General features: G+C 40.4%; 3 protein-coding genes and 1 pseudogene across 3 annotated transcripts; all 4 read left to right on the plus strand.

Moving 5' to 3' along the window:
- Positions 1-513, plus strand: part of LOC143889199 (uncharacterized) — a 3,645-nt pseudogene extending 3,132 nt beyond the window's left edge.
- A 2,353-nt stretch (positions 514-2,866) lies between these two features.
- Positions 2,867-3,923, plus strand: LOC143891284 (MDIS1-interacting receptor like kinase 2-like). Its single transcript, XM_077395898.1, has 2 exons — positions 2,867-3,462; positions 3,575-3,923. The coding sequence occupies exons 1-2, from the start codon at positions 2,867-2,869 to the stop codon at positions 3,921-3,923; spliced, it is 945 nt and encodes a 314-aa protein (XP_077252013.1).
- Positions 3,924-14,490: 10,567 nt separating this feature from the next.
- LOC143890164 (uncharacterized) lies at positions 14,491-18,962 on the plus strand. Its single transcript, XM_077394742.1, has 2 exons — positions 14,491-17,473; positions 18,423-18,962. Exons 1-2 carry the CDS (start codon positions 14,491-14,493, stop codon positions 18,776-18,778), a joined length of 3,339 nt encoding a protein of 1,112 aa, XP_077250857.1. The 3' UTR covers positions 18,779-18,962.
- Positions 18,963-43,540: 24,578 nt separating this feature from the next.
- LOC143890165 (uncharacterized) lies at positions 43,541-46,852 on the plus strand. Its single transcript, XM_077394743.1, has 2 exons — positions 43,541-45,566; positions 46,587-46,852. The coding sequence occupies exon 1, from the start codon at positions 43,543-43,545 to the stop codon at positions 45,286-45,288; it is 1,746 nt and encodes a 581-aa protein (XP_077250858.1). The 5' UTR covers positions 43,541-43,542; the 3' UTR covers positions 45,289-45,566; positions 46,587-46,852.
- Positions 46,853-72,089: the final 25,237 nt, after the last annotated feature.

A 72,089-nucleotide genomic window follows, 5' to 3' on the forward strand; every position in this document is an offset into this window, starting at 1 on the left:
GTGCCTACTTTATTGTTGCGGTATAATTGTTTAGAAAATTGTCTTATTTATTGTTATGTCATTTGGCTCACCTACGGAAGGACAAAATGTTTGCCAAGAAATTTTATGTCATTTGACTTCTTTTTCCTTTTTTTTTTTTTTTTGGCAGAGCTTGCTTACACAATGAGAGTGACGGAGAAATGCGATGTATATAGCTTTGGGGTTTTAGCACTTGAATTGATAATGGGAAGGCACCCTGGAGATATCATCTCTTCCTTGTTAACTTCATCATCTGAAGTTGGCCAAAATCTACGGGTAAAGGATGTGTTAGACCCACGGCTCCCAAATCCCGAAGACCAAGTTGGAAATGAAGTTTTTCTGGCAGTGTCAATGGCACTCGCGTGCCCAAATGCAAATCCACAAACTCGGCCACCCATGCAACACATCTCTGGAAAGTTCTCTGCTCGAACTCCATCTTTTCCAAAGCCATTCCACACAATCGAAATGTCTCAACTGATGGAATTTCAAGTGTAAATGGGTTGGGTCTCTTCACCTACTCAGTTATATTGTATAGGTCAGTATTTCATATAGTTGATCAAAATAAGGGACGGACTAGGCTGATTGTCACCGTGGAGATCAAGTCTTGGGTCCCACTTGGAGACATGTATGTTTCATTTAGACATTTGATCTTTGTAGACCATCATGAGGCAACCCACATGGTTTTGCACCTTCTGGCCCTATTGCTCATTTGAAAGATGTGTAAAATAACATGCTAGATAGGATGATTCTAAAATAAAAACCTCTACAGATCGGAGGGTTAAGTTCATTTTATAGAATTGATTTTTTGAGGTAGAACCTATATATGTGAAAGCCCAACAAATGAACGGCTTGGATCATCAAACCATACGAGCTCCGATGTATTTTTTATATTTTTTTAAATTACACTTACATTCGATCACATATAAAATCTATACAATCTAGAGAAATTTATATTTATGGTATATTTGAAATTTACATTTATAGGATATTTAATTAAAGAATTTACATTTATAAGGTTTTATATGTGCCCTCGTGTAGGTGGAAATATATGTGCCCGCATATAAAATATTTCCGCATACATGCGGAGACATGTTCTTCTCCCTATAAAATATTTCCTCCTACTTGGGACAGCCAACTCCAGTTGGAGAGGGGCTGATGTAGTTCACGTTGGAAGGATTCAACGGGCTTGATTGCAACGTACACTGGAGCTGGCTCTCCCATGTAAAGAAAAGGCTTCAATTTATTGTGGCACTTATCACACACAAAAAGCAAAAATTTTATCAAAATCCCCAAAAATTGTTTCTAACCACTCCGAATTTCTTTCTAGATTTTTCGGAATGCTTTTTGAATTTCTTAAGATTTATTGGAATTTTCTAGATTTTCAGATTATAATTGAAAAACTGAAATTTTTATATTTACATCCTTTCAAAAATTCCATCGAATTCCCCAATAAGCTTTTAACCACTTGGAATTTCTTTCTAGAATTTACATATTTATATATAAGGTATTCAATAACTAAATGTGGCAGTTCGCTCCTGAAAGGAATGTGCCGCGAAATGGTTTTTTGTGAAATTGGCTAATAAACCTCCAGAGCCATTTTAATAACAACACTCCTTACAAGTTTTCTAAACAAAATCCAAAATCAGTTTTGATAATGGCTCCCCAACAAGTTCAGATTAAATACTTCGTTTCATTTTGATAAAGGCACCCCTCTTTTACAAATTCCCATGGCAGGCCGGGTATTACATCCCCTCTTAAAAGAATTTCGTCCTCGAAATTAACATAATAAATTGACTTTTCTCTTGTGGCTTAGTTTTTCATTTGTGTGATTATTTTATTTTATAATCAATCTATAAAAAGAGCAAAATTTGTAAAATCCAATTCACCCCCGCCCCTCTCGAGTTGCCCCCCATACTTGGGATTTCACATATACCCTTGATCTTGATGGAAACAATGCAGGCATTGGGAAGAAAAAATAAATCAACATATAAAAAAGGGTTTTGCCACTCGTCAAAGAGCATTGGAAACATGAATTTACACATGGTTTGAGACTTTTTACACACGTTTGTAAATTTATGTAAATTCATGGTTCCAATGCTCCTTAAGGAGTCTAGTACCCCTGGCACTCGTTAGCAAAACTAATACAAAAATGAGGAGACACACCACAGCTTAATATAGAGGACTCACTCCCCAATTAGGGAAATGATAAATGCGCCCATTTTCATCACATGGGACACCCAACTGCAGTTCGCATGGCAATCAAATCCGTTGAGTCCTTCTCAAGTGAAGTACACCAGCCCCTCTACGGTCATTGATCGAGACACTTCTGCTGGGTGTCCCAAGTGATGAAAACGGGTGCATTTATCATTTCCCCCAATTAGCCATCTCTCCTTATCTACTGACACCGCACTCATTTTCAGTCCCATCCGATGAATGCTAGTGAGTGCGCCAATGAAAGTCATCGCACTAAGTTCTTTCAAATCTCACTCTTTTATGCGTTGAAAATAATACTTTGCAAGTAGCTAGTTTTTGTCCTAAATCATCACACTACTTCGTTCTTTCAAATCTCACTTTTATGCGTTGATTGCAAGTAGCTAGTGTTTTGCCGTAATCCCAACAAATAGCCTTTTCCCACATTAGCATTCTTTTCGGGAAATGATATTTACGCCCCTTTTATTCCCAGGGACACTCATTTGCTAGTGTACTTTGCAATCAAAGCCATTAGATTTTTCTGACATAAAGTAGATTTGCCCCGATATACTGAAGCTGGGTGTCCCTGGTAATAAAAAAGGGCGTAAATATCACTTCCCTTATTTTCCAGTTTTTTTTGGCCTTTTATTTTCTTTAAATGGCAAAACTACCCCTCCCCATAAGCCATGTGGCGTGGAGGGATATGTTGGGTTCCACTCTTGGTTCTTTGAAATTAAGCAGAAATCATTTGAATGGAAGCATTGCATTTCAAATTGGCAATCTAGCTGAGCTACAAAATATTTTAGATCTTAGCTGTAACTTGCTTACAGGAGAAATATCGCCCCAAATAGGAAAATTACACATGTTGGAAACCTTAAATATTTCCTACGATAAGCTTACCGGTTCAATTCCATCTTCTTTGGAAGATATGCTCAGCTTGACATTGATGGATTTATCATACAATAATTTGGTGCGTAATCTTCCTAACAGCAAAGCCTTCCAACAAGGGACATTTGTTGGCAACGAAGGACTATGTGGCAAAGCGCAAGGTTTGCAATCGTACAATTCCTCACCGATAAAGAGAAATGCAAAGGGACAGAGAAACGAAATGAATAAAGATCTATTTTCGATATGGAATTGGGATGGGTGTATTTCTTATAAAGATATCATCAATACGATGGAGGACTTTGATGACAAATACTGCATTCGGGAGGGTGGATATGGGAGAGTTTACAAAGCATCTTTGCCAACAGGGCAAGTAGTAGCTGTAAAAAAGCTTCACAAATTAATTGGAAGATGGCGAGCAAATTGATCAAAGAAGTTTCATAAATGAGGCATGAGCATTAACAGAAATTCGTCACCACAGCATTGTGAAGCTTTACGGGTTTTGTAGCCATCGTCGATGTATGTTTCTGGTTTATGAGTATATGGAAAGTGGAATTTTGGCTAATATCCTAAACAGTGAAGAAGGGGCAATGGAGTTGGATTGGGTGACGAGGGTGAATATTATTAAAGCTGTGGCACATTCTTCATCATACATGCAGCATGACTGCGACCCGCCAATAGTTCATCGAGATATCTCTAGCAAAAATGTTTTATTGGATTCAGAATTTGAGGCTAATGTCTCTGATTTTGGTACTGCTAGACTTCTAATGCCTGATTCATCAAATTGGACAGAACTTGCAGGCACTTACGGATATGTTGCTCCAGGTTAGTTCCTCACATATTGTGCCTAATTTATTGTCTTAATATAATTGTTTAGAAAATTACATCTTATTTGGTTTTTATGTTATTGGCTCACACCCACCTAAGGTCAAAATATTTTTGAGACCGTTGATGTGATTGGCCCCACCTAAGAGATGCAATATCCTAAGGCCCTGTTTGTCTTGGATTTTGAAAACCAATTGTGAATCCAAAACCAATTATTGGACTCACAATTAAACGTATATTTGAGTTCAATTGCAGTTTTGGGCTCACAATCGGTTCTCAAAATCCATGACAAACAGGGCCTAATTCTTCCACAACCAAAACAAAAAACCACCTTAAAATTGGTGGAAAATTTACTTGACTAGTAAGTATCTAAAATTTTGAGTATTCTTACTAAGATTTTAGTCAAGGGGATTTTTGTAAATTTTCCACTTTAAAATGTTTGATTAGGAAATGGATTTGCTTAATTTCTATTGTTTCGATGTGGAATTTTTCGAGAAAATATTAGCCTATTTCTTTTTAATTTTTACGGAATGATGAGTTGCCATCCAGCACTGACCTGATCCAACGGTCACACGAGCACCGAAGTAAAACCCACATCCAAACCTCTCTTGTCATGGTCTGCTCATGTCACATACTAGTTTCATTGCACCTTAAGCAAAAGGTTAAAGGCATGTATTTGTAATGTGCAAAAGGTTAAAGGGATGTTCGGATCCTGGAGATATCATTTTAAACGAATTGAATGATAGATCAAGGTCAATACAGTGTGAAGAGACAAGGGCAGGTAGGGGCCTTTGGATAGTGTAGGAGAAGCTTCTTAATGGGGGCTCACACGTATGCTACCAAGAGTGTGAGACACGCGAATAACTCCGAAATATGTTACATGCTCCCTGTAGACATCTATAAATAGGCGAATCTTCAATGGGTTTGGGGCCCTTTGAAATGTGTTACAAGGTCCTCGTCTATACATTTAGGGAAATGATTTCACCACAAACATTTTTGATACAAGACGCTCATGTTTCTTGTCTTTAAGTATTTAAAGAGCACTTGGATGGCAATTATATACTAAAAGACAAGAAACATGAGCGTCTTGTATCAAAACATGGTTGTACTGAAATCCCTCTGAAATGTGTTACATGGTCCTCGTCTTTATATTTGTTGTCGCATTCATCACAGAAATCAGAAAGCAGAAAGCAGAAAGCAGAAAGCAGATCTTTTATATGTCACATGCAATCTACAATTATTGAAGGGAAATGATTTCAACACTGCAAAGTTGCACGAAAGCATCTTGTTGCGTGAAATGTGTTACATGCTTGTTGAAATCATCTCCGGGGAAATACATCTACAAATCATTTCCGGGAAAACGCTTGCTATGATGATCATGTAATAAAAGATAATGGATATAGGTTTTGAGTTGGATTTTACTGACATTTCTAAGATCTCTATACATAGGAATACAGGGTGCTTAAAAGTTAAAATAATAGGTACATCATAGGTTGTGAAAGCAATATTTTATGACAGCACAGGTTGTGACAGAACAAAGTCTCAGATCATGTTTCCTCCAAGCACGAGGGTTTGTTGCGGGAGAATCATCATCCACGTGCAATATTAAAAAAAAAAACAAAGAAAGTGTGCTTATAATTTGACGAAGTATCTCAACTTTTAGGTAGGAGATTTTATAAATAGTTTTAAGCAGGTGTAATTTGGCTTTGTATTAAACTTCTCTTAAGTGAACAAAAGTGGGGGTCTATCGCTTTAGTTTTGTGAAGGGTTAAAAACTTAAAATAACTGAAAAACGGCAAGGCCTCTTTATTGATAACTGGTACAATATGAGTTAGTGAGTTGGGAGTAATTTATTCATTTTTCTAAGGAAATTTGGTCAAACAGTACCTTAAAATATCTGAAATAGTGAGATGGACCCCTTGAATTTCAAACTTGTCAAAGGGTTCCAATTTGCTTTTCCTGACAAGGTTTTTGACCAAAATACCCTTTCACCCTCAAAATACACGTTAAGCCATAAAAAAGGGATAAAAAAGTTATCCCTTCTTTTTCTACCAACCTTTTACCTTCCCCAATCTCCATTAACGTCTGGAACAAAAAAAAAAGGAGAAAAATGTGAGTTTTATTTTTATCCGCTTAGGGTTTGTGCACTTAACCCCTAATATCTCATTTAATATGTTTGATAACTCTGTCTTTTTATGATGGTGTATTAAGGGTTTATAAGGGTTCATAAGTGTTATTAATAGGGGTGCAACTCGGGTAGGGTTGGGTCGGGTTGAGGCCAAACCGACCCAACCCGAGGAACCCATTTTCCAACCCAACCCGATTTCCGTGCTTCCTAATTAGTCTTTGTCTTCTCAGCTTTATGCCTTGTCCCCTCTTTTCTGAGCGATATCTTCCATATCCATCGTTGGTCGGCTCTCTTATAGGCGACGATCTTTTCCTGCTGACCTCTTTTTCAGGGCGATGGTTTCCCCATCGTTGGTCGGCTCTTTTCAGGCGACGATATTGATACCGTCGACCAAGTCTACAGATGATGGTGTCCTCATCGTTGTTTGATTTATCTTCTCCCTCATTCTCTCCTTGTCTTCAGGCAACGATGATCATGCCGTCAACCTAGTTTGGCAGAAAAAATTGAAGAACACAAACAATTAAAAAAAATGTGGGTAGGAGATGGAAGAACTCTCCTTGTTTGGCAGAAACAAAAAAGGAAAACGAATTGAATTGATAGGTCAAAGTCAATAATACAGTGTGAAGAGACGAGGGGAGGTAGTGTTAGTGTTATTAGGGTTTAAGCCAGGATGCTTAAAGCATTACACCCAAGGTATCTAATTTGGAATACTAAGTTTGTTGCCTCCAGCCCCTATATATAGAGATACACTACACCTGGTCCATTACCCATTGGGCTTATATTAGAACATACATGGGTTATATTATATATACCCAACAATCTCCTCCTATGTTCTACATATAGCACAATCCAATAGATAGATAATGTGATGTCCAAACAAAATTATTGAATCATCCATATCACCATATCAATAAAGATTTGTAATCCAACTGAAAACAAAATACTTTAAAGAATAACCAAAAGTTGTAGAAATAATCTAAACTCAAACATAAGCAGTTTCATATGTAGGTGAATTATTTAATCAACGGAAAAGAAAATAATAGTTCCCACTGCGCTATAAGGATTCACTCATCAAGTAAGTCATCCTCATCAAGATCCAAATTGAGGCAATCTCCTCCATTTTCGCCAATTCCTATAAATTATCAAATATGAATTTCATTAAAAAATGAATCCAATCATTTGTGTATTTTACTAAAAGTATCTAGTTCTACCAGAAGAACTTAGTACAATTTCACAATGGCTGAAAAGACAAATATTAATATCAATAAGCATCAATGTCAAGTTTCTATCAAGAACAAGACCTAAATAGTTTCTTTTACAAAGAACCATTCCATGTTTCCATTTGGAATGTTAGAGGCATGATATCCAAATTGAGTTAAGCTGTAACATCAAGTTTGGAATGAAACAACCTTTCCCAAGAAGGACATGTCATCAAATGTGTAATGACATAAAGATAACTGTAAACATCATTGAAACATATCAAGTGCTTATCTTGGCCAAGATAGGGAGATTCGAAAAATTCAAAATAATATGAATGTAGGTTAAGACACGTCTACACAGTCTTTAACCCCATCTCCCCCACAGTTTTGAATATTCGATCTTTGTTCAGTCCCTTCGTAAGAGCATCGGCCATATTATCCTTCGATCTCACATCAACCAAAGTGATAATACCTTGTTCTAGAAGATAATTCAGCGTGGCATGTTTCAGCCTGACATGTCTCCTCTTACCATTAAAGAGTGAGTTTTTCACAATCGTAATTGTAGCTTGATTATCACAGAACAAACTTAAAGAGTTAATCTTTAAATGGGTCAATGGAATGTCCATGATCAGATCTCTTATCCAGTCTGCTTCATCTCCTGTAGAAGCTAAAGCATAAAATTCCGATTCCATAGATGACAGAGCAATACAAGTCTGTCTCTTTGACTTCCATGCAACAACGGCTCCACCCAGTGTAAAAACATAACCACTGGTAGATTTACTGTCTCCTAATTCTGAGCCCCATGATGCATCAGAATACCCTTCCAGGATAGGAGGATGGCCAGTATAACATAGTGCATATCCTTGAGTACCCTTAAGGTACCTCATCAGCCTCATAAGGGCATCCCAGTGCTCATGGCCAGGATTACTAGTGAAACGACTCAGCATGCCAACTGTAAAGGCTATGTCTGGCCTAGTGCAACTCATAGCATACATGAGACTACCAATCAGTTTAGAATAATCTAACTGATTCATACTGTCTCCTGCATTAGAGATCAGCTTCTTAGTATAATCAAATGGTGTCTCAATCGGTTTACACTCACTGTATCCCCATGTAGAAAGTAGTTTTTCAATATAATGGGCTTGGTTAAGAGTAATCTCTTGCCTTTCAAAACTTACTTTCATACCAAGAATGGTGTCAACTACACCAAGATCTTTCATGTTGAATTCTTGAGCCAAAGTGGTTTTCACGTCACTCACTACAGAGAGATCGGAACCAAGAATCAACATATCGTCTACATACAAACAAATAATCGCAACCATATTCGACACAGAACGATAGTAAAGGCATTTATCTGAGTAACTGGTCTGAAAACCAAAGCTCTTTACTACCTTGTCAAATTTTTGATGCCACAATTTAGGTGCTTGTTTAAGACCATACAAAGATTTGTGTAACTTACAAACTCTGTTCTCGAAACCCTCCATGACAAACCCTTCAGGTTGGTTTATGTAGATTTCCTCTGTGAGGTCTCCATTAAAGAAAGCCGTTTTGACATCCATTTGATGCACAACATACTTCTCAATAGAAGTCAAAGCAAGAATAATTCTTATCGTTGCCAAATGACAGACCGGTGAGTAAACATCAAAGTAGTCTATCCCACTGACTTGAGTATAGCCCTTAGCTACTAAACGTGCTTTATACCGAGCTATGGATCCGTCAGGATTAAGTTTCTTCTTCAAAATCCACTTACAGCCCACAGTCTTAGCCCCATTTGGCAAATCGACTAGCTGCCAAGTTTGATTTTGTAACAGAGAGCTCATTTCATCATCAATGGCTTTTGCCCACAACAAAGAGTCCCTAGATCTCATCGCTTCCTTATAGGTTGATGGATCATTCTCTACATGGTAGGTCACAAAGTCCTTACCAAAGTTCTTGGGTACTCTATCTCTTGTAGAAACTCTTAAAGGTTCTGATGTAGAAATCAGTGTAGGACAGGTGTCAAAAGTATTCTGTTCAAACTCTACATGCGATTCTGTAACCATCTCAGTATCACCAGGTAGGTTCAAACCATGATCTCTGAGAAATTTATTCTCAAAGAATACTGCATCTCTAGATTCTATAACCAAATTGGTAGATAGATCAAAAAACCGATCAGCAGCACTATCTTCCGCACCACCTAGATAAACACAAGTGTTGGTTCTAGGTCCCACCTTAGGTCTCCTAGGGTCTTGTATCCTCACATAAGCAATACAACCCCAAGTCTTAAGAGTGTCATATCTACAAGGATGTTTATGCCATAACTCATAAGGAGTAGAGGGAAACTTAGAGTGTGGTACTCTATTCAGGATGTGATTTGCAGTTAAAGCTGCTTCTCCCCAATAGCTAGTAGGCATGCCAGCTGTCAATAACATATAGTTTAACATTTCAGTTAACGTCTGGTTCTTACGTTCAGCTATGCCATTAGATTGAGGTGAGTAAGGAGCAGTAGTTTCAAGTATTATGCCCTGAGAGGCACAGAATTCCTTGAACTCTGTCAAAGTGTATTCTCCTCCTCTATCACTCCTAAATCGCTTAATTTTCAAGTTCAATTGATTTTCAACACGATTCTTGAAAATTTTAAATTTATCAAAAGCTTCATCTTTCGATTTTATGAGATAAATATGACAATATCTAGAAAAATCGTCTATAAATGTGATTAAATACTTCCGACCACCTCGAGTAGTGAAACTTTTAAAGTCACATAGGTCAGAATGTATTAACTCAAGAAGTTGTGTGCTCCTAGAAACCGAACGAAAAGGTTTTCTAGTGATCTTGGTTTGAGCACACACTTCACACCTGTCAAATCTAATCGATGTATCTAAAGGTATATTATAAGTTTTAGCAAGTTTGACCATTTTTCTATAGTTCACATGTCCCAATCTAGTGTGTAACAACTTAGGATCAATCAAAGTGGAGTTAACCTGACTAACGGTTTCATTTGCTAAACTCAGTCTATACATACCATCGATTAAGAAAGCACAGCCAAAATAATATGAGTTAACAGTTAAAGTTATTCTACCACCCAAAAAAGATGAACACATGCCAGCATTGTCTAAAAGACTAATAGAAATTAAATTCTTTTGAATAGTAGGAACTACTTTAACATTTTTTAAAGTTAGTATTTTACCTGAAGAAAGAACCAGGTTCGCAGTTCCAGTGTGAGTCACCTCTGCCTCAGCTCCACTAGCCACTGTAACGGTCTCTTTCACGCCAACAGCATCCGTAAGTAGTTTCTTCGAGTTGCAAACATGGCAGGTGGCTTCTGTATCTAACCACCAGTCTGAAGAAGTACTGGCCTTACCATTGCCTAACATGGCAATAAAACTCTTAGGCGCCGCACTGCCCACCATCATATGAGCTTCCTTTTGTGGTGTGTCAAATTTAGCCTTCTTAGGTTGTTTACACTCTGCAGCAAAGTGACCCCATTTCCCACAGTTGTGGCACTTGCCCTTCTTTTTCTGAAAGATAGTCTTTTTGGCCTCCAACTTGGGATGGTCACTTTTAGGTGACTTGGATTTCCGAGAAAATTTCTTGGGATATGTTACCGCGTTAGCAGCAGACTGTTGCTGTCTAACCATCTCCAAGTTATTCCTAGCTCGATTCTCATCTTCGATTCAAATGAATCGTTTGAGATCATCCAGTCCCACTTGCACCTTTTTCCGATACATCTCGGTTTTGAAATAATACCATGCAGATGGTAATTTATATATAATTGCACCCACAAGAAACAAGTCACAGACAGCTATTTTTTCATTATTCAACTTAGATCTCAAATTCTCTAGATCAGTAACTTGAGGAGTGATTTCCTTGTCTTCTTGAAACTTGAAATCCATGAATTTGCCCACAAGATGGGTCTTGGACAATTCCTCCTCCTTCTTGAATTGAGCATCTAAGTTGTCCCATATTGCTTTAGCAGTGTTAAATTTACTATAGGTTTCTGCAAGACGATCTGAAAGACAATTCAACAAGTAGTCTTTGCAGAAATCCTCATCTCTAAGCCATTGAGATTCATCAACGTTTTCATCCGTCTCAGCAAAGGTACTCAAAACAGTGTAAAAACAGTTCATGTATTTTAGACTGAATTGAGTCTTTCGCTTCCATGAGGTAAACTCAGATCCACCAAAGGAGTGAAGTTTGACCATCTCAAAAGGCATAGAGCTCTTTTCCATTTGATATTATTTATATGAAATAAAAAGTGAAAAGATTGCACCTGATTGGCAAATTCCGAGAACCCAATCCAAGAACGACGGCAAGAACCGAACTGTGTGAACCGTTTGCAAGAACCGAATCCAAGAGACTCCAAGATCCGAATCCAAAAAACGAAGTCCAATAACCGAATGGAAAGTTGTCCTCCAAGAGAGTTACAACTCCGGGATTTCTACAAACAGAACTTGCATATGGGTTTTCTACCCAAACAAATTGAATTTGGCAATGGGTTTCGTCCACCAAGAGAGATGAAACCCAAACCCAAACGAAGTTACTGGTGTGATAACCCACGACCAAAAATCACCAAAAAACAAGATTCAAAGAGAGGTCTACAAGAATCCGAAGCCAAGAAACGATTTTCCCGCAAAAGAACGGCAAGGTTTCGGCCTCCACCAACTAGGTTGTGGAAATTGCAGACATCCAAAACCAAAACAGATTTATTCTGATGCGAGTTTTACCGCTCCGGCAATTTCGGTTTTAGGCGACAATTACAGAGTGAAACCCACTTCAATCGATCCAGTAAATTTCGGCCAAAAAAGGAGTTGTTGAAAACTCGGTTTTGCAGGTGCGGGTCGCTCAAAACCCTTTCAGATCGTCTTTTTGATGCAGCCACTCAAGAACGTTTCCACCTCAGATTGAAGGACCATGGGTTTAGAAACAGAGGATCGCCTTGTCTTTCACCCAAACGATTTCTGTGCTGGATGAAAATCGATCCCAAAAAAAATAAAATAACAATAAGCCAAAGAGAGATCGAGGAGACGTCCTCTTATTTTGACTTATTCCAACGAGTGGAGAGATGATGAATCGGTCCTTTTTTTCTCTGGTTGATTCCAAACGGAATAGAGAGGGATGATCCAAATCCACGCCCAAATTAACGCAATGGAGAAGAATCCCACGCCCAAAAAACGTATTCTGTTGAGGATAACAGAGGGACGAAAGAGAGGGTTCCTCGATGTATCCAACACGAGCAGAGAGGAACAAACTCTGTGAGAGACGTATCTGTTGTGTATACATGTTTGGGAATACGAGAGAGAAAGAGTCAATCGACCTCTTCTTTGTCTGGAATGATGGGTAATCGAAGTCAATTAGGGTTTTTTAATGCTTTAAGATTGCTAGGGTTATTAGGGTTTAAGCCAGGATGCTTAAAGCATTACACCCAAGGTATCTAATTTGGAATACCAAGTTTGTTGCCTCCAGCCCCTATATATAGAGATACACTAGGGTTATAAGAGGTTAATGGGCTTCAGCCCAAATGGGCCCACTACACCTGGTCCATTACCCATTGGGCTTATATTAGAACATACATGGGTTATATTATGTATACCCAACAGGTAGGCCATAAGGATAACGTAGGAGAAGCTTCTGAATGTGGCTCACACGTAGACCACCAAGAGTGTGAGGCACGCTAATAACTCTGAAATATGTTACACGCTCCCCGTAGGCATCTATAAATAGGCGAATCTTCAATGGGTTTGAGGCCCTCTGAAATGTGTTACATGCTTCTCGTCTTAACATTTATTGGCCCTCTGAAAGGTGTTACACGGTCCTTGTGGGTTTACATTTATCGTGGCACTTATCACATGCAAAAAGCAAAAGGTGTTACACGGGTCTTGTGGGTTTAACATTAACATGTGTATAACATACACTTTAATCTCATTCCAGGAAAAAAAAAGAAAAAGAGATTACATGATGTCCAATGACCCTCAGGAAAGAGTTTGGGGGAAAAATATAATTACATAAAACCCATGAGAAATTTAAAATTTTACATTTACATCCCTTCAAAAATTCTATCAAAATCCCCAAAAATTGTTTCTAACCACTCCGAATTTCTTTCTAGATTTTTCAGAATGCTTTTTGAATTTCCTAAGATTTATTGAAATTTTCTAGATTTTCAGATTATAATTGAAAAACTGAAAATTTTTATATTTACATCCTTTCAAAAATTCCATCGAATTCCCCCAATAAGCTTTTGTACACATGATTGGATTCTTACATTTGGAAATCCAATTAGCAAGTTTAGCAGCTTGTGACTGATGAGGAATTATCAGAATTATCAAGTAAGTAGGTCCCACCGACAGAGCTCACGTCATTCTCTTCATTGTTACATTACATTATAGAAATCTACAGATCGAGACATAGCCTAGGCCAAAAAATTAAACGGCTAGGATCATACAACAGGGCTTGTGCCTGAAAAATCATTTACATAGGTTGATCCTAACCCTCTCATCTATAGAGGGATTGATCGGATGGTTAGAATCATCCTATAGAGACGATCTATGGGATATAGCCTATTTACATTGTGGCCCAACAAATGAATGGTTTGGATTAGTCCTATGAAGTGGGTTTCACTGTACTTTTTGACAAATATGGGACGTTGAGGGGCACTCTGAGTATAAATAATAGAAAATTTCTATTATTTGTCATCACAAAATAATAGAAAGGGATTTGCTAGGGTCCATTGCATGAAGGCATTTTGTGGCTGGTTGTTGCATCTGAGAGCAGCCACGTAGGCTCACTGGCTCACTTTTCACTAGATTTTGTCTTATTAAATTCATATGAGGTGGAAAATTTTCTATTATAACTAGTCTTTTTAGCATTTGTCTTCATTAAAAAAAAGGAGAAATAGAAAATTGCTATAGTTGGCTATTTTGGTCATTTAAATTATTTTTCACATGGGAAAAATTATAGAAAAGAGGAGAAAAAGATTGAAAGGAGAGCCAAAAAAAAAAGGAGGTTAGTAATAAAACTCCACCTCGTTGGTCATTTAAATTATTTTCCAAAGTTTATGTGGTGAATGATCAAGAAGAAGAAAAGATGTGATAAGAATAGATGTGATACACGATTAGAAAAATACGAGTGGGGCCACATTAATTGTCTGCTACAAGAATAGATGTGATACACAATTATTCCCCTCAACGCACCGCATAGAAGGACACACGACTTTTTCACTATAAATCTACATCCAACATTAGCCAAAAAACTCAAACACCACCAACAACCATGGCCTTGAAGAAATCTCTCTCCCTCTTCTCTTTACTTTTCTGCTTTCTGATGCTTTCTTGCCGTTCAACAACGGCAAATTCAGTAGAAGCAGAGGCTCTCCTCGGCTGGAAAGCTAGCCTCCTTAACCAAGCTCCTCTCAATTCATGGTCGCTTCACAATGCCACCAATAAAAGCCCATGCAATTGGAGGGGAATAGCATGTAACCACGAAGGAAGTGTCACTCAAATAAACCTAACAAGTGTAGGTTTGCAAGGTAAGCTCTATAACTTCAAATTCTCTTCCTTTCCAAAACTCGCCAATCTTGATCTTAGCAACAACGCACTCTTTGGAACAATTCCTTCCGCAATAGGAAACTTGACCTACCTTGTCACGTTGTACCTCCACCGTAATAAGCTCTCTGGCCCCATCCCTGAACAAATAGGATATTTGAAAAATATGGTTCAATTGGCCATCTCCTATAACATTCTAGTAGGCTCCATTCCTTCAACAATAGGAAACTTGACCAACCTTACCCATTTGTACTTAGGTAACAATAGCCTCTCTGGTCCCATCCCTAAAGAAATAAGATATTTGAAAAATATGGCTCATATGGAAATGTCCAATAATATTCTAACAGGTTCCATTCCTTCCGCAATAGGAAACTTGACCAACCTTGTCACGTTGTACCTCTACAGGAATAATCTCTCCGGTCCCATCCCTGAAGAAATAGGAAATTTGAAAAATATGGCTGATATGAAAATGTCCCATAACATTCTAATGGGCTCCATTCCTTCCGCAATAGGAAACTTGACCTACCTTGTGAGTTTTTACCTCCACCATAATAAGCTCTCTGGCACCATCCCTAAAGAAATAGGATATTTGAAAAAAATGGCTGATCTAGAAATGTCCCATAACATTCTAACAGGTTCCATTCCTTCCGCAATAGGAAACTTGACCAACCTTGTCATGCTGTACCTCTACAACAATAATCTCTCTGGCCCCATCCCTGAAGAAATAGGATATTTGAAAAATATGGCTGATCTGGAAATGTCCTCTAACATTCTAATAGGTTCCATTCCTTCCGCAATAGGAAATTTGACCAACCTTGTCACGATGCACCTCGACAACAATAATCTCTCTGGCCCCATCCCAAAAGAAATAGGAAATTTGAAAACTATGGCTGAAATGGAAATGTCCCATAACATTCTAACAGGTTCCATTCCTTCAACAATAGTAAACTTGACCAACCTTGTCATGTTGTTCCTCAACCACAATAATCTCTCTGGCCCCATCCCTGAAGAAATAGGATATTTGAAAAATGTGACTCATCTCGAAATGGTCTATAACCTTCTTAATGGCACAATTCCGGCCTCTTTGGGTGAACTTAAAACGCTAGCCATTCTAAGTCTATCCAACAATCAACTTTCGGGTCCCATCCCAAAAATCTGGACAAACTGCACGTCCTTAACCAGATTTTTTCTCGAAGGAAACCAGCTCTCCGGAAATATGTCCGAAGACTTTGGAGTTTGTCCAAATCTAACATATATTAACTTGAGCCACAACCGTTTGTCTGGTGAACTCTCTCCAAGTTGGGGCAAGTGTAAAAGTTTGAGAAGTTTAAAGTTCTCAGGGAACTTGATAGCTGGTAAAATACCACCGGAGTTTGGACAGTTGATTCAACTAGCACTATTCGACCTTTCTTCAAACCTTTTGGTCGGAGAGATTCCAAAGGAATTGGGGAGCTTGACAGCTTTATATAACATGAGTTTAAATGGTAACCAACTTTCTGGTCGGATACCATCAGAAATGGGAAAACTGTCCAATTTGGAGATCCTGGACCTATCAGCAAACAAACTCACTGGATCGATACCAGAACAACTAGAAGATTGCTCGAAATTGCATTCTTTGAACTTAAGCAGAAATCATTTGAATGGAAGCATTCCATTTCAAATTGGCAATCTAGCAGAGCTACAAATTATGCTAGATCTTAGTTTTAACATTCTTACAGGAGAAATATCGCCCCAACTACAAAAATTACACATGCTGGAAATCTTAAATCTCTCCCACAACAGGCTTTCTGGGTCAATTCCATCTTCTCTAGAAAATATGCTCAGCTTGACATCGATTGATTTATCATACAATAATTTGGTGGGTAGCCTTCCTAACAGCAAAGCCTTCCAACAAGGGACATTTCTCGGCAACAAAGGTTTATGCGGCAAAGCGCAAGGTTTGCAACCATGCAATTCCAAGCCAATAAACATTGGTGAAGCAAAAAAGAGACACAACGTTATCATATTGATCATTCTTCCTCTTTTGAGCGCACTATTCCTTCTACTTCTAGCTTTTGGCATTTCTTCATTTTTTTGCCTCAGAACAAGAAATGCAGAGGGACAAAGAAATGAAAGGAATAAAGACCTATTTTCGATATGGAATTGGGATGGGTGTATTTCTTATGAAGATATCATCGATGCAACAGAGGAGTTTGATGACAGATACTGCATTGGGGAAGGCGGATATGGGAGAGTTTGCAAAGCATATCTGCCAACAGGGCAAACAGTAGCTGTAAAAAAACTTCACAAATTGGAAGATGGCGAACAAATTGATCAGAGAAGTTTCAGAAATGAGGTACGTGCATTAACAGAAATTCGTCACCGCAATGTTGTCAAGCTTTACGGGTTTTGCTCCCATCGTCGATGTATGTTTCTCATTTATGAGTATATAGAAAGAGGAAATTTGGCTAATATACTAAGCAGTGACGAAGGGGCGATGGAGTTGGATTGGGTGAAGAGGGTTAATATTATTAAAGCTGTGGCACATTCTTTATCATACATGCACCATGATTGCGACCCGCCAATAGTTCATCGAGATATCTCAAGCAAAAATGTTTTATTGGATTCAGAATTTGAGGCTCATGTATCTGATTTTGGTACTGCTAGAATTCTAATGCCGGATTCATCCAACTGGACAGAACTTGCAGGCACTCGTGGATATGTTGCTCCAGGTTAGTTCCTCCTATGTTGTGCCTACTTTATTGTTGCGGTATAATTGTTTAGAAAAATGTGTCTTATTTTATTGTTATGTCATTTGGCTCACCTACGGAAGGACAAAATGTTTTAGACCATTGATGTGATTGGCCCCACCCTAGATGCTAGGGATACAATATCCTAACTCTATGTTTGTTTTGGATTTTGAAAACTGTGTGGTAGTCAAAAATTGATTATTGGACTCAAAATTAAACGTACATTCAGTTTTTGGTCTCACAATCGGTCACGGAGTCCAAAATAAACAAGGCCAAATTCTTGCTCAACCAAAACAAAAAACTACCTTAAAATTGGAGGAAATTTTTCAAGTCACTCTGAGCAAGTGACTGGTGACTACTAATTATCCAAAATTTTGGGTATTCCTTACAAGGAGACTTTACACAACATGATTTTTGTAAATTTTCCAACTTCAAAATGGTAGATTAGGATATGGATTAGTTTAATTTCTAGTGTTTAGATTTAGAATTTTTTGACAAAGTATTAGCCTTTTTTTTTTTTATTGTACCTCCGTTGTGCCTAATGGGTCACATTTCATCTGCCATCTCTGAGCATATTTTGGCCAGATGATAAGTTGCTAGCCAGCACTGACCTGATCCAACGGTTAGGCGAGAATCAAAGTAAAACTCATGTACAAACATCTCTCGTCAGGGTCTGCCGATGTACGGTTTCAATGTGCCTTAGAAAATGTTAAGGGGCGTGAAACAAATTTTACCTCCATTTCCCTACTTAAAAATGGGCATAAAATTCGTTTTTACGCTCATTTTACATTGAAGTCTCTTTTTGATGAAATACTTGTTTCTTGTTATACAATTAAGAGAATTTTCTCTCTTTTTTGAATGGTAAGAGCATTGTTTAACCTAGAAATTTTATGTCATTTGACTTCTTTTTTTTTTTTTTTTTGTCTGGCAGAGCTTGCTTACACAATGAGAGTGACGGAGAAATGCGATGTATATAGCTTTGGGATTTTAGCACTTGAAGTCATAATGGGAAGGCACCCTGGAGATATCATCTCCTCCTTGTTAACATCATCATCTGAAGTTGGCCAAAATCTACGGCTAAAGGATGTGTTAGACCCACGGCTCCCAAATCCCGAAGACCAAGTTCGAAATGAAGTTTTTCTTGCAGTGTCAATGGCACTCGCATGCGTAAATGCAAATCCACAAACTCGGCCACCCATGCAACACATCTCTGGAAAGTTCTCTGCTCGAACTCCATCTTTTCCAAAGCCATTCCACACAAATACACAATCGAAATGTCTCAACTGATGGAATTTCAAGTGTAAATGGGTTGGGTCTCTTCACCTACTCAGTTATATTGTATAGGTCAGTATTTCATATAGTTGATCAAAATAAGGGGCGGACTAGGCTGATTGTCACCGTCGAGATCAAGTCTTGGGTCCCACATGGTTTTGTACCTTCTGGTCCTATTGCTTATTTGAATGATGTGTAAAATAACATGCTACATAGGATGATTCTAAATTAAAAACCTTTACAGATCGGAGGGTTAAGATCATTTTATAGAATTGATTTTTGAGGTAGAACCTATATATGTGAAGGCCCAACAAATGAACGGCTTGGATCATCAAACAATACGAGCTCCGATGTATTTCTTTTTTTCTTTTTTTTTTAATTACACTTACATGCGATCACATATAAAATCTATACAATCTAGAGAAATTTACATTTATGGTATATTTGAAATTTACATTTATAGGATATTTAATTAAAGAATTTACATTTATAAGGTTTTATATGTGCCCTCATGTAGGTGGAAATATATGTGCCCTCATATAAAATATTTCCGCCTACATGGGGACACATGTTCTTCTCCCTATAAAATATTTCCTCCTACTTGGGACAGCCAACTTCAGTGTATCTATGATTGGAGAGAGGCTAATCTTCTTCACGTGGGAAGGATTCAACGGGCCTGATTGCAACGTTAAGATAAGTAGAATTAACAGATTTATTAGAAAAAATTTAAACTCTTAAACTTTTTTTTAAAATAAATATAAATTTATTGGGTTACCCGTGGGTTTACCCAACCCGCGCAGGTTGGGTCCGGGTACATGGAAATCCTACCTGTAGAATCGCAGGTATTTTTTACCCGTACACGCGGGTCGTACCCGTACCTACGCGGGTTACCTGTTTGCCAGGTCTAGAGAGAGGAAGAGGAGAACAGAGAGAGAGAGAGAGAGAGAGAGAGAGAGGGTGGGGGATAATGGTTAAATGGGTGGAGGGAGTAAAGGTGGTTTTAGAGGAGGGCGGTTATGGTTTTAACCGTGGTTAGGTTTTGAATGACAGGTGGGGCTTGTCTAATTTGGTGGGTGTATTACAGCTAGCTTTGTAAGACTATTAAACTAACTAGCCGTTAATAATTTACATGAAAACATTAAAAATACGTGCTTTTATGACTAAATAACCTTCCATCTCTGACATGGGCTCAAGCTTGAGACTTTAATTATCTGTTTCTTATCAAGTTCAATAATTTTTTTATTTACATTGAAAGAAAACTAGTATTTATGGGTAAAAAGTAATGGAGCCCACAGGTATAATTGGGATCATAGTTTTAAACTTCGACTGAAATCCAAATTCCGAATTTTGCCACCGAATTTCGGATTTCGGTCAACACCGACACCGAAACAGCCGAATCTCACAAAATTTCAGAAATTTCGGCAATTTCAGTGAAATTTGGAAAAAAATATTAATTTTTTATTCCTTTACTGAATTTCAGCTGAAATTACCGAAATTTCGGCTCAAAAAAAACATTTCATGCGCCTTTACCGAATTTCGGGGATTTCGACAAAAATTTCGGTTTTGGTTACCCCTGAAATTTTGGCTTAAACCGAAATTTAAAACCTTCGTTGGGATAAGATGAATGGTCCAATAACCAAAATCCAACTGAGCCCATCTATAGTAACGAGTCGCATGCTACTATTGGCTCCAAATAAAGTGCATAATGACCAATAAATAATGGCTCCACATATGTACTAAACAATAATCTACTAGTAGTAATTAGAATGGCATAACAAAATCAACCCTAATATACTGGTTTCATGTGACTTGTGAACTACGAACCTGAACAGGGTCTTAGCAAACTGGTCAACAAGGTAACATGGTTCTTTTTTTTTGGTTACTATCCCATTTGTTTCTGAGACAAACCTCACATTTTTTATTTCATACAAGAACAGAAAATTTAAGGACCAAAAGCACTCTTTTGGTGAAATAACTCAACTCAACTCAACAAAGCCTTTGTCCCAAACTAGTTGGTGTCGGCTAAAAAATTCATGAAGAAGGTAAAAGGAATCTACCCGGCTCTAATCCTAGTTCTAGTTGGTTTTGGTGATATACTTATGTTAATTCCTAGTTTTGGCACTAAGACTCCATGCAAGAACCCTAATAAACAACAAAATAGATGAGAAAAAATAACAATAAAAAACCAAAAACAAGGATTCACACTCCAAAAAACAGGGGTGCTACCTGTCTAAACCAGCTAACCAATCAAATGAGACTCCGCAAAATTATGAATAAATATTTCCTGAAAACAATAAAAATGTACTAAATGAGAAAGTACTACACCTCAAAACTAGAGCTCTCCCTCAAGATATCAACTAAGAATCTGAGGCTTCGGATGGGTTCAGACCATTCCTTGAAAATTGGTTCCCCAAGATGCCCCTCTCTTGCTGCAGACCACGCTGGTGGAAACCATTTCCCCTTGGCTTGTTACTGTAGTCCCTGTCGCCACCGTCTTGTCCGCTTCCCCACCCAAAAGTTCGGGCACCTAAGCGGCCCCTAGGAGCCTCTCTCTGATAACCACTCCTGCCTCGGCCCCTTCCTCTCGTCCAAGCATTTTGAGTGCGACAGATTTATTGAATAAGAGATGGGCAATGTATCTGAAATAGTACATTTATGAAAAATAAAGAGCAGTTTTAGTAATTTCCCAGAGGCCAGAGGAATAAAAACAGACCATGTTAGAAAAACTAGTGCTACTCCAATCATGTTAAACCATGGAAATTGATTGCTAAGTATTTTACCATTTTGTCGACATTTCCAAAGCGCATCAGTAATGCCAAAAAACAAACCAAGTGCCCAGCTAGCTAGGAAATTGCTCATTTCAAGTGCCCAACAATGTATATTATAATACATTCCAAAAAGGACTTTTTAAGTGCCCAAACCCAGGAAGGTATATAATAAATTCTAGAAAGGGGTTGGTATTACCTTGAATTAATTATCTAACACATGTGGAGTGTCGCCTAAATTTCATAGGTCATGCACATACTTAAGAATGATTTTCATGTGGGGAAAAAAAAAGAACAAATCTATTGCCCAAATAGGAAAAAAAGATCTTAGTTCTAACTTGCTTAGAGGTAAAATATCGCCCCAACTAGGAAAATTACACATGCTGGAAATCTTAAATGTTTCTTAAATGTTTCCCACAATAAGCTTACAGGCTCAATTCCATCTTCTTTAGAAGATATGAGCAGCTTGACATTTGTTAATTTATCATACAATAATTTGGTGGGTGACTTCCTAACGGCAAAGCGTTCCAGCAAGAGACTTTTGTTGGCAACAAAGGTTTATGCGGCAATGCGCAGGGTTTGGAACCGTGCAAGTCCTGTCACTGAATATTGAAAGTTCTTTCTCTTTTGAGCACACTATTCCTTCTACTTCTAGTTTTTGGGATTTCATTAAATTTTTGCCACAGAACGAGAAATGCAGAGGAAGAGAGAAATGAAACGAAGAGATTGGTGTATTTCATATGAAAAACACTGCATTGGGGAGGGAGGATATGGGGGAGTTTACAAAGCAGCTTTGCCAACAGGGCAAGTAGTGGCTGTAAAGAAACCTCACAAATTAGAAGATAGCGAGAATATTGACCAGAGAAGTTTCATAAATGAGGTAAGGGCATTAACAGAAATCCGTCACCGCAACATTGTCAAGCTTTGCGGGTTTTGTTCTCATCCTCGATGTATGTTTCTTGTTTATGAGAATATGGAAAGAGGAAATTTGGTTAATATCCTAAGCAGCGAGGAAGGGGCAATGGAGTTGCATTGGGTTAAGAGGGTGAATAATATTAAAGTTGTGGCCCATTCTTTGTCATACATGCACCATGATTGCGTCCAGCCGATACTTCATCGAGATATCTCTAGCAAAAATATTTTATTGTATTCAGAATTTGAGGCTCATGTCTCGATTTTGGTACTAAATCTAAAGGACGGTTTGGATCATCCTATGGTGAGGGCCATACCATACTTTTGATAAAGTGAGGAGTGAAATCATCAAAATACAGTGGTGCTGATAACATTTCCCTAAAAACAAAATTTCTACATTTTCTTGGAAAAAATCATTCTTGCTAGACCAGGGAAGTCTTTTTTTCCGATGGAATATTTTTTTCATGGCCCGTAAGAGGATTACTACTTTAAAAATCATTCTTGCTAGACCAGGGAAGTTTATATGGAAGTCTTCTATATAAACTTTTACCTAGATCCAAATGGCCCGTAAGAGGATTACTACTTTAAGAACCTATCTAAGGTGCTTTGAACGAATACAAACTGTTTGTATGCGTTCTCTTTCCTTTACACTAAAATAAAATACTTTGAATGACCATTTCAAAAAAAATACTTTGAATGAATTAAATTTTCCTCACTACATTGGTTCCTATAGTATTCCCTTAAATGGTTTTTATTGTAGATGCATATATATTGTTTGGAAGTATTCAAAGTGGCCCTAAGTCAACATGTGTGGCAGTTCTCAAGTGCAAAAGCCAACCTCGAAATGGCTTTCGGCGAAATTTCCTACCAAATCCCTAGAAATTTTATGTTTTATTAGTTTTTAGACAATTCGGAGAATTGCATTTGGCAAATTGGACCATTTGTCCAATTTTCCTACTTGATGTCACGCGAAAAACATGGGTTGCCATCCCTTACCCAAGACTCACAAAGTCTTAAAATTCATAGTATGTATAGAGGAATTTGATAAGCAATTTCACGGAAAGCCATTCCACGGCTCACTTTTGCGGGAGAGAACAGCCACCTCAGATGAATTAAATTAATAAGACAAAACCTGCTAATAAGTGAGCCTGTGTGAGTGTGATGTTCTCTCATGCAAAAGTGAGTCGCGAAATGGCTTTCTGTTAAGTTGCCTATTAAATCCCTATGTCTAGATGGTAAATACTTTATATATGCCGCTTACATTTTGAGGTCATATTCATCCATTTACATGCTTTGTTATTTGAGCGTTCTTTTTCTCTCTCTCACCCGGGCTAGTGTCAGGGGGTCAAATTGCTCCTCCACAAAGCAACCCGTGATAGCACTAAGTCTTCACAACTTAGTCAGCCAAACCCTCCCTCAAGTACACAATGAGGCTCTCTCAAGAAATGGGACAGCGCACACAAAGGAAAAATCAGCACACAAAATGCATACAAAAGCATACACAAGGGACACCAATATTTAACGTGGTTCTTCCGATCAATGCTTACCCCACGAGCAACTCCATTGCCATCATCTTTCTCAAACTCTTACTCTAGGCCAAAGCCATTACAAGGAAGCTTTTCTCTCACAATACGCTTGGGCGTTTTTGCCTCATATAACCAACTCAAGGCCATTGGCCAATTTACATAGTGCCTTAAAGGCTATTGGCCAATGTACAACACTTTCAACAATCTATGTGCATGCACTTACAAATCATGAGCCAACACTTGGCAAAACCAACCAAAACCGTCCAGCCATGTTGTCCATTCAAAATGCATTGGTTTGCCTCAAAAATCCGCATGTGCAACACCACTTTGCCCATTGCCTTGCTGCCATGTATGCATTCCAGTGCCAAAACCGCCCAATTGTGGCCTTCCTTGTTTTCAAACATTCGTAACCGCCCAACTGTTGCATTCCAGTCCAAGCATGCCAATAGTCCATTTTGAACCATTTGTAACCGCTGCCTCCATGTGGAAAGCTTGAGATTCTGTCGCTTCCATTGATATGATTGACTTGTCATCATTACTACCTACCTTGCCTCATTTAGGGGCCATAAATTCACTTGACTTGGAAAGAAAAGAAACTCTTGAAAAGTTGAATCATAACAGCTTGAAGAAAAACTACGGGAAGTATGAAAAAGGGTGTGGATACCAAATAAAAAATAAGGCAGCAAATATCAGCCCTCTCATTTGAGTTGAAGATCCTTTCCAAAGGGAATGACAGAGGCAGTAAGCTAGGACGGACTGCTTAGGAAAGATGGTGGATAGCTTAACAAAACTAAGAGGAGGAAAATTAAAAAAAAAAAAAAAGACAGCAATAAAACAAACTTGTCAAAGATGGTGATGGTGGCCGGGCGGACGGCTAATCCGGCCACCCGCCGGAAAGCAAAGCTTCTAGGTAGACCTGGCAAACGGGTAACCCGCGCGGGTATGGACCCAGCGGGTACGGGTAAAAAAATACCCGCGATTCTGCGGGTAGCCATTTCATGTACCCAGACCCCACCCAGGTGGGTACGTACCCCACCCAGGCGGGTACAGGTAAACCCGCGGGTAACCGGGCAAATTTTGGAGTTCTATTGGTATCACATTCTCCAAGCCTCTAAGGTTAGGCCAAAATTATGGAATACCCATCAAATAGAAGTGTTTCTAGTGTGTGAAAAGTACTATCAATTAAATACATGAATTGTGTGACAATGAATGCTTAATCAACAAGTAGAATAACAAAATAAATGCAATAAACTTCGCATTGATGGATCAAGAACAGATATGTTAGCTTTTAAAAGCATATACCTAATACCTTCAGTCTATTCCAAGTACAACAGGCAACCTAAAAATTCCACTACAACAGGCAACCTGAAAATTCAAAATTGCTTGGCCAATCTAAAATAAGATGCATGTGGAAGAGCTCTTATGTGCAATAGCTCCATTCAAAACTGATTTTTTCATTTTTGTGTTTTTGCTTTTTTGATGCTACGGGTACCCACGGGCACCGGCGGGTTTACCCGGCCTAGCCCAGTTTTGACGGGCCGCGTGGACCCGCGGGTCCACTTCAAACGGGTCACTAATCAGAGACCCACACCAGCAAATTTGCGGGCGGGCCGGGTGGACCCGCGGATGCGGGTCACTTTTTGCCAGGTCTACTTCTAGGGTTGTGGCCAAGGCCGTGTCCGGACATGATTGACTGGCTCTGATACCATGAAGAAATTAAGGACTTCACTAATTCTTGGATGATTTACATTGAACACAAGGAGTGTTTTTATAGAACACTCAAATGATAAACATAGCAAGAGAATAAGATAATTATGGAAAGACATTATCCTAATCTAATTCACTTGCCTAATCTAACCCAACCAACCAATATAGCCTAACCAAATCAAATCTTCTAATCTCATAATATTTGATCTGATTTGATTTCATTCTCAGAATCAAATCAAATCAGATCAAATATTATGACATTAAATCAGATCCATAATATTATGAGATCAAATCAGATCCATAATTATTTGGCTCTTCACAGTGAAAATTTCGGTTTCAAAATTTTGTTAGTCATACATAAGCTATGAAAACACTTCTATAATTACAGACTTACAAGGCAATTTTGGAGAAAGTTATTTCGCAGTTCACTTTTTAATCTCCTAGCTTATTTTGAGACTTAAGTTAACTGTTTAATTACAGACTTACAAGACATAAACCTTCTATAATTATAGACTTAAAAGGCCAAAACCCTCTTTTCCTTGCTAATTAATAAGGACTTAACTATGTAGAAAATTTCCTTCTTTTGTTGCAATATTCATGATGAATTGAAACCAAGATGACGTTTCTTCTCAATATTTTCTTCCTCCTTAAAATCGTGAGTGAGATAATCTCTATATTTCCAACTAGTCTTCCGAGAATTCCAACTCCATCATGTTTCTAAAAGCTAGGAGAAATCATATTAAATAGGATCTCCTTTCTAACATTGGACTTACCATCAACCCACACTAATTTTGCTTCCTTTATAAACTAGCAACTAGCCTCTTATAATAGGACACCTCCCTTTGAGAAACAATAAGAGACGTCCACTTGGGTCAAATCCACCAGCCTGGATCAAATTTTTGTTGGTATAGTAGAGCCCCCGAAAAAATGATCTTGAGGTCTTCACATTAAAACCCACGGTTCAAAGCAAGCTAAAACAAATCACAATCATAACCACAAAAGTACACACAATGTGGTTCGGCAAAGCCTATGCGATCCAAGAGAAAATATTCCATGTGCAAAGCTTGGCTACTACGCCCATGTGCTGACCACTTGCCACACGCTTATTGGCTTATCGTTGCCCGCCAATCCAGTGCCCACCAGCCAGTGCCCAACAATCCAGTGCCCACCGATCCAGCCAGTGCCCACCGATCCAGTGCCCAGCAATGCTTGCCCGTGCAAGCTACGCATAGCCCACGCCTATGCTCTATGCCATGCTAGAGCCTTGGTCCCATGGCCTTCTTCCCACCTTGTTTCCTATTGGCCTAACTCCCTAGCCCCATCTTGGCTATTGGCAAGGGTGCAAGGTGCCACCACAAGCCAATACCTATGCCATTGGTTTTAGGGGTCTAACAGTTAGTTACTTTACATTTGCTTTACCACGTTCAAATACTGATTCTGAAGTGCGAATTTATAGGTAATGGATTAAAATACTCTCTGATGTGAATGCATATTATAAATAGCCCCCTCAATTTCAATTAACTAAGACTAATAAAATAGCTTCTTTTCAAAATGGATCACCTTTTTTTTTTAATTTTCATAGAGAAGATCGAAGAAAAATGTAAACGACGACAAAAATCAAATGCATGCCAATAAACTTCATTAAAATTATAAAATTGCCTTATATCTTTTCAATGATTTTGGGGAATGCTAGATTCTTAGGCTCCCTTGCAAAAAAGGGAGTATAGGACGCCCCTAGTCAACTTGCATTTAAGATGGCACAAAAAATTACAATCATGACTATCATAAATGAAAATTTAAGAATATTAAACTGAAGGGTGCCTTAGAAAAAACCAGCTACAAGGGCACCCCCATTGGACCAACTCACCAAAGCGCATTTTATTATTCATTTAATTTTACATTTTTGTATGCCATTATATGCACTATGAAGTCCCCTAGAATTGATTCAACCTCTTTGTTGAGCAATTCACTTTAATTCTTTATTCATCCATCGCACCGGCGCGTCTGTTTGTGTTTGTTTTAATCAGAATTTAATCGGATTCCAGTCCATCACCGAGTTAATTTGCATTCTACGTTGCATCGATGATAAAGCCATCACTTTGGCATCATGTACCCAAAAAAAGAAGTGGCATTCCCTCAATTATCAGAAATCCAATCCAAGGGGACAGAATTCAATTGCCCTTAGAATTGTATACTGGTCATTTACTTTACAAATTGGTGTGCCTGCACATTCAACACACATCACACGCTAACTCACACATACCATTCGATTAATTCAGACCATGTAATCAACACCAAACAGAAATAGTCATTTTAGTTGCATTGGACTGATGAGAAATTATCATCTAAGTGGGTCCTATCTATGATCATTCATGTCGGCAACTTTTAGGCCAAACCTGTTAGAACATGTGAAATCTCACCGTTGGATTAGATTTAGATCTCACCGTCGGATCATTGTTGTGTTAGATTAGGCAAGCATATTAGAAGAGGTACGGTAGAGAAAGAAAGGTAACTCTAGAGAGATTAGGAAAGTATATTTGATTAAAATTGTTTCCTTTCATAATTGTCAAGGATTTCATTCTATGATTATCCTTTGAGTGCTCTATATAAGCACAATTTGGGATTGATTATAATTAAGTAAGATTACTAGAAATCTTCTCATATTTTGTCAATACCCTTGATCAAAGCAGGGATAGAGGGAAGAAAAACACATCAACAACAACACGAAGACAAGGAAAAACACACAACTTAATATATTAGGACCCGCTCCCACATAAGTCGTCTCTTCTTATCTCCTCCCACCGGACACGCCAAAGCCAATAATTTCTATGTTCTATGTACATTGGCCCAATCACTATGAAGACCCGCTCCCACATAAGTCGTCTCTTCTTATCTCCTCCCACCGGACACGCCAAAGCCAATAATTTCTATGTACATTGGCCCAATCACTATGAAGCCCATGTCATGAATTTTCAATTGCCGCCATTCGTTTACGGTCATGTAGGGTCAATATCCAACACGCTACTTGCCAATAAGGTTGGAAGTTGGCCACAAAGAAGATTGATATGTGATTTTTGTCATTGATTAAAAAAATGGAAATTGTAAAACCGAGTGGTATGGTTGGATATTCTTTTAGTAAAAATATGTATTTTTCTTATGCAACTTATGTTGAAACGATTTCCTTGTTTTTTACAAATTTTTGCATAGACTAAAATTTTATGGCATTTTATTTCTTGTTCCGCACTAGCATGTATATGTTTTCCTATTAGCTGACTTAGATTTGGAAAACCGGTTGGGTTGTTAGCTCATTATGTGGTTTAACAATTTTCAGATTCCGAGGCGGCAGTAGACCTGGTGAGGAATTCAGGCGCTTGGATTGGAGCCTAGGAGATTTCCTGCTTTCTTTCAGTATTCCAGCTTTGAGAATTTTATTACTTGATTAAGGTGATTGTCGTTGAATAAGTATTATTGGATTCAGATTTAAATAGACCTATTATATATGTATTTCATTTGAACTTTAATTGAGACTAAAACTTTCGTATTTATTAGACGCTTTGAATGTTGTTAATAGTTGGTTGTGATGGAGCCTTGCATGCTTGTGGGGGTGATCCTATGAGTGTGTAGTGGCTGTCACTTGGCCGGACCCCGAATTCCGGGTTCGGGGCGTGACATCAATAATAACAAGAAGATGAGGGGAAAAACACCTCAACTTAATACATCGAGGACCCATCCCAAATTAATCGTCTCTTCTTATATCCTACCACCGGGCATGCCAAAATCAATAATATCAATCCCCTTTGGCCCAATCACAATGAGGCCAATGGCATGAATGTTCAACCGCTGCCATTTTTGTACATTGACTCACTCCCCGTGAGGCCCATCAGCTGGGAGAAGATGTGGAAAAGTCGCGTACTCACAAAAGAGACTCATAGTCCTCCCCCAAACTTATTGGCTCTTTTTGGAACAAATCGCATCCATCGATGATGCCGTTCGTACACTTTTGTTTTAATATGGGCCGCCCCATCAGATGATAGGTAGTTGAGAAGAGAAACAACCCAAGAGATGAGTCTGAGGAAACAGTTTCATTTACTTGGTATCACACTTCATGATTAGAGGAATGCTAAATTGAAGGGTGTCCTTGCAAACACCGGCAGCAAGTGCGCCCCCAATGGATCCACGTCACTGAAGTGGAATAATTATTCCATCTTGTTTATAATAGCACTGAAAATGGAAGCGTAAAACAATAAATAATCTACTTTGGTGGTGTGGATCCAATGGAATACTAGAATTGATCACAGTCATTGATCTCAAAGATAGCTTAATGATTCTGCACTTATAATTATAAGAAGAATGTTAAACTGAATGGCACCCCAGAAAAAATACGTACAAGAGTTCTCCCATTGGACCAACTTGCCGAGGAGCATTTTTTATTCATTTAATTTAACATTTTTGTGTGCCATTATAAATGCACCATGCATGGACTCCTCCCATAATGGTTTCATCATATTCAGTTAGCATTTCTCTATTTGTATTTGTTTTATTAAGAATTTAATCGATTCATGTCAATCTCTGTCGAGTAGTTTGTATTTTGCGTGCATTGACGATAAAGCCATGATCACTACTCAGGCATCTTGCCCCTTCGAATGTCCTTAATTTTGTTAAACAAATGGCATTAGATCCCAAGAAAGCAATTGGGTTGCCCTCTTCTTCTTCTTAATCGCCTGAAATCCAATCCTAGGGGACGGAAGTCAATTGCCCTTAGTATGTTGGTTATTTACTTTACAAATTGGCACGCCCATCCGTTCAACACACATCACACACCAACTCACACATACCATTCCCTTGATTACAGACCTGGTAATCAACACAAAACAGAACTAGTCAGATTAGTTGCATGGGACTGATGAGGCATTATCGTCCAAGTGGGTCCCATATATGTTCATTCAAGTAGTCAACTTTGGGACCATACCCTTAATCTCCATGGAAAAAAGCAGGCATAGAGGGACGAAAAACACATCAATAACAATAAGAAGATGAGGAAAAACAGACTCCAACTTAATACATTGAGGACCCACTCCCACATTAGTCGTCTCTTCTTATCTCCTCGCACCGGACATTCCAAAGGTAATAGTGGCTATGTACATTGGCGACTCACTATGACGCCCGTCGGATGAATGCTACTGCTTTTCCCTGTCAAATCTCACTTTTATTCGTTGAAGATAACACATTGCTAGTAATCGGATGAATGCTACTGCTTTTCCCTGTCCAAATCTCACTTTTATTCGTTGAAAAAGTGATAAATCGACCCCCAAATATCTTAAATCGACTCTCTATGTGTCTTTCTCCGTTGCCTTAGACTCATTCACCCCTTTTTCTTAATCGCGACAGCCTCCTATAATGTAAAAAGGGTAGTTGTAAATACACGAGGGCTGTCCCAAGTAAGAAAAGGGTCGAATATATCACCTACCTAGAAATATGTCGATTGTTTCAATAAGATGTGTTGATTATAAGTTAGCACTATTTGATTGGTACATTTATGATTCCAATCCTCAGCCAAGTAAATACAAGGTAGGCAAATTTAATTCATATGTATCCCTCAACCGACCCCTTTGTCTAATATTTTTCCTATTAAAGCTTCAAAGGATAATGCCAAAAATAAGCTCGTGGAAGGGTATTAATAATAGTGAAATTGGCCTCACATTATCCAAATTAGAAGAGAAGGGAACGAAAGAAAATAGCCTCAATCCATGGAAACATTAATAAGCTAGTGAAAATTGAAGAGAGACATATCACTTTGAAACTAGAAAAGTAGCGACTGACCTAGACAGCCCAATGATACAAGGCCTTGTCTAGTTCTCTCAACGAGCCTGAGTGACTGACTATAAGGAAAGACCATTTTCTCTAGTTGGCCCATGAGGAGTATTGCACAGACGGAGGAAGACCCATCTCATTATTCTAAGGTAATGTTATTCTCCTCTTCAAAGTACATTGCCAACACAATTGTAAGAGGATACAGAAGGTGAAGGACTTCAATAATTCCTTGCATGTCAGACCTAAAGGGCTAAAGGCATCTTGTCCCTTTGCCATCTTTAAGGCAAGACAATTTAGCTTTGGACCAATTACCAGTGGGACAAACATTAGGCAAAATTATCAACAGGACCCATGCTTTTCAAAAATTATCAACTGGACGAAAGTACCCTTTGGCATATACAACATGTTTTGACTTTGGAAGAGGGTTTTCAAGTCTCTACGATTGGGGTTATCAGGTATCAAAATGGAGTTACCAATTTCAGAATGGGCTTATCAAGTCCCTGAAAATTGGCCGAGGGTACTAGAGTTTTGGAAGGGGGTTTTCAGGTATTTGGTATTGGGGTTATCTAGTATCACGGGCTTATCAAGTGCTTGAAAATTAGCAAAGGGTACTAAAGTTTTGGAAGAGGGTTTTTAAGTTTCTAGGATTGGAGTTATCTAGTATATAAAATGGGGTCACCAATTTCCGAATGGGGTGATCAAGTCCCTAAAAATTGGCCAAGCGTACTAGAGTTTTGGAAGGGGGTTTTCAAGTCTCTGAGATTGGGGTTATCACAACATCCCCAAAACAAAGTTCAGTTCCTTTTCTTCAATAAAGTTTTTTAAATAACAAAATTATTTTGCTCCTTTTCATCATTGAAGTTTTTAAAATAACAAAATTACTCTCTCTCTCTCTCTCTCTCTCTCTCTCTCTCTCTTTCTCTCTCTCTCTCTCTCTCTCTCAACGTGATCCCGCTTAGCAATTAAATTGTTTAGGTGACTACTCAAATCCCTTTCTTCCTCGGGCCACTGGGTTACTCATTGGTGGAATACCAGGCAATCCGGTGGGATCCTCACGGACAGAAAAAGATTGCAGTCAGTTTGATAATGATCGAGTGACATTGCTTTTTCGGTCCGAACCAAGGAATCCGTTAGATATGATGCAAAATGGATCTTGTTCTATCGTTGATCAGAGATTTCTATACGAAAATGGGGTTGGTTGTTCCTCGTTGTAATATCCATAATTCTGGCAAGAGCTGGTTCATTGAAATAGAATATTTAGGAATAATTAGGTTGGAAACAATTTCCTATCATGTGACTTCATCGAGAAAGATTACTTTTTTTAGGACAAGAGGTTGATAGCGAGATCTCGAATCAACTTGTTGGTCTCATGGTATATCTCAGTATAGAAGATTAAAGATCTCATCGAAAACTTACAGCAGCTTGCCAAACAAGGGCTAAGAGAAAAAAGAGCACAGGTATGACTGGCATAAAATCTACGATTGGATTGAAAAAAGCATAAGCTTCGGGCAATTTGGCGAAGAAGCTTTTCTATTCTTTTATTAACTGATTTATGTATCGGATTCCACTCGCCTTATGGTTGGGAACTAATGATTGGCTCGATCTACAAAGATTTTGGATTTTCCCATAACGATCAAATTATATCCTCTAGTGTACTTATGACTACTCTTTTTTACGGTAAAAGGAGGTGGCTGTGGAAAGAAAATAGAGGAATACATTTCATTTCACTCATTTAGATTTTTGAATAAGGTAGTGTGGACCCGCGATCCGAGACGGGCGCGCGGCGCGGGGGACGTGCCCCCGCGACGCGTGTCTCTGGATCATCCACGTGAAGGAGAGCTCCGCCAAGGAACTCTCGAAAGAGTGCCCCTCACAGCATGAGCGGCGATGTGAAGTGAGATACCTCTCGATTCGGGGACCAGCCCGGATTCGAGACGCACCTCGAATAAAGAAAGAGTCGCCATCCAAGGAAGTGGGCCCTGGATCCCATGCTGTGCTCTGTCGCAACAGATAACCAGAGATATAAAGGGTCCGTGCCTGATGACGAATGGGGAAGGGGTTAGGCGCCCCCAATTCGCCCAAGTGCGAGCACCTGGTCTCTTATGCCATTTATTATTAACTTTGAAGAATTTTGGGCGAAAATCATGTGAAATGGGAACGAGCATCCCCGAGAAAACGTCTATCTAAGCATGCATGACCCGGGGATGGGCAAAAGAAAATAGACATCCAAATCCTAACTCACCGCATCTACTCCTAACCCATCACATCTAGGAAAGCAGTAACATCCGCATGCACAGCTACAGCTAAACAAGCAATATCAGATATGGTAAGCGGAAAGCAGTAAATAGCCACAGCTAAGCATGTGAAACTAAGCGCACAAATAATAAGCAATCTGAAAGTAAACACACAAGGAACCAAAGACAAACACACGATAAACAAAAGATGCGAGGAAATAAATGAATCGATAAATCGACGGTACATGAGGACCGAGAATGCCAGGGAAAATAAAAGGGAGCGTACGATAGGCTCAGGGAGTCTAATGAATCAAACTCAACAATCCTGATCCGCTGAAGATCGGATAGGTCTCACGATCGTCATAGCCTATCGTTGGGCCCAGCGAGGACAATCCCTGCGAAGGGGCCACGCTACGTCGTCGCCCGTCCCAAAACGCGATAAAAACGTCGGAAAATCGATAAAACCGGCAAACCACGATGAAAACCGGAAATGGAATGAAAAGAGGGCTCCGAGTGACCTGGCAATCACCGTCCTTGCCCTTTTTTTTTTTTTTTTTGCTTTTGTTTTGAAATGTTTGAAAATATTTATTAAGAAGGTTTGACTGAACTCGGGTGGACGAAAAGATGTGAAATATTTGTAAAATGGTGATTTAAAAAAATGGTGTAAAAATAAGGAGTGAAAGTGAAAATGGTGACTGCACTCAGGATGCCAGCAGCACGCCTGAGCTGCCTACGTACCCCTCAGCTAGGGATCAAGCCATCCGTAGTTCGGAAGGAAAGGTGAGAAATAAAGAGTGATAAAAAAAAGGTTGGTGACTGCACTCAGGATGCCAGCAGTACGCCTGAGCTGCCTACGTACCCCTCAGCTAGGGATCAAGCCATCCGTAGTTCGGAACAGATTTTCCTAACTACACTCTAATGACTCGAGATTTTTGAGATTTTTGATTTTTCAGATGTTTTTTGATTTTTTTCGACACAAGAGGACAAAATCCTATCATCACAAGTGGAGGACAGACTCCTGATATCCCGCAAAGGTTGGACAGCATCCTATGCTTTGCGGGGGGGAATGAACAGAATAACAACTCTGCAAGGGTTGGACAGCATCCTATACCTTGCAGGAGTGAATAAAATCACGTGATTGGATGAGGGGATGGACAGAATCCTAACCCCTATGATGATAGGACAGACCCCTGAAAGACTGAAGGACTGACTCCTATGCTGAAGACTGACTCTGAAAGATGGAAGGACGGAATCCTAAACTCTCTATGACAGACTCTAAAAAAAGAAGAAATCCACACAAACGGGCCCCACATCAGCGGGCCCCACATAAGCGGGTCCCACACACAGCACATCCCACATTAGCGGGTCCCACACACAGCGGGTCCCATATCAGCGGGCCCCACACAAGCGGGTCCCACATAAACGGGTCCCACACAAACGGGCCCCACACCAGCGGGTCCCACACCATCGGGTCCCACATCTGCGGGTCCCACATCAACGGGTCCCATACAAGCGGGTCCCACATCAGCGGGCTCCACACAAACGGGTCCTACATCAGCGGGCCCCACATTCATTCATTTTCCGCTTGACCTCGGGATTTCGCTTGACCTCGGGATTTCATTCGAATACGCGGGTTTAGGGCCCTGTCAAAATGGGGTGTCTACAGGTAGGCCCATCTTTTAAAAAAAATAAAAAATGTACATCCATTTGTGCGCATCATAAAATGTACATATCTTCTAAAAAATTCACTTGAGTCCTATTTGTTCGAAGATCAAAACCGTTCATTTGTTGGGCTCCAATGTAAATATGCATTGCTCGAAAATCATATCCATCTTACTATTCTAACCCTCTAATATGTAGATAAACTACACCCATTAGAAAAGTAATGTAAATCTTTGCCATTAAAAATAAACAAACTACACCGTACAGAAAACTCTACCGAGTAGTGATACGAAGGTTAGGATCATCCTCTATAGAAAAATTTTGGGGTACGTGCTACTTGGGTTGGGCTGTTTGAGCTCAAAAACTGAATGGTTTAGTTATTTGAACAAGATAGGCTCCACTATTTTAAAACAAAATGTGTGCATCTACATATGGACACCATATAACACCCATAAATTAGAAAATACATTGGGCCCACCTTATTGGAAGATCCAAACTGATCGTTTGTTGCAGAAATGCCTTTGAACTAGCAAGTTTTTAGCGTTTTTTGTACACATGATTGGATTCTTACAATTGGAAATCCAATTAGCAAGTTTAGCAGCTTGTGACTGATGAGGAATTATCAAGTAAGTAGGTCCCATCTATGATCATTTAAGTCGTCAACTTTGGGGCCATGCCCTTCGATGGTTGAAGGGGGCGGTGGTTCCCCCATGGAGATTTTCCTCTATTTTTTATGAAATAGAAGATCTAATCTCGGGCTCCACTATAGTGTTCAATTGTGTGCAGCGATCGGCTAATGGGGAGGCAGATGCTTTGGCTAGGGGAGGGTCAGATGTATAGGTTTGGAGTGGTTTGATTTCCTTCCTCTGTGAGAACTGTATTTCTTCTGTTCTTTTTTTGTTTTTGTGTTTCTTTTTCTCTTGTAGTGGTCCTTCTCGGTCCACATCCACTTTTCTTTAATGAAATTTCTCCGCCATTTCAAAAAAAAATAAAATCGCTCGGCCATATTTACCCCTTTTTATTTTCGGGAAGGGATCCCGTTTTAAAAGTGTCTTCCAATTCAAAATATAGTCTCTAAATTTGTTTCAAGCCTCTTATGAGTATAGAATATCAAGGGCTATGGTTGGTTTCTGGATAAAAAGAAGTTCTATGTACTTTTCTAGTTGGAAATTGCGATGTTTTTCTATAACGAAATGAATTTTCTTCTTCCCTGGGGTGATGCTGGGGATTATTCTTGTGAAGTGATTCTGAAAGAGTTCACAACTTCATATGGTCAAATGCTACATGATACATGGTGTGGTGATTTTCATATAAAAGTATATGGAAATAAAAAATTTCAGATCATTGATAAAAAAAAATTACTCTCATTCTAATTTTGATTTTAATATTATATTAATTGCTAGAATATGTGAGTTTTTATATGATGCCTGATTGGGCATGCCCTTTGAAAAAGTGTCACCCTTGATATTTGATCGAACAACTCAGGAGTACAATATACAAAAAACCAAAATCAAAGACTATCGAAAATTATAACAAGGATGCAACTCAGGAGAGGTTCAATCAGTGTCTAGAGGATGAAGATCAAGGTTTTCATAATCAGGAGTAGAGAAGGAATAAGAAGATCTAACTAATAGAGTGGAATCATACGAAGGAGATAATACTGAGGAAAATTAAGTCAACTAAGATCTTGTAGACATATTTTTCTTGATGGTCAATCAAATTAATAAAATGCTGAAATTTTTAACAAGCACAATCATAATGATGACCTTAAAAGATCTGAAAAGAAAAGGGACGCTTGCTATGATGATCATGTGATAAAAGATAATGGATATAGGTTTTGAGTTGGATCTTACTGACATTTCTAAAATCTCTAGACATAGGAATACAGGGTGCTTAAAAGTTAAAATAATAGGTACATCATAGGTTGTGAAAGCAATATTTTATGACAGCATAGGTTGTGACAGAACAAAGTCTGAGATCAAGTTTCCTCCAAGCACGAGGGTTTGTTGCGGGAGAATCATCATCCACGTGCAATATTAAGAAAAAAAACAGAGAAAGTGTGCTTATAATTTGACGAAGTATCTCAATTTTTAGGTAGGAGATTTTATAAATAGTTTAAAGTAGGTGTAATTTGGCTTTGTATTAAACTTCTCTTAAGTGAACGAAAGTGGGGGTCTATCGCTTTAGTTTTGTGAAGGGTTAAAAACTTAAAATAACTGAAAAACGGCAAGGCCTCTTTATTGATAACTGGTACAATATGAGTTAGTGAGTTGGGAGTAATTTATTCATTTTTCTAAGGAAATTTGGTCAAACAGTACCTCAAAATATCTGAAATAGTGAGATGGACCCCTTGAATTTCAAACTTGTCAAAGGGTTCCATTTTGCTTTTCCTGACAAGGTTTTTGACCAAAATACCCTTCCACCCTCAAAATACACGTTAAGCCATAAAAAAGGGATAAAAAAGTTATCCCTTCTTTTTCTACCAACCTTTTACCTTCCCCAATCTCCATTAATGTCTGGAACAAAAACAAAAGGAGAAAAATGTGAGTTTTATTTTTATCCTCTTAAGGTTTGTGCACTTAACCCCTAATATCTCATTTAATATGTTTGATAACTCTGTCTTTTTATGATGGTGTATTAAGGGTTTATAAGGGTTCAGAAGTGTTATTAATAGGGGTGCAACTCGAGTAGGGTTGGGTCGGGTTGAGGCCAACCCGACCCAACTCGAGGAACCCATTTTCCAACCCATCCAGACCCAACCCGATTTCCGTGCTTCCTAATTAGTCTTTGTCTTCTCAGCTTTATGCCCTGTCCCCTCTTTTCTGAGCGATGTCTTCCATATGCATCGTTGGTCGGCTCTCTTATAGGCGACGATCTTTTCCTGCTGACCTCTTTTTCAGGGCGATGATTTTCCCATCGTTGGTCGGCTCTTTTCAGGCGACGATATTCATACCGTCGACCAAGTCTACAGAGGATGGTGTCCTCATCGTTGTTTGATTTATCTTCTCCCTCATTTTCTCCTTGTCTTCAGGCAACGATGTTCATGCCGTCAACCTAGTTTGGCAGAAAATATGGAAGAACACAGACAATTAAAAAAAAAAAAATGGGTAGGAGATGGAAGAACTCTCCTTGTTTGGCAGAAAAAAAGGAAAACGAATTGAATTGATAGGTCAAAGCCAATAATACAGTGTGAAGAGACGAGGGCAGGTAGGCCATAAGGATAACGTAGGAGAAGCTTCTGAATGGGGCTCACACGTAGACCACCAAGAGTGTGAGGCACGCTAATAACTCTGAAATATGTTACATGCTCCCCGTAGGCATCTATAAATAGGCGAATCTTCAATGGGTTTGAGACCCTCTGAAATGTGTTACATGCTCCTCGTCTTTACATTTATTGGCCCTCTGAAAAGGTGTTACACGGTCCTTGTGGGTTTACATTTATCGTGGCACTTATCACACACAAAAAGCAAAAAGCAAAAGGTGTTACACGGGTCCTTGTGGGTTTAATCTCATTCCAGCAAAAAAAAAAAAAAAAGAGATTACATGATGTCCAATGACCCTCAGGAAAGAGTTTGGGAAAAAAAATACAATTACATAGAACCCATGAGAAATTTAAAATTTTACATTTAGATCCTTTCAAAAATTCTATCAAAATCCCCAAAAATTGTTTCTAACCACTCCGAATTTCTTTCTAGATTTTTCGGAATGCTTTTTGAATTTCCTAAGATTTATTGGAATTTTCTAGATTTTCAGATTATAATTGAAAAACTGAAAATTTTTATATTTACATCCTTTCAAAAATTCCATTGCTCATTTGACAGATGTGTAAAATAACATGCTACAATATTATATAAACATCATCTGCATTGGTTATTTACTTTACAAATTGGCACGCCCATCCGTTCAACACACATCACACACCTACTCACACATATCATTCACTTAATTACAGACCTGGTAATCAACACAAAACAGAACTAGTCAGATTAGTTGCATAGGACTGATGAAGCATTATCATCCGAGTGGGTCCCATATATGTTCATTCAAGTAATCAACTTTGGGACCATACCCTTAATCTCCATAGAGGGTATATATATATTATCATCGAGGGACGAAAAACACATCAATAACAATAAGAAGATGAGGAAAAACACACTCCAACTTAATACATTGAGGACCCACTCCCGCATTAGTCGTCTCTTCTTATCTCCTCACACCGGACATTCCAAAGGTAATAATGTCTATGTACAATGGCGACTCACTATGATGCCCGTCGGATGAATGCTACTGCTTTTCCCTGTCAGATCTCACTTTTATTCGTTGAAAATAACACATTGCAAGTAGCTAGTTTTTTTTTAGGCCAGTGATAAATTGACCCCCAAATATCTTAAATCGACTCCCTATGTGTCTTTCTCCGTTGCCTTAGAAAAGCCATATGGTTTGGAAATAAATGAAACGAGAGCAATTCTTATGCAAGATATGCGCCCTCGATCTCTCTACCTTGGAGGCGTCACCCATGTAGAAGAAAAGTAATGAGTGAGGGGGCCTTCCAAATAGACTATAGTTAGAGGGAAATGATATATTCACCCCTTTTTCTTAATCGGGACCGCCTCCTCTAATGTAAAAAGGGTAGTTGTAAATACACATGAGGGCTGTCCCAAGTAAAAAAAGGGGTCGAATAAATCACCTACCTAGTTAAATATGTCGATTGTTTCAATAAGATGTGTTGATTATAAGTCAGCACTATTTGATTGGTACATTTATGATTCCAATCCTCAGCCAAGTAAATACAAGGCTCCTGCTCGACACGTCTGTGCTCATCTATCATGGCCCACCAAGAGATGTAAAGTGACTCTGTTCATTGTCACTATATTCATTGTTACATTACATAACCTTTTCAAACCTTGCTTAGTTGCTTTTATGCAAAGGAAAAAAAATAAAGGTTGGGTATACGCAAAACCGAACCGAACCGGTCGGTTCTGGTTCGGTTTGGTACCAAAGTATATGGTTTGGTTCTGGTTCCAAATTCTGAGAACTGATTGCACATGGTTCGGTTCTGAGTATACCCTGGAACCGAACCGAACCATGTCCACCCCTACATCCATTTGTGTGCATCACAAAATGTACATATCTTCTAAACCGTTCATTTGTTGGGCCCCAATGTAGATATCCATTGCTCCAAAATCATCTCCATCTTACTATTCTAACCCTCTAATATGTAGATAAACTACACCCATTAGAAAAGTAAAATAAATCTTTGCCAATAAAAATAAACAAACTACACCGTATAGAAAGCTCTACCGAATGATAGGAAGGTTAGGATCATCCTACATAGAAAAATTTTGGGGTACGTGCTACTTAGGTTGGGCTGTTGGAGCTCAAAAACTGAATGGTTTACATTGGGCCCACCTTGTTGGAAGATCCAAACTGATCGTTTGTTGCAGAAACGCCTTTGAACTACGAAGTTTTTAACGTTTTTGTACACACGATTGGATTCTTCCATTTGGAAATCCAATTAGCAAGTTTAGCTGAGTGTGAGTGATGAGGAATTATCAAGTAAGTAGGTCCCATTTATAATCATTTAAGTCATCAACTTTGGGGCCATGCCCTTTATCTCCGCGGAAACAAAGCAGCATTGATGGAAGAAAAAAAATATCAATAACCAAGAAGTTATTAACAAGTATGATAACTTCTATGCTCTCAAGCAAGCATGAAACGTATGCTTGCATATTCGTCCATAGGTCAAATCGGATATGTGATTATTGGAATAATTGTTGGAGACTCAAATGATGGATATGCAAGCATGATAACTTATATGTTGTTTTATATCTCCATAAATCTAGGAACTTTTGCTCGTTTTGTCTTATTTGGTCTACGTACCGGAACTGATAACATTCGAGATTATGCAGGATTATATACGAAAGATCCTTTTTTGGCTCTCTCTTCAGCCCTATGTCTCTTATCCCTAGGAGGTCTTCCTCCACTAGCAGATTTTTTCGGAAACTCCATCTATTCTGGTGTGGATGGTAGGCAGGCCTATATTTCTTTGTTTTAATAGGACTCCTTACGAGCGTTGTTTCTATCACTCATGAACGACCCCCCCCAGAAAAACCATCAGGACCCGAGGCACCCCTCCGGAAAACAGCATCTTTCACTTCAAAGGAGGGATTTCCCAAAGGCTGGATTGCCAGCTTCTGACTTGCAACTCCAACTTCCCACGTTGCCGTAAGAGAGAAGTGGAAGTAGAAGCAGCTTTCCGAACACGACTCTCCTTGCTTGGAAAAGGCCTGGAAGACTACAGCTGCCTCCTAAGTGATTGAGTTTACCTTCTCATTGGAAGGTTCTGTTCACCACTGCACCCCTACCGAATCACGATTCAAAGTATATGAAAAGACCGACATACACCGGGTAGAGGGACTGAAAGCAGATATGGATGGTTTTGCTTCTATTTGTCTAGATTGTACCGGTCTTTACCCCCCTAAAGCGCATACGACTCCCTCCTTCGAGGCTGGCATATTTTTTTCTAACTCATTGATATTTTTTTCTAACTCATTCAAGCAATTCTGTCATTTCTAACTCATTCAAGCATATAAGTTATCATACTTGTTAATAACTTCTTGGTTTTGTGATAATTTGTAAAATACATATGCTTGGGACAAGAAAGATAAGTTACAATAAATCTGTGAATTATTATTTCGAATATTCGAAATAGAAAGTGACTTTTGGATAGTCAAAATAAACTGAGTTGTATTTTGATCCTTTAAGGTTGGGAAGGACTGGCTATCACATATTTGCAGGGATGTGAGGCGAGGCATAAGTAGAAATAGAGGTGGAGAATAAGTGAAGAGCATTCCATAGCTATCGGATATGGGCCGTGGAGCCCGGGAGGGAGTCTAAACTCTTTACGTTCTAATTTGATTCCCTACTATATTAATATGGGCTTTTAGGTGCCACACCTCTTTCTCCCCAGTAAATACGTCGATTTATGAAGGTTTTCACGGGTGCTAGTACAACAAGGCGAGGAGACACACTCCACACCTTAATACATTTAGGACCCACACCCAAATTAGTCATTTCATTTTGGGAAATGTTATCAGCACTACTGTATTTTGATGAGGGCACTCCTCACATTATTAAAAGTGCGGCATGCCCGCACCATAGGATGATCCAGACCGTCCATTAGATGGACCACAGCCTAAATAATAGGTTGTGCCTAAAAAATCATTTCCGTAGGTTGATCCTAACCCTCCGATCTGATTGTTAAATGGTTGATCCTAACCCTCTATAGATCGGAGGGTTAGGATCAACCTATGGAAATAAAACACTGCGAACCAAACCTATTCAATTTTTACTAAAGGGGCCTTCAATTTATGATAACATCCCTCTAGTGCTGAAGGCATTTCGTGGATGGTCTCTTGCATATGAGGGCTGCCACCTCATGAATAACGACAAAATCTGCTGCAAAGCGAGCCTATGTGGCTGCTCTCACATGCAACAGACCATCCGCCAAATGCCTTTTGCGATGGACCGCTAGAAAATTTTCCAACAAATTTTTTTCCATCAGAATTTTTTTTTTTTTTTGAAAACAGGGCCTTTAGGGTATGCTATTGTGCTTCGCCCCCACTCCACTGTTTCAAGAGGGAATGGCACGTGTTCAAGATCCTAACCCTCCATCTAATCTATCTCACAAGATTGAACATGGCCAAGAATCTTCCCTGTTAGTTTGGAATCCCGTCAGAAACTTGGAATTTAGGGAAGTGATGACTCAGCTCTCTATTTCTTGGAACGGAGCGAGACATGCCGTATGTCAAGAATCTCCTTTAGAACATCTGCAGACCTCCATGGAATGGCGTCCCGATCTTTCAACCACTTGTCCCAAAAATTAAACGGCTAGGATCATACATGTGTCCTCAACCTCTTCACGGTAAAACACAGCGTGAGCTAATAAGATAAGTTTATGTGGTGAATGATCAAGAAGAAGAAAAGACTACGGTTCTTACACGCTTAGAAAAATACGAGTGGGGCCACATTAATTGTCTGCTACAAGAATAGATGTGCTACACAATTATTCCCCTCAACTCACCACATAGAAGGACACATGACTTTTTCACTATAAATTTACATCCAACATGAGCCAAAAAACTCAAACACCACCAACAACCATGGCCTTGAAGAAATCTCTCTCCCTCTTCTCTTTACTTTTCTGCCTTCTGATGCTTTCTTGCCGTTCAACAACGGCAAATTCAGTAGAAGCAGAGGCTCTCCTCGGCTGGAAAGCTAGCCTCCTTAACCAATCTCCTCTCAATTCATGGTCGCTTCACAATGCCACCAATAAAAGCCCATGCAATTGGAGGGGAATAGCATGCAACCACGAAGGAAGTGTCACTAATATAAACCTATCAGGTGTAGGTTTGCAAGGTAAGCTCTATACTTTCAAATTCTCTTCCTTTCCAAAACTTGCCAATCTTGATCTTAGCAACAACGCACTCTCTGGAACAATTCCTTCCACATTAGGAAACTTGTCTAACCTTGTCACGTTGTACCTCTACAACAATAATCTCTCTGGCACCATCCCTGAAGACATAAGATATTTGAAACATATGGCTTATCTAGAAATGTCCAATAACATTCTAACAGGTTCCATTCCTTCCGCAATAGGAAACTTGACCAACCTTGTCACGTTGTACCTTCACAACAATATGCTCTCTGGCCCCCTCCCTGTAGAAATAGGATATTTGAAAAATATGGCTGATCTAGCAATGTCCGATAACATTCTAACAGGTTCCATTCCTTCCACAATAGGAAACTTGACCAACCTTGTCACGTTGTTCCTCCACTTCAATAAGCTCTCCGGCTCCATCCCTGAAGAAATAGGAAATTTGAAAAATGTGAGTCATCTCGAAATGGCCTATAACCTTCTTAATGGCACAATTCCGGCCTCTTTGGGTGAACTTAAAACGCTAGCCATTCTAAGTCTATCTCACAATCAACTTTCGGGTCCCATCCCAAAAATCTGGACAAACTGCACGTCCTTAACCAGTGTTTATATCGAAGGAAACCAGCTCTCTGGAAATATGTCCGAAGACTTTGGAGTTTGTCCAAATCTAACAAATATTAACTTGAGCCACAACCGTTTGTCTGGTGAACTCTCTCCAAGTTGGGGCAAGTGTAAAAGTTTGACAAGTTTAAAGTTCTCAGGGAACTTGATAGCTGGTAAAATACCACCGGAGTTTGGACAGTTGATTCAACTAGCACTATTCGACCTTTCTTCAAACCTTTTGGTCGGAGAGATTCCAAAGGAATTGGGGAGCTTGACAGCTTTATATAACATGAGTTTGAATGGTAACCAACTTTCTGGTCGGATACCATCAGAAATGGGAAATTTGTCCAATTTGGAGATCCTGGACCTATCAGCAAACAAACTGAGTGGATCGATACCAGAACAACTAGAAGATTGCTCGAAATTGTATTCTTTGAACTTAAGCAGAAATCATTTGAATGGAAGCATTCCATTTCAAATTGGCAATCTAGCAGAGCTGCAAATTATGCTAGATCTTAGTTTTAACATGCTTACAGGAGAAATATCGCCCCAACTGCAAAAATTACACATGCTGGAAATCTTAAATCTCTCCCACAACAAGCTTTCTGGGTCAATTCCATCTTCTCTAGAAAATATGCTCAGCTTGACATCGACTGATTTATCATACAATAATTTGGTGGGTAGACTTCCTAACACCAAAGCCTTCCAACAAGGGACATTTGTCGGCAACAAAGGTTTATGCGGCAAAGCGCAAGGTTTGCAACCATGCAATTCCACGCCAATAAACAATGGTGAACCAAAAAAGCGACACAACGTTACGGGTTTTGCTCCCATCGTCGATGTATGTTTCTCATTTATGAGTACATAGAAAGAGGAAATTTGGCTAATATACTAAGCAGTGACGAAGGGGCGATGGAGTTGGATTGGGTGAAGAGGGTTAATATTATTAAAGCTGTGGCACATTCTTTATCATACATGCACCATGATTGCGACCCGCCAATAGTTCATCAAGATATCTCAAGCAAAAATGTTTTATTGGATTCAAAATTTGAGGCTCACGTATCTGATTTTGGTACTGCTAGAATTCTAATGCCGATTCATCCAACTGGACAGAACTTGCAGGCACTCGTGGATATGTTGCTCCAGGTTAGTTCCTCCTATATTGTGCCTACTTTATTGTTGCGGTATAATTATTTAGAAAATTGTCTTATTTATTGTTATGTCATTTGGCTCACCTACAGAAGGACAAAATGTTTGCCAAGAAATTTTATGTCATTTGACTTCTTTTTCTTTTTTCTTTTTTTTTTAATGTCACAATGAGAGTGACGGAGAAATGCGATGTATATAGCTTTGGGGTTTTAGCACTTGAAGTGATAATGGGAAGGCACCCTAGAGATATCATCTCTTCCTTGTTAACATCATCATCTGAAGTTGGCCAAAATCTACGGCTAAAGGATGTGTTAGACCCACGGCTCCCAAATCCCGAAGACCAAGTTGGAAATGAAGTTGTTCTGGCAGTGTCAATGGCACTCGCGTGCATAAACGCAAATCCACAAACTCGGCCATCCATGCAACACATCTCTGGAAAGTTCTCTGCTCGAATTCCATCTTTTCCAAAGTCAGTCCACACAATCGAAATGTCTCAACTGATGGAATTTCAAGTGTAAATGGGTTGGGTCTCTTCACCTACTCAGTTATATTGTATAGGTCAGTATTTCATATAGTTGATCAAAATAAGGGACGGACTAGAATGATTGTCACCGTCGAGATCAAGTCTTGGGTCCCACTTGGAGACATGTATGTTTAACTTAGACCATTGATATTTGTAGACCATCATGAGGCAACCCACATGGTTTTGTACCTTCTGGTCCTATTGCTCATTTGAATGATGTGTAAAATAACATTCTACATAGGCTTAAGATTGTTTTATAGAATTGATTTTTGAGGTAGAACCTACATATGTGAAGGCCCAACAAATGAACGGCTTGGATCATCAAACCATACGAGCTCCGATGTATTTTTTGTTTTTTTTTTAAATTACACTTACATGCGATCACATATAAAATCTAGAGAAATTTACATTTATGGTATATTTGAAATTTATATTTATAGGATATTTAATTAAAGAATTTACATTTATAAGGTTTTATATGTGCCCTCATGTAGGTGGAAATATATGTGCCCTCATGCGGACACTGGAGCCAGCCCCACTGTATCTATGATTGGAGAGAGGCTAATCTTATTCAGGTGGGAAGGATTCAACGGGCCTAATTGCAACCTACACTGGAGCTGGCTCTCCCATGTAAAGAAAAGGCTGGAATTTATCATTTCCCTTCATAAAAGCATGTACACTGGAGCTGACATACTGTTTAACAGATTAGAAAAAATTTATTCTGTTTAAATTTTTGGCTAAATCATAATCTTTGATGACTAATTGGAATATATATCTTATAGATTATAGTTTTTACACTTAAAATCACGTTCGCACATTACCACACGGTCACAACACATTTACACGTGCATTATCAAGCAAAAGTCCGGTGGGCAGCCTCCGTCATATCGGACATCCGCCAGGCTATATGCTGAATGAGCGGGCCATGTAACATAGGAGGGACTGAGGTGGACCCTCCCTCCTCTAGCAAGGGCTTAATTTTGGAGTTTTAATGGGATCTAGTGCATTTGTGCGGGTGTGATTGCACCTACTTCTTCCTTGGGTATAAACCATAGGAGATGGACCACTCACAGCCGAACGAATCACCCAAGCAAGAGAACAAACCCCCTCCTCCGCCCGTGCCGATTCGCCAACTGGAAACTCCCGAACCCCTCATCATTTATCGGTCCATCATTCATCGGCGGAAGGTCAATCTGCCACCTCTCAAGATTCGTTTTCAGATCCTCCGTCGCAATTCTCCGCTCCTCCAAAACCGAACCATCCTCCTCCGTCGCTAAATCCAACTCATTCACACCCTTCTTCCCAGATCCCACCATTGGTGGAGAACCCACGCCGACCGAGTCGGTCCACACCGACCCAACTTTCGTCATGACTTCCGACCTGTCCAGGGTCGACCCGGACAAATCATCCTCGGCTCCGATTTTGGAGCAAACATCGCTCTTCGTTCGACGGAGTTGAAGGTGTGTGTTGTGGTGGGGAGGGTCATGATTTGACTCGCCCATCAAATCACGGTACCCCAGTGTGGGGGCCGTGGACCCCAGTGTGAGTAGAGTGGCATGCTTCGCATGGACCCATCTAGGAGTGCAACTCCCATGTTGAGAATGCCCTGCTGCCGGCTGGAGGGTCGCCGCACTTGTAAAGTGACGAAGTGGGTAGGGTGTGGGGGCAAGAGATTATGGATGAGAACACGGACAGTGCCTACATTAAAAGAAAACTAGTCTTTATGGGTAAAAAGTAATGGAGCCCACATGTATACTAATCGTTGGGATAAGATGAATGGTCCAATAACCAAAAACCAATTGAGCCCATCTATAGTAACAAGTCGAGTGCTACTATTGGCTCCACATGAAGTGCATAATGACCACTAAATAATGGTTAAATGGGTAGAGGGAGTAAATGTGGTTTTAGACGCCGGGGGGGGGGGGGGGGGGGGGGGAACCGTGGTTAGGTTTTGAATGACAGGTGGGGTTTGTCTAATTTGGTGGGTTTATTACAGCTAGCTTTGTAGGAATATTAAACTAACTAGCTGTTAATAATTTACAAGAAAACATCAAAAAATACCTGCCTTTATGACTAAATAGCCTTCCATCTGTGACATGGGCTCAACCTTGAGACTTTAATTATCTGTTTCTCATCAACTTCAATAATTTTTTATTTACATTGAAAGAAAACTAGTCTTTATGGGTAAAAAGTAATGGAGCCCACATGTATACTAATCTCTAATCAAATAGTTGGGACAAGATGAATGGTCCAATAATCAAATAGCCCGGCCCTGCCCAATCAGGGCCAATCAGGGCGAGCCAGGGCCAGCACAATACCCTGTAGGGCGGGTAATGGGTTGAGGTTTTCTGGCCCTAACTCAGGGTCAGGGCCGAGATAATGGGATCCAGGGTTGGGCTAGGGTTTTGAAAAACCTGACCCAACCCGACCTTGTTGCAGCCCTATGGCATCTATAGTAACAAGTCGAGTGCTACTATTGGCTCCACATAAAGTGCATAACGACCAATAAATAATTGCTCCACATACATACTAATCAATAATCTACTAGTAGTAATTAGAATGGCATAACAAAATCAACCCTAATATACTGGTTTCATGTGACTTGTGAACTGCGAACCTGAACCGGGTCTTAGCAAACTGATCAACCAGGTAGCATAGTTCCTTTTTTTTAATGTTAAGATACATTTTGTTTCTGAGACAAACCTCACATTTTTTATTCCATACAAGAACAGAAAATCTAAGGACCAAAAGCACTCTTATGGTGATATACTTCTGTTCATTACCAAGAACGAAGTCAAAAACTTCCTTAACACCAAGACTATATGCAAGAACACTAATAAACAACAAAATAGATGAGAAAAAATAAGAATAAAAAACCAAAAACAAGGATTCACATCCCAAAAAACAGGGGTGCTACCTGTCTAAACCAGCTTGTTAGGAATTAACAACGCAGCAGAATAACGATGCAAAGACAAACGAAAGATTCATACACAGAACACACAGATTTACGTGGTTCACCCAACCAGTTTGGTTTGGGCTACGTCTACGGCAGAGCGACAAGCCAACGAATCCACTATTCTGAAGAAGAGATTACAAACCCTCACACCTCTCTAGGGCGTCTCCTGATATCACATCCTTTTTATATGGCGTTCTGAGACGCGTTACAATAAAGAGAAAAAATCATAATTCATGAAAGTACGAAACTACCCCCAGTATAAAAATACCCTAAAAAATTCGGGTCGGGGGCTACCACCCTTTAACCCCCGCCTTCAAGCAAGGGGGCTCCCACCCCCCTGCAACCCCCCGGCCCGCTCAGCGCCGAACGAGACCGCCGCAGTCGGGGGTAGAGTGTACAATACTTTCCAGATTAGACTAGGATCAGGCTTCACCAATAACAATCTCCCACTTGAAGACTGATATCTGCACTTCCACTGAATCGCTTCACTCCTCATGACTTATCACTCTCACATCCATCAATCATACATGAAGATCAATCAAAGTTGAGCAAAGGCCCAACTTTTCCCTGTCAATCACTTTTGTCAACATATCTGCAGGATTTTTGCTGCCATCAATCTTGTCAAGCTTCAGTTGTCCATCCTCCAAAACTGACCGAATGAAGTGGTACCTCAACTGAATATGCTTAGTCCTCGAATGAAATGCTGAGTTCCTCGCTAGTTGAATAGCACTTTGACTGTCACTCCACAGTATGTTGTTCTCTTGCTTTCTACCCAACTCTTTCATAAATCTCTGAAGCCAAATCATCTCTTTGCTAGCCTCAGTAATAGCAACATATTCTGCTTCTGTTGATGAGAAAGCAACCGCCGCAGTCGGGGTAGAGTGTAGAGTACTTTCCAGATTAGACTGAGATCAGGCTTCACAAATAAAACAGCTAACCAGCCAAATGAGACTCCGCAAAATTATGAATAAATATTTCCTGAAAACAATAAAAATGTACTAAATGAGAAAGTACTGCACCTCAAAACTAGAGCTCTCCCTCAAGATATCAACTAAGAATCTAAGGCTTCGGATGGGTTCAGACCATTCCATGAAAATTGGTTCCCCAAGACACCCCTCTCTTGACGCAGACCCCGCTGGTGGAAACCTTTTCCCCTTGGCTTGTTACTGTAGTCCATGTCGCTGCCGTCTTGTCCGCTTCCCCGTCCAAAAGTTCGGGCACCAAAACGGCCCCTAGGAGCCTCTGTCTGATAACCACCCTTGCCTCGGCCCCTTCCTCCTGTCCAAACATTTTGAGTGCGGCAGATTTATAGAATCAGATATGGGCAATGTGTCTCAAATAGTACATTTGTGAAAAATAAAGAGCACTTGTAGTAATTTCCCGGAGGCCAGAGGAACAAAAACAGACCATGTTAGAAAAACTAGTGCTACTCCAATCATGTTAAACCATGGAAATTGATTGCTAAGTATTTTGCCATTTTGTCGACATTTTCAAAGCGCATCAGTAATGACAAAAAAACAAACCAGTGCCCAGCTAGCTAGAAAATTGCTCATTTCAAGTGCCCAGCAATTATAATACATTCCAAAAAGACCTTTTTAAGTGCCCAAGCCCAGGAAGGTATATAATAAATTCCAGAAAGGGGTTGGTATTACCTTGAACTAATTATCTAGCACATGTGGCGTGTCGCCTAAATTTCATAGGTCATGCACATACTTGAGAATGATTTTCATGTGGGAAAAAAAGAACAAATCTATTGCCCGACCCAGGAAGATGCCCTCATTTCAAATATCCGCCCATGTAAGATTTGTTGTATGACTATAAGCTCCTAAAATAGTCCGTAATCAGCTAGATGAGAAAATGACTTCGAAGAGTGCTACGGTCAGCTGATACAGGATTAGTACGAATACAGAAAAGCTACTTGCACAGTTGAAATTTGACATGGGTTTGTGTTGTATTTTTGAAATAGAAAGAACAAAACTTGGAAAATCCATGGCTAAGCTAAGAAAAGTTACCTGAAACAAGGTAAAAAGTATCAAGAAAAGTATCCATTCAGGACGATTAAACCAAAAAAGCTTATTACTAGGTTCTACAACTGGAACTCCTGTAATTACAGTGCACATACTTGAGAATGATTTTCACTAGACATATGTCGTGTTATTTTCCACAAGTTTGTTGTTGGATATACAGTATGCATCACTAGAAAGATCTAATTCAGTATGTGGTCAACGATGGGAATAACATAATTAATTACAGAAGTAAAAAAAGGGAATGAACAGTTTCCAGACCAGGTATGAAAACTTTCTATGTACCTGGTATAGCTTAGGCATATAGAGAAGTTTTGGACAAATCTCATATTTTGAAACAAGTGGACCACGAATTATATTTTCTAACAAAAAGGGGATCTAAAACATGTTGGAAATTTGTTTCCATTTAGGTGGCCCATAATTGATGCACCTAAGATTTGGGAAATCTTAGACTTTTGTAAAGTGGGCTTTTGGCTACTAAAGATAACTCTCATTAAGAATCCTAAATTAGAAAGAGTGTTAGTGTAATTGGGAAACCAAATCATTCCCTCAAGCATATATACGTGTGTTGCTTAATGGGAGCAACCATTCTATTCATTCAGAAATTTGGGTTTAGGGTTTTCTCTGTCTGGTCCCGGTTCTACCAAGGAACGGCCCATGATTCCAGTGATCTGAGCATAAGGCTTGGATAGATCTGAAGACTACGTCAGAACCGAGTCTGTCGTGTTCGTTGTGGAGCGTCTTCAACCGTTAGATCTCGTGCATCATCAGCCGCTTCTATATGATCATCATGGCCGGAGGTAATGATCCTTTTCCACATAAGGTTAATTAAATTTCTAACAAAACAGGCTCATACAATGCATTATTTTTCTTAAAAATTGAAGTCACCTATGCTCCATATGTAGGTTATACAGAAATGCAGAATGATCTACTATAAGAGATTGAGAAGAAACACAATTCCAACCCCACCAAAGTGCAGCTTTCCTGTATTCCGTGACATATAAGAAAGCTAATGAGTTTCAAATTAAAATGATCAAATCATACTTTTTACTCAAAGTATGCCGAAAATCAATAAACATAAAAGTAAGTGATTTGCTAGGGACCATTGCAGAAGGCATTTCACAGATGGGCTGTCGCATGTCAGACCAGCCACCTCGTGAATGATGACAAAATGTGATGAAAAGTGAGCCTATGTGGCTGGTCTGACATGCGACAAACCTCCTGTGAAATGCCTTTTGCGATGGTCCCTAGCAAATCCCTAAAAGTAAACATAACAACATGGTCGAAATTTTCTGTATCGCTCTGTTTTTGGGACTGTTGGAATTTTTATCACAAGATTCATAGGCAAATCATTGATATGCCAATCAATATTGATATTTTTGACATTGGCTATTTCATGAGATTGTAAAAAACTCAATCGGACAAGAGGTTATTTAATATGACACAACAATGATTTGTGTAGATATCCCAAGAATGGTTGAAATCTACTTAGAAAATGACCGAACAACAAACAAAAAACCAAAATCAAATGGAGACTATCGAAAATTATAACAAGGATGCAACTCAGGAGAGGTTCAATCAGTGTCTAGAGGATGAAGATCAAGGTTTTCATAATCAGGAGTACAATATGCATCTCAAAGTAGAGAAGGAATAAGAAGATCTAACTAATAGAGTCGAATCATACGAAGGAGATAATACTGAGGAAAATTAACTCAACTAAGATCTTGTAGACATCTTTTTCTTGATGGTCAATCAAATTAATAAAATCCTGAAGATTTTAACAAGCACAATCATAATGATGACCTTAAAAGATCTAAAAAGAAAAGGGACGCTTGCTATGATGATCATGAAATAAAAGATAATGGATATAGGTTTTGAGTTGGATCTTACTGACATTTCTAAAATCTCTAGACATAGGAATACAGGGTGCTTAAAAGTTAAAATAATAGGTACATCATAGGTTGTGAAAGCAATATTTTATGACAGCATAGGTTGTGACAGAACAAAGTCGAGATCAAGTTTCCTCCAAGCACGAGGGTTTGTTGCGGGAGAATCATCATCTATGTGCAATATTGAAAGTGTGCTTATAATTTTGACGAAGTGTATCTCAATTTTTAGGTAGGAGATTTTATAAATAGTTTTAAGCAAGTGTAATTTGGCTTTGTATTAAACTTCTCTTAAGTGAACGAAAGTGGGGGTCTATCGCTTTAGTTTTGTGAAAGGTTAAAAACTTAAAATAACTGAAAAAGGGCAAGGCCTCTTTATTGATAACTTGTACAATATGAGTTAGTGAGTTGGGAGTAATTTATTCATTTTTCTAATAGGGTAAAGAAGATTATAAGAATCTCACGAATTTTACAAGGACTTTGGGTTGGTTATACATGAAAGTTCAAAATATAGTCATTTAAAAAGAAATCAAAAGAGGGTTGCTAGCAAGACGGGATTTCGTGCTGAAAAAAAGCACGAGATCTTCTATCGTGACACCTGTGCATAAAACTAAAAAAGTGGGGCGCGTATCTCGACTCCACACTTGGCCATATTTACCCCGTTTCTGTTTTCGGGAAGGGATCCCGTTTTAAAAGTGTTTTCCAATTCAAAATATAGGCTCTACATTTGTTTCAAGCCTCTTAATACTTTACAATATCAAGGGCTAGGGTTGGTTTCAGGATCAAAATAGTCTCCCTCTTGTTCTCTCTCTTTTATTTTTCGTCAAACCCATTTTTGGGTCTGGATTTTCAGAAATCTCTCTTTCTTTTTCTGTAGAACTCTATTTTGGGTTTGTCACAACCCAAAATCCTAAAATCTCTCCATCTGAAAATCTCTCTCATACTCTCTGTCTCCAATCTCTCTCTTTATTCCTGATTTGCGTTTTGGGCAAATATGCCGTAGATCTCCTCATTTCTAACACCTCTCTTGAAAATCCCTCTCTTGTCCCTCAAATCTCTCTCATTTCTCCCTCCTCACTTGCGCACATCTTGCGCAACTTTTCTTTGCCAAAAACAAACAAAAGAAAAAGAAAAATCTATTCCATGCGCAAACCCTCTGTTTTGGGTTTGCGGTAAACCCATTTTTGCACCATCTATTCCTCCCTTTCTTTCTCTTTTAATCTTAAATCTCAACCCAACACTCTCACTCTTTCCTTTCTTTCCCTTTTGAATTCATTTGTTAAGAAATCTTCTTCCCAAATCCCTTTTTCTCTCCACTCAAAACTCCCAATCTCAACTCACAATCCCAGAACCCATGGACCATAATTTCTCACCACCATCCCGTTTGGGGAGGCCAAATGGATCCCAATACACCCAATCTCAACTCCAAATCTTTGTTTTTTTTTCTCTCTTTTCTATATTGTTTGGCTTCTATGCCTTTGTAATTGTGTAGACCAAAAGAAAAAAAAGTGTTGTCTTATATTGTTCTCTTATTCTTGTCTTGATGTCTTCTCTTTGTTTTTCTCTTTTTCTTTCTTTGCTTTCATTGCCTTTGGGTTGTTCTTCAAGGCACACCCCAAGTCTTCGATGAAATGTCCAAGGGAAGTGTGGTACCTTGATTGTCTTTGTTTCTTTGTAAGTTGAAGGTATTCGAACTTCAACTTGAGGGGGAGTGTTCTCATGTAGTTCTTTGTTTCTTTTCTTTCGAGGGAGTATTGTTATTTCTCTTGATGTTGTTCTCTTTGTTGTCTTCTCTTGAGGAGAAGTGTTAGTGTTGTCTTCTCGAGGGAGTGTTGTCTTGTTTACATGTCTAGTTTTCGTGTCTCTTCGGGTTGTCCAGCTTTGTGCCATATCTCTCCGTGCTGCCTTGATATTGTCCTCCTTGTCTTTTCATCTCTAGGCTCATGTAGTTTCACCCGAGGAGGTGTGTTGTTGTGCTTCCTAATTAGTCTTTGTCTTCTCAGCTTTATGCTTTGTCCCCTCTTTTCCGAGCGATAGCTTTCATATCCATCGTTGGTCGGCTCTCTTATAGGCGACGATCTTTTCCTGCTGACCTCTTTTTCAAGGCGATGGTTTCCTCATCGTTGTCGGCTCTTTTCAGGCGAAGATGTTCATACCGTCGACCAAGTCTACAGACGATGGTGTCCCCATCGTTGTTTGATTTATCTTCTCCCTCCTTTTCTCCTTGTCTTCAGGCAACGATGTTCATGCCGTCAACCTAGTCTTCAGCCGATGGTTTTCCCATCATTGTTTGGTTTTTCTCTCTCTCTCTCTCTATCCCTTCACTCCAGGTGATGATTTTCCCATTGACCTTGTCTTCGATGGTTTCCCCATTGGTTATTATTCTCTTCACTTGGCGTTGTGCTGCTTCGTCGATGTTCGTTGTGCGTACCTTTAATGTGCCCCATTTTGCTTTGCTGGATCGTAGGTGTTCCTGCCATGGAGCCTCTATTGCTTATGATACGCGGATCTGTTCGCCATGCTCTCATTCAGGGGGAGGCCATGTTTGATCACTCTCGTTGGTGTTCTACTTCAAAGGAGCTGCTCTTTTTTATGGCCATTGATGTCGATGCTGTTTATTGTGGTCGCTGCTGTCTTTTTTACTATTATGCTCTCATTATGTATTCACTACACCAGCTTGAGGAGTCTTGTACCAAGCTGGATGTGTGTATGGGTTTATTGTACTTTTAGTTGTTGTTGTAGTTCTTTGTAGCAAGCTGTAGCTTTATAGTATACCCTACACTTCAAATCCGAGATTAACAAGACTTAACTAATCTTAGCTTCCCTAAGCTACCACTAACCCATATTAACAAATGTAAAATGACTAGCACAATTCCAAAACAAAACACTAAGTCCCTAAGCCATTAACTCCCACAAAGGAGATTTCCAATGTGGTCAAGTCTGCATTCTAAGCTATCAATGTAGCAGTAAATTAGTTCTAAAAAACAAATCATGTGGATAGGTGGTCAAGTGGTAAGCAGTCAAGCCTAGATTTCCAACAATATTGCTAAGTTATATATATTTTAGTGACTAAAAAATCTTCAATAATTAATTAATTGAGAAAACTTAGTAAAACAGGGTGATGGGACATAAATACGGCGTTGCTCTCAGATCTCGCCACATGTCGTCCATGCACCAATAAAGCCTAACCATCATAAAGAAAGGCGTTGGGAAATGGAAAGATCATACGATCACGACGCGTGTCGCTCTCTTGCCGTCCAGGCCTCATCATCACAAGTTATGGAAGAAAATATCCGGCAAAGCCACGCGCGCCGGCGGAGCAGGAGAACGGCCCAATCCTGCAAAGGAAGGTTTTCTCTCCATAATGATGAAAAGGTCCGCGCGCCTCCCTTTAAAAGGGAGGGAAGGGAAGAAGAGAGGGATCCACGTTCTTTGAAAGACATCCTTTCCTTTTCTCAGCTCCCACAAAGAAACAACCGGAAAAAGAGGCAAGGCAACAACATAGGAGACTAGGAACTTAATCCCACTCTCCCTGTTAGCTCCCTCTGACCCATCCGCCCACGCACCCAGAAAAAGAACCTGCGCTTTGGTCCTGGTAAACCTGATCAAACCCTCTCCTCTTCTCGCTGTCCTTTATATTGATTGGTCGAAGGATCTGACTTGGGTGTCGAAGTGGTCGTCCGGGACCCACCCCGGACCCCCTGACCCCCTTTGTTTGTGATTGCAGACCCCGCAGAGGCCCTCTACCGACTGCGCGATCGTAGACCCGGATTCAGACGCCATCATATTGGCTCCATCCGTGGGACTCGTCGAGTATTGAACGCCTTATGGCGATGAGAAACCACACCCAACAGCCAGAAATAGGGGTAATGACCAGGAGCCAGGATCAACACGCACAAACCCACGCCTCAAGCTCCCGGGAGCCTAATTCACCGCCCTCGGGCCGACACCAGCCCTCCTCCGAACCGCCTCCTACCAGCAAAGGGTGGCACGATTCTACAACGCCCGAGTCAAAAAGCGAACAGTAAAGCCCGGAGACCTGGTATTACGACGGGCGGAGGTATCCGACCCCCGCAGCACTGGGAAGCTCACACCCAAATGGGAAGGACCCTACAGGGTCGTCCAAGCACTCCGCCCCGGGGCCTACCAGCTAGAGCACCTCGACGGGACCCCAGTCCCTCGAAGTTGGAGCATGGATAACCTCCAAGAATTTTACCAGTAAGAAGGTAGGGTAAGGTCCATATTTTTTCTTTTTAGATATGACGGATGTTTTGCTTGTTCTCCTTTTGTCATTTTCAGAAACAAAGACATGTATTCCCCGTGGCAACTCAATGAAATAGCACTTCTATCTGAGCCATGTGTATATCTCTACTTTCCGGCCCACGATAAATAAAGGGCCGGAAAAAGACAGGGAGTGGGATAGAGGTAGCATCTGGGCTGATCCCCCCGACCATACCCTAAAACGTTCCCCATGAAAAAAAGACCTCCCCTTAAAGGGCAGGCGGGACCCATTAACCCCGAACTGATCACTCGAGGGAAAGATAGTCCTTCCACAAACAAGACGCCCCACGGGGTGCACTAGAAGTACTCTCGCCAACCAAGATTACAACTTAATAACTCCCCACGAAGAAAAATACCGAAAAGCTCAAGGAGCCCACGACACATTGTATAAATAAAAAAAAGAAGGGAGAAAGATAGTTCGAATGTTATTACAGACCAAGCATGACAATGATACCATGAAAAAGAAGCAAATCCACAAGGCGTCCGAGCCTCACTGAGCCCCCGCCGAGGTCTTAGTAACTACAGGAGCTTCCAAGGCAACCGCCAATTCCCCGACCGGTGTCGGTGTAATCGCCGGCACCTGCAAAAGATTCTCCAGAACGCTTTCCTCGGCCTCGTGCACCAACTTCTTGAGAGGGAAGGAATGATCAACCTCGCGAATGCGCCGCCGGCATTCAACAAAAGCATCTATCTCAATATTCGCGCTAAACGAGGCTGCGGCCTTGAGAAACTCCTCGGAATCCCGCCATTCCTCCCGTGCCTTCGCCAGCTCCTCAGCGTGCTTCTGTCGAGCCACCGCGAATCTCTCCTCCGTACGGCTTCTCCCATCCACTGTCTGCCGGAGGTCCACCCGAAGTTGAACAACAGTATCATCAAGCACCACTTTTTCTGCTTGGGCCTTCTCTAAGTCCTCGCTCAGCTTTCGGACTCGCTCCTCGAAAGCACCTATCTCAGACTCATCCTCAACCAGGTATTGCACCATCTTCCTAGCGTAACTTTGAGCCTACAAGAAGCAAACCGTTAAGAAATTTCCACTTGCGGTCTCAAAGGCAACAAAAAGGGAAAAGCACAAGCAGGGAAGCAGGCCACCCGGTACTTACGCAGGACGTTGACTGAAAATACAGAGCCCCCAGGGCCCTACAGTCGAAGCCTTCTAACTCAGCCTCATCGCCAGGAAGGGTGGTTGTCACCCCTAGCTCCACCTCGACCCGGGGATTCGCAAGGACGCCATCCTCGACACCAATCTTCCAGTCAGGTTTAAACAGCTCTCCCCGCGTCCGAAAGCACTGCGAAGAAAGCTCCATCCGCTCCAAAAGCTGCTTGGTCATAACCGACCCTTCCAGCCGACTCGGCACGTCCTCCGTAAAGGCAGGAGGACGCACCGCACGGCCAGCCTTCCCCTGTTTAGCGCCAGAAGGGGCAACCCTTTTGGCGGAAGGCTCCAACTCCCGGTGAGGAGACATGGCCGTACCCTTTTCTCCAACCGATCGACCAGAGGAGCTAGATGGCGCGGATACGGGAAGCCTAGCCTGCGACCGGTCCAACCTAGCCGCGGCCATAAAACCGGAGGGAATCTTCTTACGGCTCACCAGACCCTTCGTCGTCGCCGTGACCCCCTTTCCCCTGCCAGCATCACCGAAAGAAGACATACCTGCTGCCAAAAAATAGAAAAGCAGCAACCACTCAGAGCAGAGAAAAACAACAACTCAAAAAAATATATGCTTAAGGCACATACGGACAAACCCAGGGAAAAAGGCTCACCGCGATGACTAGCGAAACTCTCCCCTGTTTCCTCGCCCGTACAGCGGGCCCTCCTCTCCATAGCCCCCAGCAAACCGAGCCTCTTCAGCCCCCTCTCCCAATGTAACTCGGAAACATCAATGGCCTCCCCAGAGGCAAGCTTCCCCAAGTCAAACTTACTACAATCGGACTCGTCGGGGAGGGAACTTCCTTCGCCACTCAACGGAGCGCCTCCAAGAACGAGGAAAGCCCCAACCAGCGTCCGACGGAGGAATAATGAACACGTACTCCTCCTTCCACTTCTTAATGGAAGAAGGCAAGTTCACCGCAATTTTCACCTGAGGACGCTGGGTCAGATACAACCAGCTGTCCTCCCCCTTCACCAACGGGCTAAGGGCAATACAACCCCGGAGCAGAGGGAGAGTAGGCTAAATCTTGTGAAGACCCGCCTTGGCCACGAAGACCAAGAGAGTACGCCGACTATTAGGTGCCAGTGGGGAGGGGGCCACCCGATAAAACTCGAGGGCCTCTACTATAATACCCAAGAGCGGAAACCTAACCCCCGCCCGAAAAGCCTCCACGTAGAAAGCTACCTCTTCCTCCGTGATACCCTCACACACACCCTCCTCAGAGGAAGGAACCCTAATCCCATAATCATCGGGAATATGAAACTCCCTCCTAATCTTCTCCGCCGCCCCTTCTCCCAAAGTACTCCTATAACACGCCACCCGACCAGGGCGGATAACGGCACCAAACCGAATGTCCCTAATCTCCGCCTCACGAGCGGAAGAGACTCGAGCAGGAGATTCCAAGGCAGCGGCCCCCAACGACGATCCAGAAGCCCCGGAACTATCCGCCGACTCCCTGGGCAGCTGTACATCTCGAGAGTCGCCGCCCCCGCCCTTTACCAACCGCCTCCTTTTCCTTGGCGGAGCCCTCTCCACTACTTCTACTGACTCGGAAGACGGACTCTGAGAACCAGTTACGACAGACATCATAAAATAATCAAATGTCGGACGGAATAAAAAGCACAGAACTCACCAGGGCAGACAAACGAGGAAAAACCAGAAGAAGTTGGTAAAGAGCAACACGTAGAAAAATCGCTGCAGAAGAAAGCCCGCTTCACCCGAGGAAGACGAAGAAATAAGACAAAGAATGAAATCCCCAAAAAGGCTTTAAAAAGAAGAGCTAGGGTTTCAACACGAATCGATTGATCTCCCTTTCCTTCCAATCCGATGGGACGCGCACACGTGGTGCCAATTGGGAAATTCGAGGGAACCGCCAAAAATCGAAGCGCCATGCCCCCGACTGAAAAGACGTTGCTACCCCTACCGCTAAGTGACTTCCCCAGCAAGCCATCCCTAAATTCTCCCCGCCCAAGGGGGAGGAAGGGCGCGGATGGAAAAACGCCACGTACAGTAGGGAAAGGCTCGGGACCCATCACAAGGGCCCGGCATATGGAAAATACCACGTGCGATCGGGAAAGGCTCGGGACCCATCACAAGGGCCCGGCATACAATACCACCAGAAGAAAAAAAAATACCAAGCACAGCGAAAAGGGCTCGGGTCGCATGGCAAAGGCCCGGTCTTACTTCTACCGCTCCGCTCGAAATATTGCGGCTACTATGCAAAGGGAAAGGAAGCGTAAGGCACAAGTCATAAAAATAAAAAAAAGGGGAGAGCCATTCATAAACTATTTCCTTCTGGCCCACGGGCCTACAAAAAAGGGGGAGGAGGGTGAAGACAAAAAAATAAGGGCACGCAGGCCCGGGCCCCCAGGACCCCAATAAAAAAAAAAGAGAAGAAGAGAGAAGGAAGAGGTAAAAGGGAAATAGCCCCTCGAAGCCCCCCTCAACCCACTTCTTCCTGCCTAAAGCGACTAGCCACTGAAAGAATTTTCCGTATCAGAGAGCTCCCTATCGCTATGCTCCTCCTCCGAAGAGCTCCCCCAACCTGGATCCCCAACAAATCGGGTCTGGTCATTCAACCACCTCACCCAGTTCCTCAACAAATCATTTTCCGCACGCAAGGCCGCTATCTCTCGATCCATTTCAATCATCCGGCTACAGACCTTCATTTCCCTACGATGGACATAAGAGAAAAACGACCGGTTGCGGTGAGCAAAGGCTTCATGAGACTCCCTCTCGTAAAAGGGAGGAGGATGAGAACGTGGGGGAAGCCCTTGAGGCGGGTTCCCCTCAGGGATTGTTCGCTAAGGCCCCGGCCCTTTAGGGTTTGTCTCGGGGCTACTGGGAGGTCTCCCCTCGCCACTTACAGAGAGACCCTGGAAAGACAACGACATCACTGACAAGCCCGAAGAAAGGCCGAGAGAAAGCAAAAAAGGAGAAAGGAGCGAAAGGGCGATCTACATAAAAAGCGGGAGAACTCGCCCCTTATAAACCCTATGGGAAACCCTTGGGTAGGAAAACAAAGCAACTTGCCCTACGCGTGTCCGTTTCCTATTGGATGACCTGCCAGCACCGCGTAATGGCACCACAATTCCTAGGAAAGGAACCGCCGGACGAAATAGCACGTCCTCTCGTATCCCAAAGCTCCCATAAATGCCTTCGTCATGATATTCCCCAACAGATCAAAGGTACTGTTATGATGAGACATAAAAACGGTGCTGCTCTCAGATCTCGCCACGTGCCGCCCATGCACCAACACTGCCTAACCATCATAAAGAAAGGCGATGGGAAACGGCAAGACCGTACGGGTTCGACAAGTGTCACTTCCTCAAACAAATCACTTCCAACTCCTCCCCACCTAATAAAAAGGAATGGTCTGGAGGTGGGAAACCAAGCAGAGAGGTCCGACCTCAATTCCACTAGAGGAAAAACGTGCGCCCAGGCCCGGAGCCCCGGCACAAGACCACGGCACACAAACACGACAGCCGAAGGAAACTGAACGCGCTAGGAAAAGGCTCGGAATCCCGCACAGGTTCGGACAAAATGCCACAATTCCTCACAACAAAGACAATCTATGCCAAACACAGTGGAAAAAAACAACCAAACAGATGGAAAAAGCAACACAAAAAAGACACGGCACAAACTCATAAAAATCGTCCATTCGCATCCTCCCGGGCCGCAGGCCTACAAAAAAGGAGGGGGAATAAGAAACAGAGCGTAGGGCACTGTAGACATCCCATTTTGACCGAACCCTAATAAGCGTCGGTAGGGTGAAAACCCTATCAGGCTAGTGTTTTAGTGTCCCAAATCTGTTCCCAGGCTAGTTCAGGGTCCCACCAGGATCCTTGTAAAATTTTGTCAAGATCCATGCGCGTCTGCCTAGTAAACATGTCAAGACGGTGTCGTAGGGCAGGTTCAGAAGGGTGGCGATTTAGCCAGAAAGGGGGTTGTGCTGGAATTTGAAAAAGCAGTTTAAATTTGCCGTTGCGGGCTGTCCAGGAGGATATGTGGGCGCGCAGATTAGTGTACAACTTAATTGAGGGGTGCATTATCCAGAGGTTGGGCAATTCTGTAATTAAGAAAGATTCTTTTCTTTCTTTTCAAGTAATGTTTAGGGCGTAATCTAGCTTAAGGGAGGGTTTAAGGACTAGAATTAGCCAGAGAAGGAATCCTAGGTAATTAGGCTTCCTTTGATCCTAGCCCTTAAACAAAAGCGGATTTGAAGGGCTAGGATCAAGAGGAGGGAGATATTTTCATAAAATTTTCCCCCTCCGCCATTACCCGAGACACTCCCCTTGGCTGTGAAAAAGAGTATGGGTAAGTGCACTAAAGGGGGTTGTCCCGGGGGAATAGGGGAGGTCAAATTTACCGTTTCCCTTTGGATAAAACCCACCGAATTAGGGTTTGAGGGAGAGGTTCCATTTTTTTTTTCGTTGCTGTGAGAAAGCAGAGAAAGAGAGAAGAAAAGGGAAAATCCCTAAAATCCAAATCCATCATCTCCATCTCCACCTCCATTCTCTTCTTCTCCCTCACCCCAAACCCCTCTCTTCCATTATTCTCAGCCTCTTCAACCCATTTCCATTATCACCTCCACCTTCTCAGCCACCAAACCCAACCTCCACCCTCCTCCTCCATCCCCACCATCTACCTAGCCGAGCCACCACCTACATCCCCACCATCTACCTAGCCGAGCCACCACCTACATCCCCACCTTCAAACCCATCGGATTAGAGTTTTGGGTTCCAGGGAGATTTTTCGTTCAAAACAAAAAAAAAATAAAATCAAACCCACCTCTCATTTCTCTGCATCTCCGGTTGGTTGCCATTAAATCCGGCGAAGCCACGACCTCTAGCCACCACCATTCCCCATCTAAACCCATCTTTTCTTCATTTTCTACCTCCCAAACCCACCTCCATTAAAGACCCTTTTCTTATTTTCTTCACCACCGACCACCACCTCGTCTCTCAAACCCTCTTCAAATCCACCGAACTCCGGCCGATACCCATCTTCTCCGGCCAATACCCCACCTCTGACCATCTTCTTCCCATCAAACCCATCTCGTTCTCTACCCAGAATCCCCCAAAGTTCATTTCACCCAAACCCCTCTGCCTCCATCACTCCTTCTTCTCCTCACCCATCCTCTTTAAATACCCTAACCCTCTTCTCAAATCCACCATTTTCTTCTCTCCTCTCCTTCAACCACCACCACCAACACCACCATTGAAGCGGAGAAAAATACAAAAAAAAAAAACAAGGAGATTGCAGAGAGAGAGAGAGAGAGGCCACCGATCTCCTTCTCCTTCTCAGGCGAGAATCCCGCCGGAACCCTAGAATCCGTTGCCGGAATTAGCCTCCCTTCCTCCCTTGCCTTCAAAAACCCAACCTTCTTCAACCCATTTCATTTTCTCCACCTCCGACCTACACCCTCGCCACTTTTCCGATCACTCTCTACCACCTCATTCTCACCACAACCATCCTCAATCTCCACCAACTTTTCCCCCCAACCACCACCTTCCCTACCATCAAAACCCTCTTCACAGCCGCATCCTCCACTTCTCATTCCTACTAACCCCTCTTCAACCATCACCGTTTCATCCCCCACAACTCTATTTCATTAGCCACCTCCTCAGATCCACCAAACCCATCTCTCTCCACCACCACCATCTCTCTAACCCTAACCTAACCATAGACCAAACCCCTCTCCACCATAACCACTCCTCATCAGCTCCCCATTTCCTACCCAAATCAGCCACCCCAAACCCATTTCATTTTCCACAATATTCCACCACCGTTTCCCTCCCTAAAACCCTTCTCTGTATATTTCTTGCTGAGTTTCTAACTTTTTAAGGCTTCAAAGAATCAAAGGTTTGAGAATTGCTTTTTTTGTTTGAGGAGAGAAGACCCCGATTCATCCGGAGAAGGTATTCTCTTGCAGCACCTCTTATTTTTCCATTTATGGTTGTCTCGATTTACGGCCCAGTAGCTAGAATTGCCTTTTCTTGTGTATGTGGGGATTTTAATTTTAGCATGGTCTTTCGAATGGTATTGGAAATGGGGTTTTAATCTACTGGGTTTAAATTTTCTTTGACTGTTGTCCTTTAATGTCATAGTTTTTTTTTTCAAATTTTTTTTTTTATTATTCCTTCGTTAGAGGACTGTGGATGTAGGAATCTCTATCCGGGCGGGTGCAAGACCTGTTACTCTTGCTGTTGTAGCACTAGTTGAGCCAGTGATAATGAAATTTTGGTATCCCAAGTGTTGAGAAACAGGCTGCCTGAAAATCCGATATAGGGGGTCCCAAGTTATAAAGAAATGGCAACTATGAGGAGGGAGAATACGGTTGTTTAAGAAAACTAGAATTTACCAATTTGAAAAACTTAAACCGATTAAGAGATCAAAAACAATATTTTAAGCATACAAGTTAAATCTAATGGTGCAATGCAAATGAAAGAGCAAAGAGATAGAAAGAGTGCACCCGAGATTTAAAGTGGTTCGGTCCTCAAATCCGAGGCCTACTCCACTCCACCAACCAAACCCGTTGATGGCTTCACTATTTGATCTTCTTAACCTTGGCGAAGATCGAATGCCAATTACAATAGCTTTAACTTTGGTGGCTATCCTCACCCCAATAGCTTTAACCTCGGTGGCTATCCTCACCACGGAGAATGGGCTACGCTTCTCCGAATACTCGCCCGAATACAACACTCGAAGGTTGAAAGAAAGAAACGAAAAATCCCTCACAAGGGTTACAAAATGGATGTACAAATTTGAGCCTATGATCCAAATCCTAAAGATGGTGATGAGAGGCACAATTGAAGTTTGATTCACTCTTGGATATTCAAATGAAGTTTTAGAGTGTTAGGATTGATAGTTTGTATGTTTAGAACACCCATATTTATAGGAAAACCAAAATATGACCGTTCAATGGCATTGAGGTAATTCCAGCAAAATTCCAAACGGCTCTTTTTCAGACCGTTGGAGTGTTCTCGGAGTTCCGAGAATTCTCGGAGTTCCGAGAATTCTCGGAGTTCCGAGAAGCCTCACAGAAATTGGAAAAAGTCTACTGGACCATTTCTCGGAGTTCCGAGAATAATTCTCGGAGTTCCGAGAAAACCTCTCGGAGTTCTGAGAAGCCTATGCAGAGCAGATTTTCAATTCTGTTTTTGGGCTTCCAGTTCTCAACCAAGATGGGATTGCTATGAGGGTTCCAAGGTGTTGGAACTCCACAAGTACAATCACTTGTTTATTTAGGGTGTGTGAGATTACTTTAATTATGCCTCTAAAAACCTAATCTAGGTTTGGATCAATTACATTTAAGAAATGGTCTTCAATATTAATTTCTTCATGTCTTCAAGTCTTCATGACTTCTTGCTTGATGACTTTGGCCTTCCAATTAGTGGTCCAATGTGGGCTTCTTGGCCTTCAATCCAAGCATCCTTGATCTTACTTTATCAAGATCTACAACTTAGACAATCAAACACATTAGTGATAAATGATCACTTGTGTATTGGAATCATCAAAACAAGATGGGAATGCCAAGGTAAAAACCATTGGGCTTACAATCTCCCCCTTTTTGATGATGACAAGCACAAGAGATTTACAAATCAAAGCATATACTCTTTTCACATTTTTCTTACACTAGAGACTTTACTCTAGATTCTTCTCCCCCTTTGTCATCAACAAAAAGAAGGGGTAAGAAAAACAAGGGTTTAAAATTTACAATTTTAAAGCTCCCCCTTTTTCAAAGAAAAATTCAATTTTAACTCCCCCTAGTTAAAATAATTTTACAATACAAGAGGGGTTATCAAACAAAACATACAAATGAAATATATTCAATTTTAAGTTCAAAAACCCCTAATCTACACAATATGAATATCATCATATGGGGGTTTTGGGAACCCAAGATTTCTTGGTCCCACATCTAGCCCTACTCTTGGATGCACATTGGAATTGGTAATGACCATTCATTCCACAAAAATGGCATCTAACAAGAGGGTTAGATACACTAGTCCTATCATGATAAGCATGTTGAGGTCTAAGACTAGTTTTACTTAGGATTATGTCAATAATTTTATTTCCATTTAGAAATCCATGTAAACATAATCTAAGTCTTTCATTTTCATTATGAAGATGGGATGTTTGAACTAAAAGCTCATTTCTTTCATCTTCATAAGAATTGGAGGAGCTTGCCATATTTTGAAATTTTAAAAGTTGGCAAGTTTTCTCATCCAAGCTACCCTTAAGGGTATTAATCTCAAGTTTATGATTTTCAAGTGTAACTTGTTCTTGAGATATGGAAGAAGATAAATCACTTTTCAAAAATTCAAGTTCTTTTTCTAACTTTAAAATAGATTTTTTAAGAACTTTGTTTTTGGAAATTTGGGTATGCAAGGTTTCACATAATTCATCATAAGGTATGCTATCACTTTTACTACTAGATGAAGAATATGAGGGGTTAGAGTTTACCTCAACTTCATGGGTGATTGTCATGAAGCAAAGATCATCTTTTTTATTTTCTTCCCCTTCACTTGAGCTTTTGCCCGATGTGCTTAACGCATCCCAACCGGCGGCAAGAGCCTTATGCTTCTTCCAATCCTTCTTACCCTTGTACTTAGAGGAAGTTGATTTTAGAAGTGGACAATCCGGTCTTTTGTGTCCTATCTTCCTGCAATTGAAGCATCTTAAGGCTCCATCAACATCACTTTCTTCTTTCTTTTTCTTATCTTTCTTATGCTTCTTTCTCCACAAGCTCTTGAATCTTCGTAAAGCTTCTTCTTCGTCACTATCCGCTTCACTTGATGAGTCTTCCTTGGAAGCCTTGAGTGCTAGGGATCTAAATTCCCTCTCCTTCTCCTTTGGCTTCTTTTCCTCTTGTCGGCTAGTAAGGAGCATCTCATGGGTGATGAGAGATCCTACAAGCTCCTCTATGGTTAGAGTCTTGAGATTTTTTGACTCTTGAATCGCGGTCACCTTTGGATCCCAATGGGGAGGAAGAGACCTAAGTAATTTACTCACAAGCTCATCGTTAGGATAAGATTTACCAAGATTAGCTAGTTCGTTAGAAATAATAGAAAAACGAGTATACATTTCCGAAATACTCTCGTTTGGACTCATTCTAAACATTTCATACTTGCTCTTTAACAAGTTTATTTTGGAATCCTTGACTTGTGATGTTCCCTCATGGGTAGTTGCAAGGGTATCCCAAATAGTCTTGGCGGAATCAAAAAGAGCAACTCTATTAAACTCCTCGGTAGCTAAGGCACAAAACAAGGAATTTATTGCTCTGTAGTTCAAATTAGCTTGCCTTTTCTCTACCACATTCCATTCTTCGAAAGGATTGGAAGGTACATTGTATCCATTTTCAACAATGTACCAAAGTTCCACATCTATCGAAAGAAGATAGATGCGCATCCTTGTTTTCCAATGTCCATAGTTTGACCCATTGAAGAAAGGAGGTCTAGTTGTGGAATGGCCTTCCGGAAGTCCGGTTCCAATTTGGTGTGCCATTTCACAATTAGAAGTTGCCAAATAAAATCTTTCCCTAGTTAGATTTTGAAAAAAAAATTAAAATCTTTTAAGAGCCAAGGCTTTGATACCAAGTGAAAATCCGATATAGGGGGTCCCAAGTTATAAAGAAATGGCAACTATGAGGAGGGAGAATACGGTTGTTTAAGAAAACTAGAATTTACCAATTTGAAAAACTTAAACCGATTAAGAGATCAAAAACAATATTTTAAGCATACAAGTTAAATCTAATGGTGCAATGCAAATGAAAGAGCAAAGAGATAGAAAGAGTGCACCCGAGATTTAAAGTGGTTCGGTCCTCAAATCCGAGGCCTACTCCACTCCACCAACCAAACCCGTTGATGGCTTCACTATTTGATCTTCTTAACCTTGGCGAAGATCGAATGCCAATTACAATAGCTTTAACTTTGGTGGCTATCCTCACCCCAATAGCTTTAACCTCAGTGGCTATCCTCACCACGGAGAATGGGCTACGCTTCTCCGAATACTCGCCCGAATACAACACTCGAAGGTTGAAAGAAAGAAACGAAAAATCCCTCACAAGGGTTACAAAATGGATGTACAAATTTGAGCCTATGATCCAAATCCTAAAGATGGTGATGAGAGGCACAATTGAAGTTTGATTCACTCTTGGATATTCAAATGAAGTTTTAGAGTGTTAGGATTGATAGTTTGTATGTTTAGAACACCCATATTTATAGGAAAACCAAAATATGACCGTTCAATAGCATTGAGGTAATTCCAGCAAAATTCCAAACGGCTCTTTTTCAGACCGTTGGAGTGTTCTCGGAGTTCCGAGAAAAAATCTCGGAGTTCCGAGAAGCCTCACAGAAATTGGAAAAAGTCTACTGGACCATTTCTCGGAGTTCCGAGAATAATTCTCGGAGTTCCGAGAATTCTCGGAGTTCCGAGAAAACCTCTCGGAGTTCCGAGAAGCCTATGCAGAGCAGATTTTCAATTCTGTTTTTGGGCTTCCAGTTCTCAACCAAGATGGGATTGCTATGAGGGTTCCAAGGTTTTGGAACTCCACAAGTACAATCACTTGTTTATTTAGGGTGTGTGAGATTACTTTAATTATGCCTCTAAAAACCTAATCTAGGTTTGGATCAATTACATTTAAGAAATGGTCTTCAATATTAATTTCTTCATGTCTTCAAGTCTTCATGACTTCTTGCTTGATGACTGATGAGCACTTTTATGTGTGAATTATAGGTAGGAAAAGCACGCATTTATCTCATTTAAATCGGTGCTACTAAGGTATTTTGTGTGTTTTTGGTGTTTCAGGTTGTTTTCTGGATTTTCATAGAAAATAGGGCTAAGAGATGGAATTGCAAAGAGAATTCAAGGATCTATATGAATTCAATGCTGCTGGAATCAGGTTCCTGAAATGGAATCAGGTTACTGAAAAGCTGCTGGAATTGTGCTGGAATCAGTTGTTGAATGGAAAGAAATTGCTGAATTGGAATGGGAATCAACCAAGCCTAGTGTAGGCCCCACCATATGTAGCTTGAAGAGCTAACGTCAGCCTATGGGAATGATAATTTGGGATGCCATCTTTGTACCTTCCATTCGGACAGTTCGAATCATCCTTTGGCAATGAGTTGAGGAGCATGGCCGATTATGTCGTGGCTAGTCAATTCAACGGTTCGGATTGCTCTATAAAAATGATTTGACGGCACGGCCCATTTATTTTGCAGTTGCCCATTAAGTGAACGGTTTGGATCAACTTGTGGGACTGGAATAAGAGGCACGACCATTTGTTTTGTATTCCATAAAATGGATGGTTTGGATTATCCCGTCTAAAAACTTTCCATAAGGGTGAGATTAATTGGCCATCTATCAAATTTGGAATTGTCTTGCACGTGGTAGTGATTTACAGCCATGCAAAAAGCCATGCAAGATGCTGTGTGATTCTTTCTCTCTCATACGTTAAGAAAGTGGTGTGGGCCCACTATTCTAGTGTGATCAAAAGGGTGCGTAACTATCACTCCATTCCCTTTTTGACGTTGATACACTCACACTGGGTGTCTATAGTGATCAAAAGTGCAGCCCATATGATCTCACCCATTCATTTCTCACATCCAAAACCACAATCCACCGACCTCTTGCCTATTCACTGATTTTTACATCTTGCCAAAATTGCCACTTTGGTTCTCACGGTTGTGGCCCAACAATAGCAGTTTCTAAATTCTAAAAGTGGGACCCACGTGTTATTGTGCATGTGAATGGTGGCAACTTTCCAAATAGGTACAGCATGTTACTTTATTTAATTTTTTAGTAGCCACGTTTTGGACGTTTTGGGATGAAGCAAGAATAGTATTTTCTATATGCATGCATGCAAGCTGTGGGACCCACCTTAAAGTTCCAAACATAGCAGCTCTCCCACGTCTTTTGGTTCAAAACGGTAGTTTCCAAGTTGAAGTGTGGCTATTATAGTGCGCATGGGACCCACATGGTGGTGCAAATTCATGAAAAGTTATTTGATTCACAGTAGCCCACGACTTTGGGGTTAGAAAATATTATTTTTCAAAAGCTTGTATTGTATACATTATACAATAAAAGTGGGACCCACCACCAAAGTGAAGAAGAAAGTTGCTTAAAAAAACTCACTCATTCCCACGTTGAAAAGTCAAAAAGAAGAGAGAAAATTACAAAAGCAAGGTATAAAGTTGGTGAAATGGTAAAGAAGAAAAGAAGTAGTTGTTAAAATTACCAACAAATGGTGAAGTTGCTGAAATTGCCAAGGATAGTTGGGGTTTCCAAAAAAAACTTTACCCACATGCCAAGATTGTGAACCTCTTTGGAGCTGAAAATAGAAGGAGATTTCCTCTATATATTGCAATAAAAGGATGACAAAAGGCTCTGGATTATTCTCGTAAGACTTTTCTTTGGCATTTTTTTTTTCCCATAGTGGAATTCGGCTATCTCTCTCCATTCTCTCTACATCCCTCTTGCTCTCCTCCTCTCTCTCGGTCCTCTCTACAACTCTCTCCCATGTTCTACTCTCTCTTATTTTTTTCTTGCTCTTTTTCTTTTCTTTCTCTCAATCAAGGAACGATCCAACCGTCCGAGATCCTAGTCCAAGGCAATACCAAGGCTTGAAGGAGGGCGATCAAGGATTCAACCATTGTTCGGAGGAGAAAAAGACTAAGTTTACTTTACTTGTGTTCTTTATTTTCAAGTTCAATTCCAAGTTATAATTCGATGTACTTTTGTTTTGAAGTTTAATATTAAAGAGAGTACTTGTGTTATTTTTCTTTTTAAAGTTCTTATATGGCACTTCTTCCCTTCTCTATCCCCTTTATTTTTGTTTCTTTAGCCTTCTCCATGAGTAGCTAAACCCACTATACTTAGGGTTTAGATGAAGCCATGGGGAAGGAGAATGAGAAGTAATTAAAACCATTGGCTTATATAACAACTTATGTAAGGATTTGTATTTGTTGGATCCCAATCACGTATGCCACTGGCTTTCCCCAGTCGTATAAGTGATTGCCGATAAATAAATATAATTTCTTATATAATATCTTTAAATTGAGTAGTATATTTGATAAAACACTCATGGGCAATGACATCAATAGATCTTATTCCCCATAGACTAAATTTATCAAATACACTATCCAATACAGAAATTGGTTTGATTAATAATATAATTCCAAACCCATGGTGGATTCTAACCCTAAGTAATCTTTTATATTGAATTAAGGTTTTTACACTATTCCAAATTACTTTTGCAATTTTCCAATTTACTTAAGCCCTTAGAATTTAGTTTTCTAATTAAATTGGATAAGTAGTTAATAGAGATCATTAAAATTTGGTACACTTTGCCTAAATTAGGATTTTAAATCAAAAAGATCGTAGTTGAATTTGATTCTTAGATTGAATAGAATACACGCTTATATATATAGTGTTGGCTCCGAGGTCTAAGTCCACGGAAATCCTGAGATTTTGCCAGGCAACAGTATATCATAGCTAGTATTCTAATCGGTACAAGAATAGGATTGACAACTAGATTTCTCTTCCTTGAGTTCGACCCGTATTTACACGATCCGTGCACTTGCGGTTATTTAATATTTCAATCAATGACTTTGGCCTTCTAATTAGTGGTCCAATGTGGGCTTCTTGGCCTTCAATCCAAGCATCCTTGATCTTACTTTATCAAGATCTACAACTTAGACAA

The sequence above is a fragment of the Tasmannia lanceolata genome, unplaced genomic scaffold (genome assembly GCF_043159265.1).
Source record: "Tasmannia lanceolata isolate RefF3 unplaced genomic scaffold, GAP_Taslan_0.1 ptg000013l, whole genome shotgun sequence".
NCBI classification, from domain to species: Eukaryota; Viridiplantae; Streptophyta; class Magnoliopsida; order Canellales; family Winteraceae; genus Tasmannia; species Tasmannia lanceolata.

What these genes read in the sequence shown, in the direction of transcription:
- LOC143891284 (XM_077395898.1), top strand. Translation starts at nt 2,867, where the DNA reads ATGGCAAAACTACCCCTCCCCATAAGCCATGTGGCGTGGAGGGATATG. An exon ending in AAAGCATCTTTGCCAACAGG is followed by an intron (nt 3,463 to 3,574) that starts GCAAGTAGTAGC and finishes TCGTCACCACAG; the next exon opens with CATTGTGAAGCTTTACGGGT.
- LOC143890164 (XM_077394742.1), top strand. Translation starts at nt 14,491, where the DNA reads ATGGCCTTGAAGAAATCTCTCTCCCTCTTCTCTTTACTTTTCTGCTTT. An exon ending in TCGTGGATATGTTGCTCCAG is followed by an intron (nt 17,474 to 18,422) that starts GTTAGTTCCTCC and finishes TTTGTCTGGCAG; the next exon opens with AGCTTGCTTACACAATGAGA.
- LOC143890165 (XM_077394743.1), top strand. Translation starts at nt 43,543, where the DNA reads ATGGCCTTGAAGAAATCTCTCTCCCTCTTCTCTTTACTTTTCTGCCTT.